The sequence below is a fragment of the Manihot esculenta genome, chromosome 3 (genome assembly GCF_001659605.2).
Source record: "Manihot esculenta cultivar AM560-2 chromosome 3, M.esculenta_v8, whole genome shotgun sequence".
In the NCBI taxonomy this organism is placed as follows: domain Eukaryota; kingdom Viridiplantae; phylum Streptophyta; class Magnoliopsida; order Malpighiales; family Euphorbiaceae; genus Manihot; species Manihot esculenta.
The window spans coordinates 23,799,354-23,871,442 of NC_035163.2; the positions used below are offsets into that span (position 1 = coordinate 23,799,354).

The 72,089-nt window shown below is 37.1% G+C and overlaps 3 protein-coding genes across 3 annotated transcripts; 1 reads left to right on the forward strand and 2 right to left on the reverse strand.

Moving 5' to 3' along the window:
- Positions 1 to 9,917: 9,917 nt before the first annotated feature.
- LOC110610569 lies at positions 9,918 to 11,705 on the reverse strand. The gene is made up of 4 exons (XM_021750546.2): positions 11,528 to 11,705; positions 11,259 to 11,411; positions 10,496 to 10,701; positions 9,918 to 10,414 (listed from the first exon to the last, which is right to left on the reverse strand). The coding sequence occupies exons 2-4, from the start codon at positions 11,346 to 11,348 to the stop codon at positions 10,156 to 10,158; spliced, it is 555 nt and encodes a 184-aa protein (XP_021606238.1). The 5' UTR covers positions 11,349 to 11,411; positions 11,528 to 11,705; the 3' UTR covers positions 9,918 to 10,155.
- Positions 11,706 to 19,601: 7,896 nt separating this feature from the next.
- Positions 19,602 to 26,239, reverse strand: LOC110611393 (COP1-interacting protein 7). The gene is made up of 9 exons (XM_021751691.2): positions 25,755 to 26,239; positions 25,459 to 25,635; positions 24,664 to 24,782; positions 24,480 to 24,520; positions 24,328 to 24,380; positions 24,096 to 24,248; positions 23,252 to 23,496; positions 21,216 to 22,969; positions 19,602 to 20,880 (listed from the first exon to the last, which is right to left on the reverse strand). The coding sequence occupies exons 1-9, from the start codon at positions 25,811 to 25,813 to the stop codon at positions 19,945 to 19,947; spliced, it is 3,537 nt and encodes a 1,178-aa protein (XP_021607383.1). The 5' UTR covers positions 25,814 to 26,239; the 3' UTR covers positions 19,602 to 19,944.
- A 3,895-nt stretch (positions 26,240 to 30,134) lies between these two features.
- On the forward strand, positions 30,135 to 30,870 carry LOC110610414 (protein EPIDERMAL PATTERNING FACTOR 2). The gene is made up of 2 exons (XM_021750326.2): positions 30,135 to 30,457; positions 30,538 to 30,870. Exons 1-2 carry the CDS (start codon positions 30,367 to 30,369, stop codon positions 30,846 to 30,848), a joined length of 402 nt encoding a protein of 133 aa, XP_021606018.1. The 5' UTR covers positions 30,135 to 30,366; the 3' UTR covers positions 30,849 to 30,870.
- Positions 30,871 to 72,089: the final 41,219 nt, after the last annotated feature.

A 72,089-nucleotide genomic window follows, 5' to 3' on the forward strand; every position in this document is an offset into this window, starting at 1 on the left:
AGATTTATTCAGGATTTTTTTCAAAATAGCTGCTTCTATGATCAAGTTGACTAAGAAGAATCAAAAGCTTTTTGGTCAAATCAGCGTGAAGCAAGTTTTCAAGAGTTAAAGAGAAGGTTGACGTCAATACTAATGTAAGCTTTGCCTACAAGTAATGAAGATTTCACAATATTCTGTGATACATCCTGAGTGAAACTAGGTTGTGTGTTGATGCAGAAAGATAGAGTAATAGCTTATGCTTCTACGGAGCTGAAGAAGCACGAGTTAAATTATCCTACACATGATCTAGAGATGGAAGCTATGATCTTTGCACTCAAGATGTAGAGGCATTACTTGTGTGGAGTGAAATGTGATATCTTTACAAATCATAAAAGTTTATAGTATATCTTGAGTTAGAGAGCATATCTTGAGTTAGAGAGAGTTGAACTTGAAGCAAAGGAGATGGGTAGAGCTGCTTAGTGATTATGATTTACAAAATCCAATATCATCCAAGTAAAGCAAATATAGTAGTAGATGCTCTTAGCCAAATCACTTGGTAGTTTATCCCATATCTTAGTGGAGAGAAGACTAGTGGTGAAAGAGTTTTATAGGCTAATCAACGAAGGCTTACAGCTAGAATTATCTAGTACAGGTGCTTTGTGGCATAGATGAAAGTGACATATGTGTTTTTGAAACAAATGGTATAAAAACAGCATAAGGACCCATAGTTATTGAAAATACCATGAGCAGTTCAGCAAAGTAAGAATGGTGATTTTAGGTTTGACAACAGAGAGATTCTTCATTATAAAAATAAAATATGTGTGCCAAATGACATAAGATTTAAATGAGATATTATGAGAAAAAGTCATATGCTAGGTACAGTGTCCACCTTGGAGCCACCAAGATGTATCAGGTTTTGAAGAAAATATATTGGTGGCCTTCTATAAAGAGAAAAGTGACTCAGTTTGTGTTTATTTGTGAGGTGTGCCATATGGTAAAGTTAGAGCACCATAAACTAATTAGAATGCTTAACTCACTACTAATTTCAGAATGGAAATAAGAGCATATCGCAATAAATTTTATAGTTGGGTCACCAGTGACATCGAACAGATACGACTCTATATGGGTGATAGTTGACAGATTGAACAAATCTGCTCATTTTATCCTTGTCAGGAGTGGTTGCTCTAGTTTGTCCAAATCTATATGAAAGAAATCATCATGTTGTATGAGGCTCCAGTTTCTATAGTGTCAGATTGAGAACCCAGTTTACCTTCAGGTTTGACGAAATCTATAGAATGCTATGAGTATAAGGTTATATTTTAGTACTGTTTTCCACCCATAGACTAATGGACAATCAAAAAAAGACCTTTCAAACCGTAGAGGGCATGTTAAGAATGTACATACTAGACTTGAGTGGTTTTTGGAGAGAATATATATCATTAATGGAGTTTGCTTATAATAACCGTTATCATACTAGTATTGAGATGACTCCATATAAAATTTTATATGAAAGAAAGTATAAGTGACCAGTTTATTGAATTAAAATCTTTTCAAATTTATTTTCAATCTTATTCACATTTAAATTAAAGGTGTTATATTTATGACTTTCTTTTTTAAATTTACTTAAAAGAGCTTTATTTATATAAAATATAAAACGTGAATTTCATAAGGGAATGAAACAAGGAGCATATATTTAAAGAGTGCAGAATAAATTTTTATATATTAAAAAGTAATTAACTAAATATAAATTATTTTTTGTAATAATATTCTAATTTAGATTTAATATTTTAAATAAACATAATTAGAATTTTAAAACATCCATTATAATTAAAAATATATTTTATGTAGATTATTAATTAAAATATACACTCAAATAATGCTAACATTATTTATATAATAATAATAATAATAATAAAGAAAGTCATATTTTTTTATTTAATATAATTAACCTCTTTGAAATTAAAGATTATATAAAAATTTAATTCATTCTTTTCTTTTTGTATCAAATTTTTTGTTTTAAATAAAAAAATTCATTTAATTTTTAACTAACAAAATTTTCATATTTAAAAAAAAAAGTCATATATAATATTGTTAAAATTTGTTTGATCTTTTTTTAAATGAATAATGTCAAAAGAGAAAGTAAGAAAAATACTGATTAATTAAAAAAAATCTCAAATTAATTAATCTAAGTAGCCAAAAGTGACATTTCACTACAAGTACTAAAGCATGACAATTAGATGGTGGGGAATTTTAATTAAAATTTTAAATGCAAAGCATGTTAAATGTTGGGTGACCATTCGGTCGGTTTGGTCCAAAATCAAATCGAACTGAATAAATTGAAAACCGAAATTTTAGTGTTTATAAAAACCGAATCGAATCGATTTTGGTCAGAAATCGAATCGAACCGAATCGGTCTGATTCAATTTGGTTTGATCGGTTGTGATTTTTAATATTTTTTTTTATTTTTACTCTTTATTTTTAATATTTTAAAATTTAATTAAAATATTTTAATCTTAATATGATTTAATTTCTCTATATTATTGAAAAAATATATTATTATCACTAATCGGTTCGGTTCGATTTTTTTGGTTTTTTTCTGATTAAACTGAACCGAACCGAAATAACCGAAATTTCTGAAATTAAAAACTGAACTGAACTGAAATATATAAAAAATCGAATTAAATTTTTAAATCAATTCAATTCAGTCAGCTTTTTTTGTTTGAACTGAATACTGATAGCCCTTATTAAATGATTGCTTAGTTGCAAATTGCAGTTTTTTTTTTTAATTAATTTTAAAGAGGAAATCCAATTTAAAAGCTTAAACAGGGTGTTGGGAATCAAGCCATGTGGTGTGTTTCTCTTTTTGTTAAATCCAAACCCATTTTTTCAAAAATTTGGTACGTAAACCATGAAATGACTTGTACACATTGTCAAATCAATCAATGATAAAAATTTACCTGGAGTTCTAATTAAATTATTTTTTTTTTCTAAAGCAAAAAAGCTTCCTTTCAGTAGTTTATTATGCATGGAATGCGCATTTAAATAATAATAATAATAATTAATGATGATTGTAATCTTAACGTCTCGATCATGGGTAAATTGGTATTAGAAAAATCAAGTTTTAGTTTTATTGAAATTTAATGCGTGAGTCTATTCTATATATAAATCCATAATTTACCTTGACGAAGTTGGACTGAGCATGAATATGCACGTGGGAAATCTGACGTCGAATATTCATTAGTTTTGTAGAATAATAAATTCCATGATATCTGAGATTATATTCAAATGGCGTCAGATAAAATTAAATAGTCATCTAACTATAAAAAATAATGCAATACATCCGTACGTATGAATAACGTGATTATGACAGGAGAATATGAGCGAAGAAATAAAAGAGAAGAAATAAAAAGAAAATAAGGAGAGAGACAAATTAAGTTTTACCAAAACATACTTAGAGTCTAATTCATTACTTAGATATCAGACATTAATCATAATAATAATAATAATAATAATAATTTCACTCATTTTTTGTATAATTAATAATTGAGAATTTAATATTTATATAAACTCGTGTTTTTAATGGATATGGTAATTTCGTCTGGACTGATCAATGCTCTTGCAATATTTATGAAAATCATAAATAGAGCTTTTAAATAATTTCTGGACCACTATGTTATTGTCTTTATTAACGATATCTTAGTGTATTATAGAAATGTAGAGAAGCATACTCATCATTTGAAAATAGTGTTGTAGACATTGAGAGAATACATGTTGTATGTCAAGTTCTCTAAATGTGAGTTCTAATTGATGAGTATCTCTTTCTTCGGCCATATAGTGTCAGAAAATGGAATTAAGGTAGATTATAAAAAAATAGAAGCGGTAACTAACTGGTTTAGAACCACTATAGTAATAGAGATAAAAAAAACTTTTTGAATTTGGCAGGCTGCTATAGGAGATTTGTTCATGATTTCTTCAAAATAGTTGTTCCTATAATTAGGTTGACTAAGAATTAAAAATTTGTTTGGTCAGATCAATGTAAAGAGAGTTTTTAAGAGTTAAAGATAAAATTAACGTCAGCACCAGTGTTAGCTCTGTCTACAAATAATGAGGATTTCATAGTATTATATAATGCATCTTGAGTGAAACTAGGTTGTGTGTTGATGCAGAATGATAGAGTAATAGCTTTTGCTTCTAGACAATTGAAGAAATACGAGTTAAATTATCCTATACATGATTTAGAGATGACAGCAGTGATCTTTTCACTCAAGATGTGGAGGCACTACCTTTATGGGGTGAAATGTGAGATATTTACAAATCATAAAAGTTTGTAATACATCTTAAGTCAGTGAGAGTTGAACTTGAGGCAGAGGAGATATGTATAACGGCTTAGTAATTAATTGATTATTATTGCAAAATTCAGTATATTCCAGGTAAAGTAAATGTAATAGCAAATGCTCTTAGCCAAAAATCATTTGGTAGTTTATCTCTTATCTTAGTGAAAAGAAAACTAGTGGTAAAAGAGTTTTACACGTTAGTCAATGAAGACTCATAACTGGAGTTGTCCGGTACAGGTGCTTTATTAGCAAAGATGAAAGTGACACATGTGTTTTTGGAATAAGTGGCACGGAAACAACACAAAGACCCAGAGTCGGTGAAAATAGCAGGAATAGGTCAGCAAGATAATTATGGCAATTTCAAGTTTAACAACAAAGAGATTATTTGTTACAGAAACAGATTATGTGTACTACATGACATAGAACTAAAAGGAGACATTATGAGAGAAGTTCATAATGTCAGGTACAGTGTCCAACTTCAAGCTACCAAAATATATTAGGATCTGAAAAAAGTGTATTGATAGTCTTTTATGAATAGAGAAGTGACTCAGTTTGTGTCTGCTTGTGAGATGTGTTAGATGATGAAGTTAGAGCATTAGAAACCAGCTGAAATACTCAACCCATTACCGATTCCATAATGGAAATGGGAGTACATGGTAATAAATTTTGTAGTGGGATTACTAGTGACATCCAACTAATAATATGCTCATTTTATTCCTTTTAGGAGTGATTACTCTATGGACAAACTGATACAAATCTACGTGAAAGAAATCATCAAGTTGCATGGGGCTCCAATTTCTATTGTGTAAGATCGAGAACTCCAGTTTACCTCAAGATTTTGACGGAGTCTACAGAATACTATAGGCACAATGTTAGATCTAACACTGCTTTTTATCCACATATTGATGGATAGTCAGAAAGGATTATCCAAACTGTAGAGAATATGTTAATGATGTGCATACTAGATTTTGATGGTTTTTGAAGACAATATCTACTATTAGTGAAATTTGTTTACAATAATAGTTACTATACTAGTATTGGAATGACTTTATGTAAAGTTTTATATGAGAAAAAGTGTAGATTAATGGTTTGTTAAAAAAACCTAGAATTGATAATAAACCTTGATTTATTATTAAAATCTTTTCAAATTTATTTTCAATCCTATTCACATTTTGACCCTTATAAACCCGAATATAAATTCCTTTATCTTCTTTTTCAAAGTTGTATTTCCTTCAATTTCCTTTTATTTTAAGTCCCGTTTCAGTTTATTTTTAAATGAAAAAATAAAAAATTTAGTTAACTATCAGACTAAATAAAAGTTGTTCTATCTATGACTTTCTTTTTTAAATTTACTTAAAAGAGCTTTATTTATATAAAATGTAAAACGTGAATTTCATATGAAAATGAAACAGGAGCATAGATTTAAAGAGTACAGAAAATATATTATAAGTAATTAAATATAAATTATTTTTTTAATAATATTCTAATTTATATCTAATATTTTAAAGAAACATAATTAGAATTTTAAAATGTCCATTATAATTAAAAATATATTTTATGTAGATTATTAATTAAAATATATACTTTTTGGTACATAATTTTGAATGTATGTTATATTTTGATTCATTCTTTGCACGGATTTTTTTTAGATTTATGGTGATTATAAAAATAGAGGAATAAAAATGTGTTTCGTGGTGTTGGTGGTTGTTTAAACTAATAAATAAGTTGTTTTAAATTGCAGTTGGTATAAAATTTTTAAACTTATTATTCACCGGTAATAGGACTGCAGACTATATCCGAATGTTGATAAACATTGTGGCAACCTCCTTTATTTGACTGAATTAAACTAAACATAAACAGTACAACTAAAAGAAAGGTATAAAGTGGTCTTACGCAATTAGCGTTTAGTATGATTGAAGGATTATTTTATTCATATGGGCGTTTGTTCTTCAATAAATACAGAACTGTATGCTATTTTATTTGATTTTTGGATAGCATGGAATATGAAAATCTTTCGAATAAAATTTAAAATTGATTTTAATCTAATAAAAATTGACATAAATAGAAATTTGCACTATGCTAATATTTTGAATCACTGTAGTAAATTATGTCTTAAATTGACGGATAAAGTTTAAATATATTTATAAATAAATAAATTATATTACAGAGAGTTTAGCGATATGTCAATCTTAAATAATTTGAAATAATTTTTAAATTTATTTAAATCGATTGTGAAATTAATATAGATTAATTTATAAAATATTTTTTATACTCATCAAATCACGATTATAGAAAAAGATTATTCTTGAATGTATAAAAAAAAATAACTGTTTAATTTCAAATTAGAGTTTTTTAAAAAAAAAATAATTTTGAAGAGGAAATCCAATTTAAAAGCTTAAACAGGGTGTTGGGAATCAAGCCATGTGGTGTGTTTCTCTTTTTGTAAATCCAGACCCATTTATTCAAGAAAATTAGTGCATAAATCATAAAAAGTACCAATAATCATGAAATGACTTACACACTTTGTCAAATCAATCAATGGTAAGAATTCTCCTAGAGTTCTAATTAAATTAAATCTTTTATTGCAATCCCTCTCTCTCCTCTTTAAAAAAATAAGTATTTTCTTGAAAAATAATTTAATTTTTTTATCCTGAAAATATTTTTTATTCAGCAATTTTTTTTAAAAAAATAAATAATTTTATATAAAATAAATAGAGTATTATATATTGCTTAGTTGGAATTTATTTTTATTTTATTTTAAAATAAAATAAATTTTGAAGTTGTGTACAAGGAAACATCACTGAGACTACTACTTATCCATCAAAGGCCATTACCAACAATATTGAATGTCAAACAGCAAGAAAATCCTTTATAGCTCCCACATGGTGATAGTTTGTGTATTGATGGGATTGGGATAAGGATGATCTCCCTTTATATCAGCAACAAAATCCTAATGATTCTCAAACTTTCACTTATTGTTTTTCAGTCGGCTCATAATACAAACCCTCAAATACTAATGTCATTCATGTTGGATTTTTATTTCTGCTGCGCAATGAGAATCCCCACTTTAAATAACATCATATTTTTTTTAATAAATTACATTTTAATCTCTGAATATTAATATAATTAATTGATCCGTCTTTATATTTTTAAAATCAAATATTCAAATCTCTATATAATTATTCCATTTAAATTGAAAATATTTTTATCTATAATTTTATTAGTTAACGAGTCAAAGATATAACAAACATTTTAAATATCTAAAATACATTAGTAAACACTTAAATTCTTTCTAATATAAATAATAATTTTATATTATTTAAATTATATTTTGATCTCTAAATTTTAACGTAATTAACGAATCATTATATTTTTAAAATTAAATTTTTAAATCCCTTTGTATTTAATCAGTTTAAAATTACATTTTTCTATCTATTATAAATATTAGTTCAAATCTAGTGATCGTCAAATTTATTCTAAAAGTACAATTTATTCTGAAAGTATAATTTCTTTTAAAATAATCTTTATAAAAGTTTATAATATGTTGAAACATTACTTGATACCACTTAAAAATAATTGAAATTATAAGTATTTTTTTAAAATTTTAAAATTATAAGTATTGAAATATTTTAATGAATAAAAATTAAAAAATAAAAAGTATTAAAAATTAGTTAAATGAGGTATTATAGACAAGTTAATGGATATTTAAGTGCTCTTTTAAATAAAAATGAAATGATTAAAATGTTTAAATTATAATAGACGAGGACATATTAATTATAGAGAAATTTAAGTGTACGATTTTAAAAATATAAACACCGATCTATTAATTATATTAAAACTAAAAAATTTAAATATAATTTATCCATTTAAAAAAAATAATAAAAATATTTATATATTTTAATTTATAAAAATGAATGGAGAGATCTCTAATTTGGATAGACCAATTATAAAAAGTATTTAATATTTAATTTAAAAAATATAGAAATTATTCAATTAATTATACTAAAATTTAGGGAAAGAAGGTATATTTTGTTTTTTAATCATTCAGCGTATAGGTTTCCAACTCATTATTGTCTGTGGCTCATGGCTATTTTTATTTATGTGGTGGTTAGTGATAATCTATCTTCTGAAATAAAAAATAAAAAATTTTATTATGAAAATTTTATTATTTAGTATTTTAGTATTGAAAAATTTATTAACTAATTTTTTAATTTATATAAATATAATAAAATGTCTCTGTCACTTTACAAAATTTAGTAACTAATTTTTTTTAGTTTTATTATTAATTTTATCCGTTAACTAATTTAGATATGATAAAAAAATTATTAATTGATTACTTAAATGTGTAGAAATATCTATTAATTTAGTTATTTTATATTAATGATATTTTAAAATTTTATGTAATAATTAATTATTTAAATTAAAAGAGAGATTAATTAATAAATTTTTTAAAATTTTAAAAATATTTTAATATATTTTTTAATATGAAAAAATTAATTAATTAATTTTTTTATACTACAAAAATTAAATAGTAATTTTACCTAAAAAAAAAACAGGCCATCTCATATTTCTTTAAGAATTTCTCATATAAAAACTTGGTAAAATTTAGTATTTATCTCTATTATTAAAAATTTATTAATTAATTTATTAATTTTTTTAAAAAATATTAAAATATTATTAAGATTTTAAAAAATATATTAAATTAATATTTTTTATTTTTAACTATTAAATATTATATTATTTAATTTTTATAATATAAAAATACTGATTAGTTGATCTCTCAGTTTATAAAAATATTTATAAATTAATCCCGTTAAGAGAATTTTAAGTTTTTTTATAATGGTACTAATTAATAAATTTTTTAAAAATTTTAGAGATATTTTAATATATTTTTAAAAATTTAAAAATTAATTAATAAATTTTTTTATATTATTGAAATTAAATATTAATTTTTTGAAAAACTTAAATTCCATTTATTTTTTAAAAAATAACTTATATTTAAAAAATATTTTTAATATAAAAAAGTTTTTTCAACAAAATAACTTATTTTTCATTATTTTTTAAAGAATAGCAAATAATTTTCTTTTTTCTTTTTCTTTAAAAAAGAATAAGTTTAAACTGATTTTAACTTTAATCAACAAAATTTCTGTTAAATAATTTTGCTAAACCCTCTAAACACTAAAAAATATAAAAGTTATTTTCCGACAAAATACTCATCCTCAAACAAACTGGAAACTTAGTATTGAAATAAATTTAAGTGTATAACCAGATTTTCAATTACAAACAACTGTTTTGTTTGTTTCAAAATCTAAATCAATTAGCCCTAGAGAAGTCCGATCCATAAATACTGATGGGTTATACATGGATCTCCATGGATTTGCAGTATCTCTCTCTCCTTCAAAGAAACAGATGAACGACCATATACAGATCACAGGTCCAGTGACTGCCTTGTTTAATCTGTTCAACTATTGTATTGTCTTGATTTGACAAAAACAAACCAAAGAGAACCCTATTTTACGGATCACAGGCCCAGTGCCTGTGGCTGCCTTGCAGGAAAAATGGGCAACCCATTTTACAGATAGAAAAGAAAATCATTGCCAGATATTGATACGCAAACAATTGTCTTCTACTAATTTTATGTATAAAAAACCCATAAAATTTCACATCATGATGAAGAAAACTGGAACATCAATGAAGATATAAAGATAATCTGAGTCTTCACAAACTAAATTGAAGCTCTAAACGCAAACTATATATGCAACTGTTGGCAGGGAAATTGATGCAGAGAGTCCAGGAAGTCACTCCTATACACGTTACATTACACCACCTTAAACATCCTTATTTATTTGTAGGTTCCCATACCCACGCCAGTTTCTCCGCCGTATGGCTGGAAGCTGCCTCTGGCTTTGGCGTAGCAAATATAGTATAACTCAGAAACTATAGCAGTGAAGAATGTGAAAGCTGCTCCTGCACCAAAAACTCCCTTCCTCAATGTCTGGCAATCAGGAGGATTGTCGCTGAAAACAGTCCTGTACTTTGTGTGATATGCATTCCTCACTGAACCCGCCAACAAGCATACCTCGGCGATGAAGAAAAATACCCTGATGAAGAAAATTGTAGAGGTTCAAAAAAAAGATTTGTAATACATTGTAAGAATTAGAATATTGGGTATGGTTTAATACCAGCAGGTGATGAAGAGCATAACTGCCCAAGCCCTTGAACCTCCAGGATTCAAAGGCTTGCCACAGCAGAAGCATTTACTTGCCACCATTATAAGGGCTTGGCTAGCCATGAGAAACAAAAATGCACCAACGCCATAGCCAGTTGCAATGTCGGAGTCATAGACACAGTAATTATAATTTATTTCAGAATCCTGCTTGATTACAGCCTGCAAAAAAATATATCATTTTACATCAGAAATGAGCTCCTCAGCTGCTGCTGCTGCTGCTAATTGATTTATAACAGGATACCCAAATCAATTGTCTATTCCTGAGTATAATTAGAGAAAAAGTATAGATTTCAAAAAAAATTAGCAGTTATAGCTGTTTGTAGTGACTAGAAACACTGATAATTTTGTTTTAGAGATAACTAAAGAGTCATGATTATGAAAAAAATCAATCTGGAAGAACAACTTCTTCATTATATCAGTAGATCTGGTAACCTGACTGTCAATTAAGCAATCTGCTAGAACAAATTTCTCCATTATACAGGCCTGTGACATATAACTAAGCTATACCAACACATTTTTCCTGCAATTAGTGTTGCCAAGAAAATCCCAGGAGAAGAAATGAAAATAAATCATGTATTTAGATTTAGATTTAGTTTTAGTTTTTCTCATTTCTCAAAATTTCCCCCCTTTCTCTCTGTTTTCTTGGAAGCCAAAATAGACCCCATTACAAGAATCGCGTAAAATTCAAGAAAGCAACCGTAGATGTAAATACTCACAGTGCTTCTTCTCTGCTCAGCTGCAACAGCCAAAGCGAAGGCAATGAGATCGAAAATGAAGACCGTAATCAACAACAGTTTCGAAGCCATGTCGAGTTATATATGTATGAAGGTCGAGTCTACGTCCACAGATCTCTCACCCCCACTTCCCCTCTGAAGAAGAGTATGCCAGAGCAAGAGCAAGAGCAAGAGCAACGAGTTCAGGCGAAGCAAAGAAAGAAACTATGAAATATAAGGAAATAGTGTGAAAAACAAGAAAGAATTCTTACCAAAAAGCAAAAAAGACAGAACACCGCACAACACCGGTTGAGTTGATTGGAAATGGGTATTTCACCTGCAACTCAAAGATCTGCACCCCACTTTTCAGAAACCTCTGGCGTACATAATAATATGTGTTCTTAAGTTAGGCCTGGTACAGTTGTCTATTGCTTCTTTTGTTTATTCACAAGGGACAGGTAAGTTAGTTGGAGGGGTGTTTTGGATAATTTAACAGCAGCAAAGCATCGGTACCATTGCTGTTACGAGAAAGGCACAATACTAGAGACGCACTTACACCCAATCACAATAGTAGAAAAAAAAAATTAAAATATAACTTAATAATAAGAAAATATAATAATTTAAATATTTTAATTTTCTTGAATGAAATTACAAAATTATTAAATTGAACAAAATTGCTCAAACTCCAAATTTAAGCAGAAAAATAATACGATACCTTCCTTGAGGACCTTGACTACAAAGTAGAAGAGAAAATAGTTAAAAAGTAAAAGGACATTTTGGGTATTTCAAAAAGGTGGACACCAGGAAGGAAATAGCTGGAGCCTGGAGCTCTTGATTTTGCCACTAATATTTGTCGGTGGAGAATAGAGGCAAGTGGTGAAGCTTTTACATTAACTAACCTTTAATTTATTTTATTTAATTATCATATAACAAATAAAATAATTATTACTAAATCTATATTATAAGAAATATTTATTTATTTATTTAAATATTTTTTATTATAATTTAGATTATTTAAGAATAAAAAAGGGGTTTCTTTTTTTAGTGATTCAGTACGAAAAATACATTAAAATAAAATAATCGATGGAAATTTTAATTTGGATTAAAAAGATGAGGATAATTTGGGAATTTTAGAGGGACGCGTAAAATTGCGGATAGGAAGAAGAAGTAAGGAAAGAAATAAGAATCCTTAGCTTTCAATGGTAGTTGTCATTTTATTATCATTGGGCTGTCACAGTGCACATCTTACTTTGGCGAGCTGTTAACCATTAAAAAACTGCCACCTAAGCATGGCATACGATGCCATGTGGGTCCGCATCTTACCAGCCATGTTCCCATCATATCATTGTCATATACAACAAAAACTATTTTTTCAACAATTAAATATGAATATGTTTTAATTGTTTAATCGAAAAAAAAATTCATTTGACTGTGATTTAAAAATGGAAAATTTATTTATTGATAATGATTTATCTTTATATTTCAAAAGTTATACTATTTAATTCTTTAATTTTACTTTTATTTCATACTTGACTGATAAGCGGTTGTCGAAGCCGTCAAAAATAAACCTATTAAACAATCAACAATTAACTTGTAGATAGTGGTAATAGGGTCGAACCACAGGGATTTGACACTACGGATTTTCCTACTAATGACTTGGACAAGTGAATAATAAGAAATTAAAAGAGGGGGTTTTGTTTTGATGATTAAAACTAAATAGCAAGAGAAAGCGATAATTTAAATAGATGAGAATTTCAATAGGAGAAGAATTCTAGTTGAAGAATGGATCTATTTCAGTTTGTTTAGAATTGATCATTGATCTTTTCGATACTCCTATTTATTTCAATAAATTAGTTTAGGATGTGGAAGACGCTTCTCACAATCCAAATTCCTCCTTAGTTCTAGTTTGATTAGGAAACGTTCGCTAATCAAACACTAATCAACAAGTTGCCAAGGAACGTCCTTAGGGCATTGTAGCATCGAACAACTGTTAACTGCATTAAGACTTAGAGAAACCTAATTCTAACCTTGCCAACCGCGTGGTCAAGTTTAGATTATGCAACTTGATTAAATGTGTGTTTAAATAATCTAAGCAATTACGGACCTAAATTATTCAAACAATTGTTACTCAAGCAATTAAAAGCAATAGGCCTAAATTGATTCTAAAAGCAAAGCAACAATTATAAAAAGATCAAATTGCATAAATATTGAAAATAAATAGAAGTTTAATAATGGAGATTTAAATCTCCCAATTCATCACAAATCTGAAATTCACCAACTTCAACTAGAAAAGGTTGGATTTAGCCACTCATGGTGGACAAAATCACAAAAGGAAGAAGAAAGAAAAGAAGGATAATTTCTGCTGTGTTGCTGGAGAATTTCCGAGGATGGCAGATGCTGAAAAGAGATGTTGCCATGCTGGTTTGGATGTTGCCCTTATATAGCTGGAGAATCCCAATTCCAATTTGATTAGGGTTTTGGAATCTCAATTTGATTTGGTCTTCTTTGTAGTCTTTGATTCCTCTTTGGATTTTGTATTTGATTGAGAATGGAACTCTCTAAGTGAAGGGCGTGGCTCTTGGGACTGATCTTGTGGTGTTTGAAGTGGACTTGAACTTCTTTTCTTTGAATTTCTAATTTCTGCCCTTTTCCCGCTCTGCTGTCAACTCCTGCTGTCAAGGTGATTTGGGCAGTTTCTGCGAGTGATTTGGGCAAATCACTTGCCCAATCTGCCCCAATCGCTTTCTGGGATTCAGTCCAGTTTCTGTCTCTGTCTCTGCGAGTGATTTGGCCAGTTTCTGCGAGTGATTTGGGCAAATCACTTTGACCCAATCACTTTTCCAGCTTTTTCTTCACTTTTTCTCTAACTTTCCAATTTCTTCATTTTCTGTAAAAACATGACAAAAGCACAAATTAAGCTAGAAAAATGTGTAAATAAACAGTAATAAATATAATAAAAATGTGGCTAAATTATGCTTGATCAAATACCCCCACACCTAACTTTTTGCTTGTCCTCAAGCAATAAATAACTTAGTAAATCAAGCCCCTTTTTCTTTTGAGCCTAAGTACCACTTAATCAGCCCCCCTAGACTCCTAAATTGAAACACTACAGTGTAGGATGCATGTACTAAGGTTGTCCCCTTCTTTCCTTGTTTCCTATCGCTCACCATGGCCATGGGAAAGTTTTTTATTTGATCATGCTTATTAATTTATATTAGGTTTAATGCAATCCCTTAAGAGTGACTTGCCCTATTTTAAGCATTTTTAATTACCAGCACTTTTTATCCTTGCCTGAAAAAATCACCAACCTTTTTACGCGATGGTGCATATGGGTGATACACCCCCGGTTACTCAGTTGGTCACTTGTCCAAGTGGCTACTAGCTCTGTTCATAATCTTAGACCATCGAAACTTTATTTTTATGCTTGAAAAGTCACCAACCTTTTTACGCGACGGTGCACATGGGTAATACACCTCCGGTTACTCAGTTGGTCACTTGTCCAAGTGACTATTAGCTCAGTTCATAGCCTTAGATCATAGGAACAGGTTGTGCTTTTTGATTTGCTGAGTTTCTTTTTTTTTTTTTTCTTTTTCCTTTTTATATCAATTTGGGCAAATCAACTCAAAGAGAATTACACTAACTTTTATTGCATGTATTTTATTTTCCTTTCCTATTGGCCACAGCAGTTTCAAGAACTCAATTCAAGAAGAAAAACTTCCTAAGTAAAGGCTACACACTGTGCATGGTTCAATTTAGGTTTAAAGGGTTGGATAATCAATGGGGTCATGAGATAGGAAGCTCTTTTAACCTTGTTATCTATGCTGAGTAGAGCAAAAGCTAAGTCAAAATTCTGTGTGTGTGTGTGCAAAAAGTGAAAAAATGTGTGAAAAATTTTGGTGTGTGTTTATGGGGCAAAAAGATGCAAAATGAAACAAAAAAGAAAGCAAAAATATAATGTAATCAATGCAAAAATATAACCTAGCAGTAAATACCCCCACACCTATCCCAAACATTGTCCTCAATGTTTAAACATAAATATGAAAAAATTAATAAGGAGAAGGAAAGGGACTGCCTGGGATGTGGGTGATTTGAGCAGGTGATTTGGGCAAATCACCCGGCCAAATCATTGGCTGTCATGGTCTGTGGGCAGAAAGTGTTGAACCAGCAGCTGCAACATGCTTTCCATGTGCTGCATCCTGTCTTGAGCCTCCACCGAATGGTCTTGAGGTGCCTTTTATGTCCTCCAAGGTCCACCCAATTGCTTTCTTGTGCTTCCTCAACACATCAAGGAGCTTTTCCTCTTCTTCTTGGCTGAGCTGGTTAGAAATGATGATTGGGAGTGTATTTCCAGCCCCCAAGTAGGCATATTTGAGATGATCTGGCAGGGGCTTCAGCTCTGGTACACTTTCTGTCTTTGTCTCAGCCTTCTGTCTGCTGGTTGATTGGGGCAGATTTCCTGTTGATTTGGGCAAATCATCCGGTGATCTGGGCAAATCTCCTTCTGTCATTTCTGTCTGCTCACTGATTTGGGCAGATTGCCTGGGTGATTTGGGCAAATCACCTTCTGTCATTTCTGTCTGCTGGTTGATTTGGGCAGATTGCCTGGGTGATTTGGGCAAATCACTCGCAGAATCTGCCCACATCACTATCTGGTATGTCTCTGAGCAGTTTCTGTCCATCTCTTCATATCTGCACAAATCAGCATGGAGTGTTTCCTCTAGATCAAAATCAAAGACTTCTTGGCTCAAGTCATCAATGACATCAAGGCCATAAACAGGAGAAACATCTTTAGGGAATTTCATAGCTTCATAAACATTGAATTTGATAATCTCCCCTTCAAACTCCATGGTTAATGTGCCATCATGCACATCAATTTTGGTTCTTGCTGTGCTCAAGAATGGCCTTCCAAGTAGGATGTCAGAGGTAGTATTGCTCTTGTCTTCCTCCATGTCAATGATGTAAAAATCAGCTGGGAAGACTAGTTGGTCCACTTGCACCAACACATCTTCAAGCACTCCCTTGGGATAGACAATCGATCGGTCGGCCAATTGAATTACAATGCTGGTGCTTTTTAGTGAACCTGCATTCAATAAATTAAAAATAGAGAGAGGCATGACATTGATTGAAGCTCCAAGGTCACACATGGCTTTCTTTATCCCCACGTTGCCTATCTTGCATGAAACAGCGAACATCCCTCTATCCTTGCATTTGACTGGAATTTTTCTTTGAATAACAGCTGAGACACACTCCCCCACACTCACCTTTTCACGTTCAGCAAGTTTCCTTCGGTTGGTGCATAGCTCTTTGAGGAATTTAGCATACCTTGGAATTTGCTTTACAGCATCAAGTAGGGGAATGTTGATTTCCACCTTGCGAAAGGTCTCAAGTATTTCTTTCTCCTCTTTTTCTTTTTGAGACCTTGTAAATCTTTTGGGGAGGGGAGGAGGTACCTTGAATTTATCTGCTGGTTGCTGTTTCTGCCCTTGACTGGGTTTTGCCTGATCTGGTGATTTGGGCAAATCGTTTGGTGATTTGGGCAAATCACTTTCTGTCAAGTTTGTCTTCTCTGGCGATTGGGGCAGATTACCGCAGATGATTTGGGCAGATCGTCTGGGTGATTTGGGCAAATCACTGCCCTGATCACTTTCTGGCAGATTTTCTTCCATGGCCTGTTTCTTCAATTTTTCAACCTTGCTATCTTGCAACTCTTTTCCACTCCTCAATGTGATGGCACTAACATTTTGTCTTGGATTTATTTCAGTTTGGGAGGGTAGCTTCCCTTGAGATTCAAGCTTACTCAAGGATGAAGCCATTTGTCCCACTTGTTGCTTCTTTGCTGGCTGTTCAGGAGCTGTTTGAGTGGTGTATGTTGCTGGTTCAGCGAGTGCAACAACTTCTGGTTCAGTGGTGTCAATTTCTGAGGTTGCTGGTGTTTGGACAGCAACAAGGGATGTAATGGTGGCAGATTCAGCACTTGCTGATTTTTGGACAGCAGGTTCAGCAATTGCTGATGTAATTGTGGAATTTTTAGCAGGTGGACAGCAACTGCTGTCTCTATTTGCAGTAGGTTGGACAGCAGCAAAGTCTGAATTTTTTACAGTAGTTGTTGTCTCTTGGATGGCAGAAGCTTCAACAAGTGTTGTTTGGGCAGTAGCTGGTTCAGATTCAAGTGTAGTGGTGATTTGTGCAGCAGACTCAACAGCTCGGTCTGTTTCTTGAGAACCTTCATCATCGTCCCATAGATCTTGAAGCTCTTCCTCTCTTCTTAATATGTATGCATCCACTGAGTTGACTGCTTGATCCACTTGCTGTTGGAGAATTTTTCCAGAAATTTCCAATTTCCTCACCATCTCTTCAAGTTCCATATTGGAGTTTTGAGGTGTTGCTTGGGCTTGATAGTTTTTGTAGTAGTTAGCCCTTGCATAGCCATAATTCGGATTGTCCCCCCAACATGGATTGTATTGCAGATCTCTTTGGTAGTTATGGTAGTGGTTTGTCCTTGTATAGCCATAGCTCAGATTGTCTCCCCATCCTGTATTGTATGTGTCAAGGTAGGGATTATGTCTTGGCTGTCCATAGAATCCTTCAAATGCATGTGCTTGTTGAAGTTGTTGGGCTTGACCTATACCATAATTTCTCACCATAGAGGTTAGTTCAGAAATTTGAGAAGAGAGAAAAGACATACTTACCGTAGCCATGCTTGTAAGGTCTTGGCAGTGCGTTCAATTTCTGGATCGTAAAGAAGAGCTTCTTTACGATCAGCCCTGGTCACAAAAGGAAAATACGTTAGTTAGATCAAATCCCCGGCAACGGCGCCAATTTTTGATAAGCGGTTGTCGAAGCCGTCAAAAATAAACCTATTAAACAATCAACAATTAACTTGTAGATAGTGGCAATAGGGTCGAACCACAGGGATTTGACACTACGGATTTTCCTACTAATGACTTGGACAAGTGAATAATAAGAAATTAAAAGAGGGGGGTTTTGTTTTGATGATTAAAACTAAATAGCAAGAGAAAGCGATAATTTAAATAGATGAGAATTTCAATAGGAGAAGAATTCTAGTTGAAGAATGGATCTATTTCAGTTTGTTTAGAATTGATCATTGATCTTTTCGATACTCCTATTTATTTCAATAAATTAGTTTAGGATGTGGAAGACGCTTCTCACAATCCAAATTCCTCCTTAGTTCTAGTTTGATTAGGAAACGTTCGCTAATCAAACACTAATCAACAAGTTGCCAAGGAACGTCCTTGGGGCATTGTAGCATCGAACAACTGTTAACTGCATTAAGACTTAGAGAAACCTAATTCTAACCTTGCCAACCGCATGGTCAAGTTTAGATTATGCAACTTGATTAAATGTGTGTTTAAATAATCTAAGCAATTACGGACCTAAATTATTCAAACAATTGTTACTCAAGCAATTAAAAGCAATAGGCCTAAATTGATTCTAAAAGCAAAGCAACAATTATAGAAAGATCAAATTGCATAAATATTGAAAATAAATAGAAGTTTAATAATGGAGATTTAAATCTCCCAATTCATCACAAATCTGAAATTCACCAACTTCAACTAGAAAAGGTTGGATTTAGCCACTCATGGTGGACAAAATCACAAAAGGAAGAAGAAAGAAAAGAAGGATAATTTCTGTTGTGTTGCTGGAGAATTTCCGAGGATGGCAGATGCTGAAAAGAGATGTTGCCATGCTGGTTTGGATGTTGCCCTTATATAGCTGGAGAATCCCAATTCCAATTTGATTAGGGTTTTGGAATCTCAATTTGATTTGGTCTTCTTTGTAGTCTTTGATTCCTCTTTGGATTTTGTATTTGATTGAGAATGGAACTCTCTAAGTGAAGGGCGTGGCTCTTGGGACTGATCTTGTGGTGTTTGAAGTGGACTTGGACTTCTTTTCTTTGAATTTCTAATTTCTGCCCTTTTCCCGCTCTGCTGTCAACTCCTGCTGTCAAGGTGATTTGGGCAGTTTCTGCGAGTGATTTGGGCAAATCACTTGCCCAATCTGCCCCAATCGCTTTCTGGGATTCAGTCCAGTTTCTGTCTCTGTCTCTGCGAGTGATTTGGCCAGTTTCTGCGAGTGATTTGGGCAAATCACTTTAACCCAATCACTTTTCCAGCTTTTTCTTCACTTTTTCTCTAACTTTCCAATTTCTTCCTTTTCTGTAAAAACATGACAAAAGCACAAATTAAGCTAGAAAAATGTGTAAATAAACAGTAATAAATATAATAAAAATGTGGCTAAATTATGCTTGATTGTTAATCTTTAAAATTAAATTCAACTTCCCCATATGAATTCACATGGAGAAATTTCTGTCAAAGAAAAGGGCAGTTCTAAAAACTTTACTCTTCATTCTTGAATAGATAACAATGAAAGAATTGAATGCAACAATAACTAATTACAGGATTTTGGAATACATACAACCAGAATTTTGAATTTTGAGTATAGATTGCAAAGTTTTCAAACAGATAACAAAAATCATACCAATAAAAAACTTAAATTTCTTTACTCTCACACTATGCAGTATCAAATCCTGACAAATTACAAACCCTGCTGCTTCTCATATTGGCATCAACACCAAAGGCCTTATTATGTGTACCAGCTTTCAATTCTTTTTTTTTTTCATTTTTCTCCTGTTATTTGTTTACTTGACAGTCACTCAGCATGCATGAGATCAATTGGTAGAAGAGGTTCGGCTTTTCCTTCCGAAAAGAAGCAGCTTTCTGAAGCCTTTAGCAGCTTTTGGAGAGGTTTCATCACTGTTCCACTTCTTTCTGGAGTGGACTGGTTCCGGGCTTATTTCGGCAGGCGGTGGGGTTGATATTTGTATCTCGGATTTTGTGGGTGAAGGGAGATTTTCAGTTCTCATACCATTCTCTCTGACATTTTCATCAGAATGGTTTAAATCCTTGTTTGGTGATTCTGGCAGCGGATGTTTTGTCATTTCAGAAGTGTACTGATCATGTTCATCAGAAGTTTTGATGTTTTCAGAAAGAATTGGAGCTGCTGCTATAGATAATCCCTCATCATTATCTTTTAAGTGATCCAGTTCTGCAGACGAGTTGATGTGGGGCAAGTCGCCATTGAAGCCCTTATCATTTGAAGCAACTGTTTGTGTAAGCACATTCCCTTCATTTTTCTCTATTGAAGCAATGCTGTGCAACTCCATGTCTTTGAATTGGTCTATGCTATCGGTGGCTGCTACCTTTTTCAGCTCCTCTTCTGCAGTTACCTTGCTTTCTTTCTTTTGTGGAACATCAGGTTTCACTGTGTTTGGGCTCGATTTCTTGTCAGACCCAGCCGCCTTCTGTGGTAAACCATTAGCCTTCACGGATGCTTTTTTCAGCTGGGCAGGTTTTGCTTGAGCTGATTCCAGCTTTGGCGTAGTTCGAGAAGCGGCAAGGCGATCAATGGTGGAACTCCTAAACACTGTCTTCTTAGTCTCTTGGCTTGGAGGCTGTGTTTTGGACTCCTCATTCTTTAAGGAAGATGTTCTTTTCACTGGCATTCTCTTGGATGTCGCAGGACCATTGGCAGCAGCACTCCTTTCTGCGATTCTCCTCTGGCGTTGAAGCAATAATTCTTCCTTTCTCTTTCTGTTCTCTTCATCCTAAGTTAAAAGAAAGATCGGAGAAGATGAGTTAAACCAAAGAGAAAATTTAAAAATATCAAGCAAGAGCACGGACAAGGGGAAATTAAATAATGACTAATTATTTCATCCGCTTTGTGCCGGTTGCTGCATGAACAAAAAGAAAATCATTTCAGTGTCTTCAGTGTCAAACTGTCAATAGAACAGTTACAGCTCCATTATTCCCAGTTTCATTAATCAATGAAGCAAAGAGAAGCTTTAAAATGGTTAGACAAGGAAACCCTTGTAAAGTATTTTCTTTCCCAATCCATAACTCATTTCTAAATGGAAAATAGCTAAAAGCACTTAATGAATACCTTGTCAGATTTGCCTCTCTGAACTTTGGTTACGCCTCCAGGAGCTGGTTTCGTGGTCCTCGACATTAAGGAGGATTTGCTCTTCCCAGATGCATTTGAAACTTTTGACCTCGCTCCTTCCCCAGGAATCTTTCTTCCAGCATTTCCACCAGGTTTGCCATTAGTGCCCTTACCATTAGACGGAAGCTTATCTTCGGCACCATTTGTTTCAGTACCAGATTGTTTTATATTGGCTTCAGCAGATAGGTCATTCTCATAATCCATTTCTGGATTCCAAGATGAAATAGCATTCTCAGCAGCTGAATCTCTCCCAAGCACCATGTAAAGATCTTCTGGTTCATGGGTACCATTTGCGTCACCCTTATTATGACTGATTTCAGATGTGGCATTCTCACTTTTAGTAGCTTCAATTATATCAGCTGCCATGCTTATATCCGTTCTTAATATAGATACAGACTGATCATCTATAAATGGTTTAGCTTGGATCATCAGCGAGTCATCAACTAGAACATCTTTCTTATTTTTCTCACAGCGAAAATGATCATCAGCTATTGATGAAGCATAATCACCATCAAATGTTCTAAGATTCATATTTTCATCCTTGTTTGTTGGCTTATCCAGCTGGTTGCTGATAAACCAATCTCCTGCTTTCTGACTTCTGATCATCAGAGATTCAGTGGAATGATCAGAAACAGTAGTTTGGGGATGGTTCCACGGTTCATCAGTTCTTTGAGAAAATAACATCTCCTCATGTGTGCCATCCCTTTGCTTTGTCATTGGCTTGAGATTTTCACCAGCTTCAAAGTTTCCAATGCGAAATTGATCATCGCTAAATGTTTCCCTCTTGGCTGCAACAAAGGAATCACTTGAAATGGCTCTTTGCTTTGATGTTTTCTCAGATTCCAGGTTAAATGCCAAAGATATTCCCTCCTCGGAGCTTTTGGCTATAGAGTACTGTTGAACCTGTAAAGGATGTGGATCAGTTTCAAAGGAGTCTAAATCCTTATCCTTCAAGAGAAGGTTCTGAAAAGCACCCCACTGTTGATTTCCTTTTAGTCCCTCAGGATTATCGGGGGCTACTTTCTGCTTATCTTCATCATTTGAATTATCTGTAGTTCTCCGATTTGATTTCTTATTATGACGAGAGGTTGATTTATGTCGTCTTTCCAATGAACCAACAGCTTCCTCCACCTGCTGCTTGAGAGCTTCTCCATCAATGAATTCATCCTCATCAGATGTCTCATCCGACATGCTGTCCTTTTCCCCATCTCTCTTAGAGGTAATGTAATTAATGTTGCGGATGACAACCTTTCTTGAGGACTTCTTCCCATGCTTCTTTCTCTGTACCTGCTCAACTGAAGACTGCTTTTCGCCATTCTGCAAATCCTCATCCGATTCTGTCTCCGAGCTAGAATAACTAGGTTCACTGGAATCATCTTGGTTGGAATCCATTCCTTTTGAATGTGAAGACTTTTTATTCCTAGAAGATGATTTATGCTTTTTACGACCATCTGGTTCCCAGTCATGCCCGAGGCTAGAATCATCCACTTTTGGAGGCCATTGCATATTCCCTGGAAAATATGGAGGGGCAACTTGCATACCAGGAAAAAGGTAGCCTTGATATGGCGGCATTTGTTGAAATACAGGTCCTGGAAAATTGTGCATGTATTGAGGAAGATGGTTTGGCCATGCCATCGGCACATGAGCTTTGCCATCTGTTGATTGCACAGAGGCTGATGTTGGCAAACTACTTTCTGCCAAAAAAAAAGTTCATCAACATAAAAAATTGGCCACTTATAAAGGTTCAAACAATATCAAGCTTTCTACCGATGTCTAGTTACTGAAGATTGGACAAGCAATGCAATGAAACTGGTAATACATAAAAGAACCCCAGTTAGTACAGGGCACGATAGAAAATAATGCAGCTCTATAGAGGCAAAATCTGACACGAGTTGCATTACCTTTGCTGTGCACCATTGAAGTATCTGAGACACAATAAATAAAATGGCAAGGGGAATACAAAATTTCTACCATACCTTGGTTTAGATCCACACTTCCAAGACTTGAGTCAGACACTGATGCGTCTATGGAGCCGTTCTGTTTCCCACCAGAGAGACCACTGATTTGGCTAGGATAATTCTCTTCACTGGCTAACACTATTCCAGAAGACCCGAGAAAAGGTAACTCCACTCTAGATGCTTGCATTGCTGCAATTTCGTCCATCCAAAGCCGATCTTGATTCTTTTTCTTGCATAATTCCACAAAATTAAAGCATGCTTCCCTGAGTGCAATCAAATATAGATTTTAAGCTGTTGTTACCAATTACTATTGCTATTTCTACTATTAATGATCATCATGATATATATATATTTTTTTAAAAAGATAAATGGTGAAAAAGGAAGGGATTTTAAATACATTTGTAAAATAACATGATGAGAGAAATAGTACTGCATGATGAAGAATAATTGTCATGAAGAATCTTGAAAACAAAGACAAACATGCTCAAACAAAAGCATATGAACATGAGATAGACCTCTTTTTATCTTGGGAAAGGGGGAATCCAGACTTCCCTCCTCTTAACATGAAAATATAAATACAAGATAAAATGTCTCTTGGCCACAAAAAATACCCATAAAACTGAAGTACTGAGCATTTATTGTTTATCTCACAACAAAATAACAGCATCACAAGAACAAATCAGACATTTATTATGTCATTCAACAGTACCAGTTGGTCTCATGAATTTGCCTTGACATGAGGCAGTTATTCCACATTATATAGCTCGATGACCAAAATGAAATGAACAATTAACTTTGGCCCTCAGTCATCTCCAAAAGATAGTTGCAGTTTATCAGAGTGACTACTTATATCCTTTCATACCTTAAACGTGAAGCTCCAAAAGCATCAGAAAAGGAGATAAGATCATTTATACAGTCCAGATCAAATCCAGTAACCAAAGCCCGGGCATACGCCATTGCTTGCTCTTTGCGAAGCACAGCTTTTCTAGTTTCCAAAGCACGTTGAAGTCGAACCCTGTTCATCGCCCCAAGTTGAACAGTCAATCATGATATTTCAAATGCATATATGTTAGTATCAAGATCAGATAATTTACTTGGAATTGTCTTCCTGTTTAGCATCACCAGCTCCATCATAATCTCCTTTAGACTAAAACAGGGCATCAAAATAAGTTTAATTTTGTTTTGAGAGGATTGGAGGAAACGTCACCAGAGAGTATATTACAAGATATTTTGATTAATCACGTACCTTAGATGAGACAGATGACTTTTGGAAACTTCCGACAAAGCCTGAAAGATTTTCAGGTCAATAAAAGGTGACGAGTTAACAGCACAGAAATTTTTAGACTGAAAATACAAGATACATATAAAAGATAGAATGTTCTAATTTTCTGGCACTTATTAAGAGATGCAGATTTTAGCCCAGAGCAAACCTTCGACATCTGTGTTTGGCAGTTCATTCGATTGAACTGAACTCTCAATCTGCTCTAACTCTTTCTCTATTGTCACAAATCTCTCAAGAACTTCTGGCGTGCTAACAAATCTTACGAAACTGTGATTACAAGAAGAATGCTCATTTCTGAGATGACAATATCAAAATGATAAAACCACATAGATTAATTAGCTAGAAGATGTCTATTACAATCCTAAACTAAATGCCCATTTATTTTTCCTGTTTCATTTTCTACATTACTGCAGGAGCCATTTCAGACAACTGACAACTTTGCAGATGAATTAAGAATAGATCAAATTACTAATTCTAATTCTTTGTTTTTATTTCAAGACAAGTATTTCAGTGAAATTTAATACCATAGGACTGAATTAATGAAAGCACTAATTTAGTGTATACAATTAATGCAAAATCTTTCCCAATTTGGCGAATTCCATATCGCTGATGTCAACTAGTAATGGCAGGCTAAATATATATTTAGCCCAAAGATCAGTTGAAAATCAAGATCTCCAATTAGACAACCGACAACAAAATCAATTTTTATTTGAAAAATAAGGAGAAGAAATTCATGGCCCTTGTGCAAGTAAATTAATCAGTAACTCGTTAGCCTTTCATTTTTTTATTTTCTATCAAATCTGGTGATGTGCAATCGCACTTGATGCAATTCGAGAATTTCCCATTTGGTTCACCGAACCAATTTGCAGCAATGGAACTGAGAAATTGACACATAAAGAATCAATGGCACAGAAGAAAAGAGGAATCCGTCGAAAAGGGTTACCTCTGGAGGGTGGCCTTAGTGAACCAGTGGGCATTTGCAAGGACAGGACGAAGCGAGATGGAGTAGCCACCTTTGGATATCTGATCTTTAGCAGTTTTTAAATGAATAACGAATGGCTCTAGGAGCCCAGATGCCAATTTCTCACTCGCACCACCAGCAAAAATCACCAGATCACATCTTTAACCGATTCAATAAAAAGAAAGAAAGAAAGAAAGAACACATCAATCATCAGAAAAAAAAAGAAGAAAAACCCCACTAGAATTCACAGAGCGCATGAAAATAAGAAATGCACATACCTGGTTCTCGTGGGAGTGAGCTGGAACAGAACATGATCAAGAACAATTCTTGAGTCCATGATTAAGAGTGAAAAGAGAAACACAAACACAGAGAGAGAGAGAGAGAGATAGAGAGAGGTTCTTGTTTCAGAGAGAATTATCAAAGAAACATGCTTCCTTATTTTTACAGTGGTTACCCAGTTGCCCTTTTGTTATTACATTTACACAAGCATTTCATTGGATTCTTTGAGAGAGAAAGAGAGAGATTTGGAGGGTGACGGTGGAAGGAGGAGGAGAAGGAAAAAATAAAAAGGATGGAGTTTACGATATTATCAAATTCATGAAAATTGTGGGGTCAGAAAAGAACACAGGCCCCACGTGAATGCAGACAGGCACTTGTCTATCTATCTATTACAACAGAAACAGAAGATATTGTGAAGCTAAGGAAGAAAGAATGAATCTAAGGTGGGTTGATGTAATGGTTGTTTTGTAGGTTTGCAGATGAAACAGAGAGAGAGAGAGAGATAGAGAGGGAGAGAGAGAGAGAGAGGTTAGTTGAGAAGTCAGTTTCTGTTTATAGTAATAAAGAAATAGTAAAATAGTGAAGATATATGTCCTTAACTTTTGCTTGGCTTAGCTGTCACTGTGAGAAATAAGTGAAGAAGTAGAGTGAAGCTGTGGCAAAGAATGATAACTCTCTGACTCTGTGTTTCTGTTCCTCTACTTGAGCATGTTATAGATTCTATAATCAAATTAGATCTTCTCTAAATTCAATTCAAATCCATTATCTAATGGGAGATCAATTGAATTAGTAAACCCAAAATTGATTTATCGTTCATTTTCTACTCTTTAAAAATTATTAAAATATGGAGAAATAGAATTTAAGTGTGATAGTGAACTTTTCAGAGAGAAATACATGTGTTTTTTATTTTTATCACTCATATTCATAGGTAGAGACGTATCAAATCCTTTTTTCTTACGTTAAAGAGACATTTAATTTCTCTGGTACGTATGTGGACAGTAATACGAAGTGATTGAACCTGCTGTTTCTCTTTACGTCACATCATTTGGACTTAATTTTTCACGGATGACCCAGTCTATTCTGCATGTTTGATTGAATCCTAAAATATTGAGTAAGTCAGCCTAAGGGGCTTTTTAACCTTTGGGCCAGCTCTGTTTTCTTGGATTTATCCTTATTCAAGATGAATGAGACCCGACGATTATTAAAATCTATCGCATAAAAATTAAGTTTTCACAGATGACCCGACCTGTTCCGCGTATTTGATCGAGTCCTGAAATATTGGGTAAGTCGGCCTAAGGGACTTTTTAACTTTTAGGCCAGCTCTGTTTTTTTGAATTTATCCTTATTCAACGTGAATGAGATTCGACGGTTATTAAAATGTATCGCATCAAAGTTAAGTTTTGGTTACGTTGATACTAATTTATGAAAAGGTATGATATAAAAATTTGTGAAAATTGTTGAATTTGTCAACATGGCATTGCCAACTTCTATTTGGGTAAAGACCAATTTAGCAATGAATAATGATTTGTGTGATGAGCTTAAGCTCAATTATGGTTGACACATAGCTATGATTAAAGGGGGGAAATTAAATGGAAAATGAAAGTTATACCAAAATTAAGAGGGCCCTATGATTAGCTTTGAACTGAAGACTTGCCACTTAAATTCCATAATCTACTTTGTGGCTTCACTTCAACCACAGCTTCTTAGATTAACACCACCCAATAATTGAACTCCCATTAATTATATATGGGTATTCTTAATTTTAAAAAGATTAATTATTAATATTAATATTATAATTATAAAACATGGTGAATGATGATGATGATGATGACCACACACCCATATGATCTTTGACATGAGTGGGTCCACACTTTAATGACCATTTTGATTTTATTTTTTTATAATTTCATCCATTGATAAGGAATTTCAACCACTATCACTATCATACTACCAAAATTTCCATTCCATCTATGGGGAAGGGACAATCTTCATTATTCATAATTATCCTTAGTCCAACCAGAATTTTCAGGTTCTGTTTGTTTATACGGAATAAGTTTCCTTTGGAAAAGATATTAAATAAACGAGGATGATTTGATAATTTATTTACTTACAGAATTCTCACTTAATCACTCAAAAACATTGCTATAACTCAATAAATTTTAATTTAATTTGATTTATTTTTTAAATAAATTAAATTTAAACCTTAAATTAATTTTCCTCCAATAAATAATAGATTTGAGTCATTATAAATAGAATTTCTATCATATATTATACTAAAGAAGAATAAAAATAAATTACTAATAAAATATTATTACTAAAAAATAAGTGAAATATATTTAAAAAAAATTGCTAATATACATATTAACTAAGAAATCAATATGAGTGTATTAGAAATTTTAAAAAAAATGAGAATAAAAGAAATAAAAAATAAAATAAAGAAAATAAGGATGAAAATAGAAAACGTAGCCAAAAGAAATAGGAGAAATGAAAATATATGGGGTTTTTATAAGCAATTTAAATATGAATAAGAAATTTAGATTTCATTTATTTTTAAAAACTTTTTATTTTTTTAGTTTAATAAAAAATATTTTATTGCTTAAAAAAATTAAATCATGAAGGAAAATGATTTTTTTTAAAATCATTTTTTATATTTTAAAAATATTATTAACATGTATATATATAAGTTTATTAATATATTTTATTTTTTAAATTAAATAAAATAATAAAAAATAAGTTATTTTATTTTAAAATATTTTCTATAAAAAATATTTCCTAAATACAAATTATTTTCAACAAAGCCTTATTTTAAATTTCATTTCCAATTGATAAAAATGGCATGAATTTTCCCTTCACAAAATAAAAATAAATTTCCATATCAGTTTGTAAATTTTTTTAAAAAATTGAAATATTTTTTGCATAATTTTGAAGATCAAATGGAATTTTTAACTTGTTTTATTCTCAAAATGGATAAAAAATGCAAATTAATCGGTTTCTAAATTTTTATTGCTTAGTTTTGGAGCTTTTGAAAGCTTCATATCTTTATAATAGATTTCAAAATCCATCTGTAAATTTTAGAACTTGAAATTAACATTTTCAATTTAGAAATAAACTCTAAAATCCATTCTAATTAGAAATAAAATTATTTTTTTGTATGTCATTGCTAATTTCTATATTAAAAAGAAATACAATCCATTTATTAAATTTTAGAGCTTGAAAATAAGCTTCATAATATTGATTTCTAATTTATAAATAAAAATGGAATTGAATTTATTTGTGAATTAGAAATCGAGTAAAATTTTGAAAATTTTTATCAAACTTCATACTTTTAAAATCAACTCCAAAATCTATATATATATTAGAAAGGAATTAAAAATGATGTGATCGAAAATGAGTTGAAGCACGACCGATCAATATGAGAGAGAGTGAAGTGGTTAGCACATATAGATAATCACTCCAATACTTAATTAATAATTAACACAAAAAGCGAGTGTAAGAGAGTAACTTGAACTTAAAATGAGTCTCATATTCTGCGTATATTTTACTTTTATAAGGTAAAAAAATATAGTTAGTTTGTGAATCTGCTAAAAATTTGACTAATATTGGCTAATAGATAAAAGCTCTTGCAATGTGCAATAGCTATTTGCTAGACTTTATATCATGAAGGACTCAACTTGCTCTAATGAGAGCGAGTCTTCCGTCGTTCAGAATATTGACCATTATAATGCCTAAGTCTTCTTTTTTTCAATTTAAATTTTTGTGACCGAATATCATAGCTCAGTAGGAGGTCTTATCACGTAATTTAATCATATAAAAATAACTCATAACACACTTTCGATGAATGTTATATTATATTAAAAAATAAAAATAAATTCAATTTTAAATCTAATCTGTTTTAAAGTTACCATCAATCTTTTTGCCTGAAATCATATTATGGAAATGCTTGACCAACTTTTGGAAAAATATAAAGATATAAAAACTAAAGGTTATTATTTGTTTGGAGACAAAGGTAAAAAAAAAAAAAAGAAGCAGGAGAAAGAAAAAGAAGAAAATATTGATGCTGATTTATTTGTTTGCACATCCTGCTTCAAAGTCATATTTGATTGTTTTCACCACCCAAACAAAAACTAAGGACTGCTTTTTTTATGGCATTGTGCATCAAAATGGAGCATTCCTCTTAACCTTTAAAGGAATAATTTTTCATGTCGACAAATTCTTACATGCATTCGAGTGTATAGATTAATTTATACATTCAACCAATTAAAAATTAAAATTTTATATTAATACGTGGGTTCTCCATGTTTCGGATGAGATTTTTTTTTCTAATTTTAGATAATGCCATAAAAAAGGAGGAGCAAATCTCCAACACATGCAGCAGGCAATTCAGTGAAGAAGAGGAATCCATGTGATGTTGAATTAGGCTTTGTTGTGTTGAGCCGTTTTCATGTGATTTCTTCTCATATACTGCCTGTGATATACTTGAATACCTTTCTCTAAAATCTCATCTCTTTCCCCTTATAAATTAATGCATCCCTTCCATTCTCTCTTTCCATTATTCTTATCTTCTTCATTTATTTACCATCTAATTTCCCTCTTCAACCTACAAATTCTGCTATGAAAATTATTTCCTTCTTCATTACCGCTGCTCTTCTTCTCATCCCTCTTCCTGCTGCCTTTGCTAGAACTGCTCGACGGCTTCCCCCACGTAATAACTATTTATGTTATTAACGTTAATTACATGCATGTTTATTACAATTTGCGAGTTAATAATATCACGATTTACAGGTCATGACGATGATGGTGAGGAGGAGTATCCGGCATGGCCAACAACAGGAGAGAGCGGAGGCGCCGTGGGGACACCGACCTCAAGTGCGGCAGAGGAGGAGAAGAAAATGGCGGAGAAGCAAGGAAGAGAAGTAGTTGCAGTTGAAATAGTAGGGTCAAGGTTGCCAGATTGCTCCCATGCTTGTGGGTCATGTAGGCCTTGTAGATTAGTAATAGTTAGCTCAGCATGTGCGTCTCTTGCTCAGGCTGCTGAGACATGCCCTGTATCATATAGGTGTATGTGTAATCACAAGTGTTACCCTGTTCCTTAAAATAAAGCATTTTTTCTCTTCATTATTTTCTCTCACCTAATTAAATTATTTTTTAAAAATAATTATTTTAAATTAAATAATGTCTAAATATAAAAAACGATTCGATGCACCAAAGTATATTGTGCATTTGTTAGTTTCATGATAAAATCGTGATTAAAGGAGACTCGATTCAACTTCATCATTGTATCTGTAATTGCTGCGATGACTGCCCTAAGTGTCAAAGGAGCTTCATAGTTGCCCAACAACATTGATAGCGTTGAGATTGTCGCTCTCTTTATTCAGACTAGCAAAGATTGAGCTGGTTTTAAGCCTTTCAAAATAGCTAAAATCTCAGCAGCCAACACAAAATAGCATACAAAATATCTTACAGAGAAATTAAATAAAATTTATTTATTAATCTTTTAATTTTAAAAAATATATTAAAATATTTTTTAAATATAAAAAAATATTAATTAATTTTTTTATTTATTTTAACTATTAAATATTTCATTATTTATAAAAAATTTATTAATTGATATCTACGAATAGGTTAGTTTATATTGAAAGTATTTTAGATTTTTCTAACCCTTAACAACTAAAATTTATAAAATAATTAGTTAGTAAATTTTTTAAAAGATAAATTTTATTTAGTCTCTAAATTTTAATGTAATTAAAAAATCAGTACTTATATTTTTTAAATTGAATAATTAAATTTTTATATAATTAATTTGTTCAAATTGAAAGCCTTCCCATTTATAATTTCGTTACTCAACCGGTCAAAAAAAGAAAAATTATTTTAAATACTTGAAATACTCTCGTCAACAATTAAATCTTTTCTAATATAGGTGAAAAATTTTATAGTATAAAGTCCATATATTTTTAAAACTAAAATTTCAAATCTCTTTATATATTTAGTCTGTTTAAAATTACAGTTTTTCTATCCATTATAAACGTTAATTCAAAACTAATAGATGGTTAAATTATTTTTGAAAAATACAATTTCTTCTTAAAATATTATTTATAAAAGTTTACAACTTACTTAAAAGTTATTTGGTATCACTTAAAAATAATTAAAATTTTATGTATTTTCTGAAAGTTTTAAAATTATAAATATTGAAATATTTTGATGAATAAAAATTGAAAAAAAAAGTGTTAAAAATTAGTTAAATGATAAATTATAGACAAAAGTTAACAGGGATGTAAGTATTCTTTCAAATAAAAAATAAGAATTAAAATGTTTAAATTATAATAAATGAGAACAGACTGATTATAAAAGAATTTAAGTGTATAATTTTAAAAATATAAAAATTAATCTATTAATTATGCTAAAATTCAAGAAATCAAGTATAATTTATCCAAAAAAAGATAATAAATATATTTTTACAGTTTTAACAGCAAAAATAGATAAACAATCTTCAATTTGGATGGACTGATTTTAAAGGAATTTAAGTGTTCAATTTTAAAAATATAAAGATCAATCCATTAATTATGTTAAAATTAAATAGAGAAAAATTATTTTTATTCCTTTTAAAAATTTTAAAAATATTTTAATATATTTTTTAAAATTAAAATTAACCAATAAATTTTTTTATAACACTATAACTAAATAGTACTCATTTTATTTTATAACTTTTATTTATTTTAAAATTATTGTTGACTTTTTTTTTTATTTAGACTATAATAATTTATAAAGTAAATATTATAATTTTATTTTATTTTTAAAATATTTTTTAATATTTAATAAAATTTAATATATTTAAAATTAATATAATTAGAAAATTAATAAAAAATTATATTTTAAAATAAATATAAAAAAATAAATAAAAATTATAAAAAGAAAGAATAATGGACTCACGGACTAGTCTGGTGGTAATTTAAAAGGTATATTTTTATGTAACTTAAACCACACGATCTGATTACTATCCGACTCGATCCATTTATCACGTGTACTTAATTGCCAATTGGCTTTAATGTCATTTTGACTTTTTCTTTTCTTAATTTTAGAGCAACTTTTATTTATTTTTTTTTTTCTAATTAGTGGGATATCGCATTTGTTAAAATTTGTTCAATATAATTTATTCATCTGCATTATTTTTAATTAGTAATTTCAGTTTTATAATTTTTATTTTTTTTTTTGTTATTTTAAAATTATTATCTACTTTTTTTTAAATTATAATAATATATAATTTAATTTTATATTATTTTTAAAAAATTACAAAATATCTCTTAATATTTAATAAAATTTAATATCTTTAAATTGTATATAATTGAAATGTTAATAAAAAATATTTTTTTAATATATATGAAAAAATAAAATAGATAAAAATTATACAATCAGAGAGTATTTATTTATAATATTGATAATTTTATTATAAAATAATATTAAATAATTGTATTTAATGAATCTCAGAATTATGCTTGTTTTATGATTTTTTTTTAAAAATATAACTTCATACTTGAGTTTGGAATTAAAAAATTTTCATAAAATTCAATAGGATTCAATTCTTTTTTAATCAACTATTTTATTTGAAATAAAAAAAATTTAATTTTTAATTTATAAAATTTTTTATTTTTTTTTAAAATATATTATATATGATTTTGTAAGAATTTATTTAATTTTTTTTCTTTAAAATAAGTCATGTCATATTGAAGGAATGTTTATTCAAAGTAAATTGAATGTTCATTTAATTATTTTAAAATTTCTTTAAGATATAATAAAACTAATTTACTTTTAAAAATAATTTAAATTTTATTAGTTCAATCAATTGAATCATATAATATATTTTCTATAAAATTATAAATTTTGGTTATTTTGAAATTTTATTTTTAGCCCAATCAATCAATCTAAATTTAATAATAATAACTCTTAAGATTACTCCTCCACATTTTGCTTAAGGAAAAATTTCACTATTTTTGTTCAAAAATTATAAGAGAATGTGATTTTTAAAATATTATTTCTTTTCAAAAGTAGTTTTAAAATTTTATTACTTTAAAATATTTATTTTAAATTATAGAAGCGAAGAAACTTGTTGATTTTTAATGAGAATAATGACCAGAATATTATTGATGCGTTCTTTATTCAGTTTCGAGCAAAAGAATATGTTCACGCATGGAGGTTTTCGGTGCAGGCTGGGTCTGGACTGACAGGTCGGTCTTTGAAGTATGTTAGGTGGAAGCCGCCAGAAACAGACTGGGTGGTAGTGAATTTTGATGGTAGTGCATTGTTGTCAGCAGGAAGGGCAAGTTGTGCAGGTTGTTTTCGAAACAATGAAGGTAGATGGCTTTTGAGCTTTTAACGGTTTTTGGGCAATTGTGAAGCAATGAAAACTGAGTTATGGGGAATATATTATGCTTTAGTATTAGTATAGAATTCAGGGTGGAAGAAGATTGAAATTCAAATGGATTCTCAACTCGCGTTAGATTTACTTGCAGTTAGAGGTGCAGGAGTTTTTACAGTTGCTAATTTGGTGAGAAATTGTCGTGATCTTATCAATAGAAGCTGGGAAGTCAAGATGGTAAAAATTTATAGAGAAGCAAATGCGAATCGTTTGACTAGTTTATCCACTGGTGATGATTTTAATTTGAAAATTCATCAATGGCCTTCTGTTACTATTAAATTTTTACTGGATGCTAATAGGCTGGGACTTTTATGGCCTACATTAATAAAATAAGGGTTTTATCTCTTTTTTTTAAATATTTATTTTAAATTTTAATAATAAATGTGATTATTAAATTACAATCAATAGTAACAAATACAATTATTTTACTAATTAATCATATATGTTGAAAATATATTATTTTTAATTAAGAAGTAGTTTACTGGAAAGAAATATAATGGAATATATTTAAAAATTAACGTTTACAAGTAATTCAAACTATATATATTTGAATAAATCCGAGAGATTTCAGGTTCTACTTCTCTAATGCCCAATTCTATTTAAAAAAAAAAAAAAATCTGACTTTTATTCCATATATGAGTGAAGAAAATAAAATTTAAGAGAAAAATAACTTTATTTTACATGCAATTTTTGTTTGTTTGGATAAAAAAGAATAGGGAGAGAAAATATATAATTGAAAAGAAAATAAATTTTATAATTATTTTCACATTTTCTTTTTAAATTGGTGGATTTGAATAATCTTGTCTATTTATTTATTGGTGAATTAATTGTAGTGCAATGCAAGGAAGTTTTACTCATGGGACTTCTTGATGAATTTTCAAACAGTCAAAGAAACCCTCCAAAGAGGTACACATAAAGTAAACAACTTGCAATTCAATGGACAATATGTGAAAAAAAAAAATGAGAGTTATTTTTTTATTATATTATTTATAAAGAAAAAGAGAGGAATATTCACATGCCATCATTTACTTTGAAAATCAAATTAATTAAGTATATATAAAAACATTTCCATTCCTAAAAATTGTGTAATTGTTTATACTTTATTTGTCCTATAAAAATATAAATCTATTTGCCTTTTCATAAAAATAATAAATTTTTTATTGTATTTTTCTAACATGCCATCTAATCATATTTCTCCCTCACTAAATTATTTTTAAAATTAATATATTTTACTTTTTAATATATATTAAATAGTGATATATTAAAAGTTAATAAATAAAATTAACATTTCAAAAAGAAAATCACCCATGATTTGAGACGGATAAAAAAAAAATATTTCTATTAAATGAAAAGAGTATTATATTTATTTAAAAAATCTTAAAAATAATAAAAAAAAACATTTCTATATATATGTATTGAAAAAAAGGTTTTTTTTTTTTTTCATTTTTCTTCTTTATTAATTTTTACTTTTAACTATTATAATTGATGTCGTACAGTACTTGTCCAAAATAGATAGTGTAACGACTTGAAAACCGAACCGCTACCAGTGCTAGGATCCAGATTGACTTAAGGTCTCCGGGACCCGTAGTAAGTCTACTATACATCCTGTACATCTGATAAAATCCCATACATGATCATACATTTTCATAAAAACTTTAAACTTTTCATATACCAAACTTGACCTGCGCATGCACCATAACGGTAAACATAAAACCCCATACTAAAGCCCTCATCAAATGCTCTAGTGGGGCAACATATCAAATGTCAAGCCTGGTTCAACATAATTCATCATTAAAACATTTCATATAGATCATGTACAAAAAGGGGATTACCATTACTATTAGGGCCAAGCACAATACTAGACCATGAAACATTTCTCTACATTACATTACATCATACCATTTTACATTTCATGTCCACTACTAATCTATTACACTTAACACAACCTTCAACCTTGACGACTTCTCGGTCTATCCTGAACCTGCAAACCTGGGGGGTTAGGGGAAATGGGTGATCTACTAAAGCATGATGAGCAGAACAACAAAACAATTTACTAAACAAATGCTTTCATGAAATGCATCACAACACAAATAATTCACATCACGGATGGATTTATCACCAATAACCCCCTTTCCTCTTAATTATAACAAAATGCCAGGACACGTGGAATGAGCAGCCCTGGACTTTCTTACATGGTGCCAGGACGCGTGGCATGGGCAGCCTTGGACTTGCTTATCATACCATACCGAGGGCTAATGGGTCATCCAATATCCATCCACATCAACATCATAATATGCAATGCATCATATTCGTGAATTCTAATGCAGAACAACCTAATACATATCATGGCATTCGTGATGCATGGATCATGCTAAATAGATTTCATTGCTTCGAAAATAAGTGTAGTTATGTTCTACTCACCTTTGGCTGATACTGGACTGACTCTGAAGCAGCTATCTCACTGCTGACCTCCTCGGTTCCTCGGGTCCGATCCTACACAGGTGGACTCAAATGAGGGACCAAACATACTTTAACATGACTTTAAATATCTCCCCAAAAACCCCCCTAAAACATCATAAACATGCATGGAAAAACAGGCAAAGGAAGGCTGAATAGGGGACTTTCGGCGGCAGGTTCGGCGGCCGAAGGTCCCTTCAGAGTCGAAAGTCAGGCACTTTCGGGGGCAAGGTTCGGCGGCCGAAAGCCCTTCCAGAGCCGAAAGTCATAACCTTCGGGGGCAAGTTCGACAGCCGAAACTCCCCTCCAGAGCCGAAAGTCCAAACTTTTGGGGGCGAGCTTAGGCGGCCAAAACTGCCTCCACAGGCAGGTTCGGTGGCCGAACCTGGGCTCTCCCAAAGGGCAGAACCCGATTCTGCCTTGTATATCCAGCCACCCACAACATCCCAATATGCATCCAACTATATTAAAACATGCATAAACATATTTCCAAGTCTATAGGGGCATAAAACTAACCTATACCCCAACAAACATCACATTTAGCATACATGTAACGACCCGGAAATGGACCGTCACCGGCGCTAGGATTCAGGTCGGCATAAGGCCGCCAGAACCCGTAGCAAGCCTGCTATACTCTCTGTGTACCTGTAATAACTCATACATGATCATATATTTTCTGTGAAAATAAAAACTTTTCTTTCTCGAAACTCTGGCTTAACCTGTGCATGCACAATCTCTATACTTTGTACTCTGTACCCCTGACTAGAGCTTGCTCTAGATGGGTTAAATCATACCTGTTAAGCCTGGTTTTTCACCTGTTTGTAAAACAGTTATATAACTTGATCAAGTATACAAACGACTTATAAAACAGAATAACTAAGTCAAGCACACTTTAACTATTTACACAACTAATACATCTCTTTAATATTACATATCCACTCTAACTATTACAAGCTCTCTTTTTTTTTTATGCATCTCTGACTTGCCCTTGTACAACCTGTATACTGAAACCTGCAAAACTGGGAATAAGGGAGAGGGATGAGCTCTATAGCCCAGTGAGTAGAACAATAAAACCTGTCATTAAAACATGATCGTATGGAATGCATCATATCACAGACAATTCACATCTAGGGTAAACCTGTCACCACATAGTCCCAGTATCTAATCCGTGCCAGGCCGTCGACTGGGGTCCTGGTCTTCCTGTAATGCATACATACATCCATACATACATACACACATATTTTAAATTTCCAGGCCATTGATGAGGTCCTGGATTTTCCTGTATAAATAATAAATCTGCCAGGCCATCGCATGGGGTCCTGGACTTCCTGTACAAAAAACAAACCTGTCAGGCCGTAGAATGGGGTCCTGAACTCTCTATACCTGCCAGGCCGTAGAATGGGGTCCTGGACTTCCTGTCTGGGACTATTGGATCATTCAGCATTCACCCACATCAACAATTAACTATGCAATGCAACATATTCGTGATTTCTAATGTAATCATCCTATGCATATTCATGATGAATGAAATATGCTAAAAGCATTACATTTCTTAATTAAAAGAATTAAGTTTAGTTCCACTCACCTCTGACTGACTCTGACTGACTCTGCAGGCTCCTGAAGCGGTACTCACTGCTGAACTCTCTGGTTCCTCTGGTCTATGCCTACACAGATAGACTTAAATGAGGGACCAAACATACTCTAACATATCTCTAAACATCTCCCCAAAAACCCCTTAAAATACCTTAGAACAACCATGGAAAACATGCAAAGGAAAACTGGACAGGGCACTTTCGGGGGCACCTTCGGCGGCCGAATGTGCATGACAGATCCGAAAGTCCAAATGTTCGGGGGCAACCTTAGGCAGCCAAAACTGCCTTCAGAAGAGGTTCGGCGGCCGAACTCCCACATTCGGCGGCCGAACCTGAGTTCATCCAGAACTCAGCTTCGTGCACAACCATGCCATCCAAACACTAACCCTCCAAACATGCATCCCACCTCTCCAAACATGCTCGAACACTTAATCATGCATATAGGAGTCTTAAACCACATTAAAACTCCAACCAACAACACACATCAAGCATACATATAGCATAAACGATTCATGCACCCTACTATGCACAACTTATGCATACACATGCATGCTAGAGGAGCAGAGGTGAGTAGAACGAAACTTAATGTTTTATATTAACGTAACAGATTGCTTGTTTGAGCATAGTTCATGCATCATGGATGCTATGATTTATATCAGGGTAATTGCATTAGAATCACGAAGCTGTTGCATTGCATAGTTATTGTATGAGTTGGGTAAATACTGAATAATCCAATAGTTCCCAGACAGGTATAGAGAATCCAGGACCCCATTCCATGGCCTGGAAGATTAAAAAGTATGCATGGTCATAATTATAAAGGAAAGTCAGGACCTCATCACTGGCCTGACAGATTAAAATGAATATACGTTGCATGTATGCATGACAGGAAGACCAGGACCCCAGTCGATGGCCTGGCACGATACAGATACTGGGACTATGTGGTGACAGGTTTATTCATTGATAGTGAGGATTGGACCAAGGCGACATCAATAGCCCGTCGAGGGAGTTTTGAGGTCATGTCTAATCCAAGATGTGAAATGTTTGAGTTGTGACACATTTCATATAAAATATGTGTGAATGAACTGTTTTCAGTGTTTCTACTCACTGGGCTTTAGTAGCTCATCCCTTTCCCTTAATCCCAGATTTGCAGGTTTCAGAGTAGCTGGGAAGAGTAGGAGCATCAGAGTATATGCTAGAAGGTTGCATGTGACATAGTATAGTATGGACATGATGTAAAATAAAGAGATATTGTAAAGTGATGTAATAGATAGTAAGTCAGTTTGTATATGAGATAGAATGTGCTTTTGCCTATAGTATGGGTATGTTGATCCCTTGAGTATATACATGTATCCTGTTTTATAGTTTCTTGATGAGAAATGAGTCAGACCAGACTTAATAGATGTTGTGTTTCGAAAACCCAGTGAAATATCAGATATAGAGGAAAGACCAGGTTTGATTCCTGTGATCCACAGAGAGGCCATTGGGGAAGACCGGGTTCGATTCCTGCGACCCTATGGTAGCCAAGTTGACTTATGATATGCTGACCTATTATAGCGGTCTTATGACACAGCGGATAGGGCATGGAGGTTACTTGGTAGAGCATCACTGGTTAGCCCCTGAGGGGTAGTTCAGACTAGTATATCTGAACATTGGTTCATATGATTGGACCTACAGAGTGTTTTAAAAGTTAAGTCTGGTAGTTTTGAAAGAAAAGTTTTACAGATGTCGGATCATGTATGGGATTTTAACAGGTACTCAGAGTTCATAGCAGGCTTACTACGGGTCTAGGCGGCCTTAAGCCGATCTGGATCCTAGTGCCGGGCGGTTCGGGCCGTTACAGAGAGGTACCGGTTTCCGGGTCGTTACAGATTGGTATCAGAGCATAGGGCCTCCTAAGTACGGTGTGTTGAGCAAGGGTTCACACATTGGAAAGAGGTTGGTCTAGAAGGTGTAGTCAGGCAAAGCATACTAAGTAAAATCATGTCCACTAGGCTAAAATGTTAAGTTGTTTTGCATGCTGATGTGAAATGCCCATGTATATAAACATGTGTAGTGATGTTATGTATGTATGCCTGTATATATTATAAGTTCATGTGTTTCATATGAACTCTATGTTTGCTAATGTTTGTTCTTATGTGCTGTTTCTCAGGAGAGCTAGCTGAGTGTTAAGATGAGGAGTGTTAGTCAACTTGGGGAATCAGATCCATCTGAGGGATCTTTTGCTGATAATAGAGTAGGAATAAAGCGAGAATCAGAAAACAAGAGAGAGATAGAAGTAGATGTGCAAAGAAAGGAGGTAGGTGTACAAGTAAATATGGATGAGTCTGTAACAGGTGATCAGACCAAGGATTCTAGGATAGGAGAGAATGAACCCTCCACTTGGAGTACAGCTACCGCGAAAGGAGTGATGTGGGGGAGAACTATCAAGAAAAAGGTTAGAGGATTGAAACGGTCAAAGAAAAATAAGAGTCTAGGTGATGATGTTGGTCCAAGTTCTGGTATAGGCAAGCCACAGTGTTTGAGGTGTGGTAGATTGCATAAGGGAATCTGTCTGGCAGGAACAATAGGATGTTATAGATGTGGTCAGAAGGGGCATGTGATTCGTGAGTGTCGTATGATGCCTTGGATGGTTCGGTCCCAGTAGACTTTTTCAGGTGGAAAGGCTCAGCAGGGAATAGCCCCAGTGCTGCCAGGTATGCTCTTTTTGAGAGTTTTGATATCTGTCTTGTTTTGTGGATCCTAGTAGGATTGAACGTAACAGAATGTAATAGAGTTACATGGTCAGAATAAAAAGTTAAAGAGATAGAATTTCAAAAAAAAAGGTCAAAAGAGAGAATTGTTATGAGATCATAATGTTTCAAGTGTCTCTAAACCCAGGTATAGTGAGAATGGTTTTCTTACAAAAGAGTAAAAAGAGTAAAGTAAACAAGAGAAAGCAGAAAACAGAACAAGAGACAGAAAACTAAGAGCAAGTGTTAGGTTAGAGTAAAAAGAAAAGGTTAGAGTTGTCTGGGAATGGATGGTCGTTGAGGCAGAGAAAAAGGGTTAGCTTTTTCCATAGATTCCCGAGGGAAGTTCCATTTGCTTTAGCTTGGATCTTCACCCTGACATCGTATAGCCTAACACATTAAGCACAGTGACGTCAGGTACGTTCACTTAGAGGTGCTCAGATGTGTACGTTAGTTGTTTTGGACCCCAGTGTTTCGCTTTCCTTGTTGTTGTGAGCTGTTGATAGGATTGGGTTTGATGACTTCTGGGCTTAGAGTGTTTTCCTTGGGTCAGTGGACCTGAGAGTGTGATCCATCGGATGAGTCAGTGAGTTCAGTTCAGAGTTAGTGGTGAGTAGATGCGATCCAGCTGACCTTATGGTTCTAGATTTGACTGTGTGATGTCATTCTAGGGCGGATTGATGCATTACTCCTGGTACTACCTGTGTCCGCAGAGACAAGGTAGGAGAGTTTATAGTTGCAGATGGATCAGAGTAGTCCTTTTAGGGGGACAGAGTATAGCTGCCTAGAAGTTGATGTCAGCCCTACAGGCTCATAGTGTCTCAGGAAAGGTTATCCGCGGGTTGTTCTAGCTCTTGTGAGCAAGTTTGTCAGGACAGGGAATCAGCCTCAGTACCCTTTTCTAGTGCGTTCTAGATGTTTTCCAGATAGGCTGTCAGGTTTACCATCTGTCAGGGAGGTAGAGTTGGAATGAGAATGGTATCTGGACGCAGAACCATTGTTTCCTTTCTTTCCTCTACAGAATGGCACCTGCAGAGAGAGAGCTAAGAGTTATCAGAATAGTGAAAAAGAGGCTTGGTAGTTAAGGTTTTATCTGACTTAGTACTTCACCCTGGTTTATGCCCTATTGGTGTGGGAAACGACAGATGAATCCTTAAGGTTTTAATCTGATAGAACAATAAACCAGTGAGTTTAAGCTGGTAAGCCAGTACCAAGTTATCTTAGTTAGGATTGATGATCTTTTAGCTGTTCTGATACGAGTTGATTATGGTTTTAGTGTAATCCGAGTTTGGAGTATCCCTTTTGCGAGTTAGGAAAAGATACAGAGAAAAGAGGAATAAGGATCAGAGTAGCGCAGCGAAAGCTGTGGAGTTTAGATCTTGTTTGTTTGTTTGTTTGTGGTTTTAACATTCGAGGACGAATGTTTTATAAGGGGGGAAGATTGTAATACCCGGCTAAATCAGGCATCGGAATTTCTACCGTCCGGTGGAATTCGGAGATGTCAGAGTTTTCTAGAAGGGTATAGAAAGGTTTTCTAAATGTTTTTACGTGTTTTAAAGAGTTGGGTTAGAAAAGAGTTCAGTTTTGTGGAAAATTGGCCTAAGGAGGTTCTACCAGGATTCGGCCCCCGAATGTTAAGTTCGGCCGCCGAAAGTGCCCAATGTTCGGCCCCCGAAGGTTATGTTCGGCCCCCGAAAGTTGCATGGTTTTGCATGCAGTTTCGGCTGCCGAAGCTGAGGAGGTCGGTTCGTTGTGTACACTCCTCAATCCGTGGTTTGGCCAGGTGTTCACCTCCAGATCATGACCAGAGGTTAGGCCACGTCTCCCTTGACTCAGCTGCAAGCTTTTATGAGCTTATGCAGGAGCTTGGTTGTGTTTAGTTGGTTTTGAACGTTTTTGAGAGAAAAGAGAAAAGTTGTGAAGGTTGGAAGCTTTGGAGGAGGAGTTGCTGTGTTGGCTGTTCCTCTTCTGTTTTCAAAAGGTAAGGGAAGTCGTTAAGCTTGTTTTAATGAGTTTTAACAGCTTTGAAAATGGTTAAGGGTAGAGTTGCATGGTTAGGTTTGAAAGCTTAGTTTTGATGCTTTAATGGTGTAAGCATGATTATGTGTTATAGTTGCTGTTTTGTTGGGGTTGATAGGTAGTTTTGGACCCCTTGGAACATATACTTGAGTATATGTGAGTGAAGGAGGAGTTATGCATGTATGGAGTGGTGTTGGTGCTTGGCAGGAGATGGTTGTGCACGAAGCTGAGTTCTGGATGAACTCAGGTTCGGCCGCCGAAGGGAGGATTCGGCCGCCGAACCCCTTGTGAAGGTAGTTTCGGCTGCCTAAGGTTGCCCCCGAAAGAATGGACTTTCGGATCTGTCCTGCACGTTCGGCCGCCGAAGATGCCGCCGAAGGTGTCCTGCCTAGCTTTTCCTTTGCATGTTTTAAGTGATTGTTCTATGAGCTTTTAAGAGGGGTTTTTGGGAAGATGTTTAAGAGTTAATAAGAGTTTGTTTGACACCTCAATCGAGTCCTTTTGTGTAGGATCGGACCCGACAGTTCAGGGAGGTCGTCAGGTTTAGCAGTTGCAGAGTCAGTCAGTATCTGCTAGAGGAGCAGAGGTGAGTAGAACGAAACTTAATGTTTTATATTAACGTAACAGATTGCTTGTTTGAGCATAGTTCATGCATCATGGATGCTATGATTTATATCAGGGTAATTGCATTAGAATCACGAAGCTGTTGCATTGCATAGTTATTGTATGAGTTGGGTAAATACTGAATAATCCAATAGTTCCCAGACAGGTATAGAGAATCCAGGACCCCATTCCATGGCCTGGAAGATTAAAAAGTATGCATGGTCATAATTATAAAGGAAAGTCAGGACCTCATCACTGGCCTGACAGATTAAAATGAATATACGTTGCATGTATGCATGACAGGAAGACCAGGACCCCAGTCGATGGCCTGGCACGATACAGATACTGGGACTATGTGGTGACAGGTTTATTCATTGATAGTGAGGATTGGACCAAGGCGACATCAATAGCCCGTCGAGGGAGTTTTGAGGTCATGTCTAATCCAAGATGTGAAATGTTTGAGTTGTGACACATTTCATATAAAATATGTGTGAATGAACTGTTTTCAGTGTTTCTACTCACTGGGCTTTAGTAGCTCATCCCTTTCCCTTAATCCCAGATTTGCAGGTTTCAGAGTAGCTGGGAAGAGTAGGAGCATCAGAGTATATGCTAGAAGGTTGCATGTGACATAGTATAGTATGGACATGATGTAAAATAAAGAGATATTGTAAAGTGATGTAATAGATAGTAAGTCAGTTTGTATATGAGATAGAATGTGCTTTTGCCTATAGTATGGGTATGTTGATCCCTTGAGTATATACATGTATCCTGTTTTATAGTTTCTTGATGAGAAATGAGTCAGACCAGACTTAATAGATGTTGTGTTTCGAAAACCCAGTGAAATATCAGATATAGAGGAAAGACCAGGTTTGATTCCTGTGATCCACAGAGAGGCCATTGGGGAAGACCGGGTTCGATTCCTGCGACCCTATGGTAGCCAAGTTGACTTATGATATGCTGACCTATTATAGCGGTCTTATGACACAGCGGATAGGGCATGGAGGTTACTTGGTAGAGCATCACTGGTTAGCCCCTGAGGGGTAGTTCAGACTAGTATATCTGAACATTGGTTCATATGATTGGACCTACAGAGTGTTTTAAAAGTTAAGTCTGGTAGTTTTGAAAGAAAAGTTTTACAGATGTCGGATCATGTATGGGATTTTAACAGGTACTCAGAGTTCATAGCAGGCTTACTACGGGTCTAGGCGGCCTTAAGCCGATCTGGATCCTAGTGCCGGGCGGTTCGGGCCGTTACAGAGAGGTACCGGTTTCCGGGTCGTTACAGATAAATTGTAATACCCGGCTAAATCAGGCATCGGAATTTCTACCGTCCGGTGGAATTCGGAGATGTCAGAGTTTTCTAGAAGGGTATAGAAAGGTTTTCTAAATGTTTTTACGTGTTTTAAAGAGTTGGGTTAGAAAAGAGTTCAGTTTTGTGGAAAATTGGCCTAAGGAGGTTCTACCAGGATTCGGCCCCCGAATGTTAAGTTCGGCCGCCGAAAGTGCCCAATGTTCGGCCCCCGAAGGTTATGTTCGGCCCCCGAAAGTTGCATGGTTTTGCATGCAGTTTCGGCTGCCGAAGCTGAGGAGGTCGGTTCGTTGTGTACACTCCTCAATCCGTGGTTTGGCCAGGTGTTCACCTCCAGATCATGACCAGAGGTTAGGCCACGTCTCCCTTGACTCAGCTGCAAGCTTTTATGAGCTTATGCAGGAGCTTGGTTGTGTTTAGTTGGTTTTGAACGTTTTTGAGAGAAAAGAGAAAAGTTGTGAAGGTTGGAAGCTTTGGAGGAGGAGTTGCTGTGTTGGCTGTTCCTCTTCTGTTTTCAAAAGGTAAGGGAAGTCGTTAAGCTTGTTTTAATGAGTTTTAACAGCTTTGAAAATGGTTAAGGGTAGAGTTGCATGGTTAGGTTTGAAAGCTTAGTTTTGATGCTTTAATGGTGTAAGCATGATTATGTGTTATAGTTGCTGTTTTGTTGGGGTTGATAGGTAGTTTTGGACCCCTTGGAACATATACTTGAGTATATGTGAGTGAAGGAGGAGTTATGCATGTATGGAGTGGTGTTGGTGCTTGGCAGGAGATGGTTGTGCACGAAGCTGAGTTCTGGATGAACTCAGGTTCGGCCGCCGAAGGGAGGATTCGGCCGCCGAACCCCTTGTGAAGGTAGTTTCGGCTGCCTAAGGTTGCCCCCGAAAGAATGGACTTTCGGATCTGTCCTGCACGTTCGGCCGCCGAAGATGCCGCCGAAGGTGTCCTGCCTAGCTTTTCCTTTGCATGTTTTAAGTGATTGTTCTATGAGCTTTTAAGAGGGGTTTTTGGGAAGATGTTTAAGAGTTAATAAGAGTTTGTTTGACACCTCAATCGAGTCCTTTTGTGTAGGATCGGACCCGACAGTTCAGGGAGGTCGTCAGGTTTAGCAGTTGCAGAGTCAGTCAGTATCTGCTAGAGGAGCAGAGGTGAGTAGAACGAAACTTAATGTTTTATATTAACGTAACAGATTGCTTGTTTGAGCATAGTTCATGCATCATGGATGCTATGATTTATATCAGGGTAATTGCATTAGAATCACGAAGCTGTTGCATTGCATAGTTATTGTATGAGTTGGGTAAATACTGAATAATCCAATAGTTCCCAGACAGGTATAGAGAATCCAGGACCCCATTCCATGGCCTGGAAGATTAAAAAGTATGCATGGTCATAATTATAAAGGAAAGTCAGGACCTCATCACTGGCCTGACAGATTAAAATGAATATACGTTGCATGTATGCATGACAGGAAGACCAGGACCCCAGTCGATGGCCTGGCACGATACAGATACTGGGACTATGTGGTGACAGGTTTATTCATTGATAGTGAGGATTGGACCAAGGCGACATCAATAGCCCGTCGAGGGAGTTTTGAGGTCATGTCTAATCCAAGATGTGAAATGTTTGAGTTGTGACACATTTCATATAAAATATGTGTGAATGAACTGTTTTCAGTGTTTCTACTCACTGGGCTTTAGTAGCTCATCCCTTTCCCTTAATCCCAGATTTGCAGGTTTCAGAGTAGCTGGGAAGAGTAGGAGCATCAGAGTATATGCTAGAAGGTTGCATGTGACATAGTATAGTATGGACATGATGTAAAATAAAGAGATATTGTAAAGTGATGTAATAGATAGTAAGTCAGTTTGTATATGAGATAGAATGTGCTTTTGCCTATAGTATGGGTATGTTGATCCCTTGAGTATATACATGTATCCTGTTTTATAGTTTCTTGATGAGAAATGAGTCAGACCAGACTTAATAGATGTTGTGTTTCGAAAACCCAGTGAAATATCAGATATAGAGGAAAGACCAGGTTTGATTCCTGTGATCCACAGAGAGGCCATTGGGGAAGACCGGGTTCGATTCCTGCGACCCTATGGTAGCCAAGTTGACTTATGATATGCTGACCTATTATAGCGGTCTTATGACACAGCGGATAGGGCATGGAGGTTACTTGGTAGAGCATCACTGGTTAGCCCCTGAGGGGTAGTTCAGACTAGTATATCTGAACATTGGTTCATATGATTGGACCTACAGAGTGTTTTAAAAGTTAAGTCTGGTAGTTTTGAAAGAAAAGTTTTACAGATGTCGGATCATGTATGGGATTTTAACAGGTACTCAGAGAGCTAAGGAACAAGGAGATTCCGATGGTGAAAGTTCTATGGAACCACCATAATCTAGAAGAATGCACATGGGAGACGCGGGAGTCTATGCTCCAGCAGTATCCATATTTGTTTTGAGGTTAGTTTCCTCCTTGTGTTTTATTTATTGTTTTAGAAACATCCGAGGACGAATGTTCTTAAGGGGGGGAGAATGTAATACCCGGCATGTTCAGACATCGAAATTCCTACCGTCCGATGGAATCTAGGATGTCAAAGCATCCCTGAAGGGTAGAGTGAAGGTTTTCTAAAATATTTTTACATGTTTTACGCTTTTGTTTTAGAAAAGAAATGAGTTTTGAAGAGAAAAGGCTAAGGAAGTCTTTGCCACTTTCGGCCCCCGAAAGTTGAAGTTCGGCCGCCGAAAGTACCCAATGTTCGGCCCCCTAAACTCTAATGTTCGGCCTCCGAAGGTGGTGAGGTGTTGCATGTAGCTTTAGCCACCAAATGTGAAGCGGTGGTTCTTTGTTAAAGGTGCTTTTGGCCGAGAAAGGAGGTGCTTAAGCTTTCCTTTGGGTCAGAGATCGGAAATGGACCGTCACCGGCGCTAGGATTCAGGTCGGCATAAGGCCGCCAGAACCCGTAGCAAGCCTGCTATACTCTCTGTGTACCTGTAATAACTCATACATGATCATATATTTTCTGTGAAAATAAAAACTTTTCTTTCTCGAAACTCTGGCTTAACCTGTGCATGCACAATCTCTATACTTTGTACTCTGTACCCCTGACTAGAGCTTGCTCTAGATGGGTTAAATCATACCTGTTAAGCCTGGTTTTTCACCTGTTTGTAAAACAGTTATATAACTTGATCAAGTATACAAAAGACTTATAAAACAGAATAACTAAGTCAAGCACACTTTAACTATTTACACAACTAATACATCTCTTTAATATTACATATCCACTCTAACTATTACAAGCTCTCTTTTTTTTTTATGCATCTCTGACTTGCCCTTGTACAACCTGTATACTGAAACCTGCAAAACTGGGAATAAGGGAGAGGGATGAGCTCTATAGCCCAGTGAGTAGAACAATAAAACCTGTCATTAAAACATGATCGTATGGAATGCATCATATCACAGACAATTCACATCTAGGGTAAACCTGTCACCACATAGTCCCAGTATCTAATCCGTGCCAGGCCGTCGACTGGGGTCCTGGTCTTCCTGTAATGCATACATACATCCATACATACATACACACATATTTTAAATTTCCAGGCCATTGATGAGGTCCTGGATTTTCCTGTATAAATAATAAATCTGCCAGGCCATCGCATGGGGTCCTGGACTCTCTATACCTGCCAGGCCGTAGAATGGGGTCCTGGACTTCCTGTCTGGGACTATTGGATCATTCAGCATTCACCCACATCAACAATTAACTATGCAATGCAACATATTCGTGATTTCTAATGTAATCATCCTATGCATATTCATGATGAATGAAATATGCTAAAAGCATTACATTTCTTAATTAAAAGAATTAAGTTTAGTTCCATTCACCTCTGACTGACTCTGACTGACTCTGCAGGCTCCTGAAGCGGTACTCACTGCTGAACTCTCTGGTTCCTCTGGTCTATGCCTACACAGATAGACTTAAATGAGGGACCAAACATACTCTAACATATCTCTAAACATCTCCCCAAAAACCCCTTAAAATACCTTAGAACAACCATGGAAAACATGCAAAGGAAAACTGGACAGGGCACTTTCGGGGGCACCTTCGGCGGCCGAATGTGCATGACAGATCCGAAAGTCCAAATGTTCGGGGGCAACCTTAGGCAGCCAAAACTGCCTTCAGAAGAGGTTCGGCGGCCGAACTCCCACATTCGGCGGCCGAACCTGAGTTCATCCAGAACTCAGCTTCGTGCACAACCATGCCATCCAAACACTAACCCTCCAAACATGCATCCCACCTCTCCAAACATGCTCGAACACTTAATCATGCATATAGGAGTCTTAAACCACATTAAAACTCCAACCAACAACACACATCAAGCATACATATAGCATAAACGATTCATGCACCCTACTATGCACAACTTATGCATACACATGCATAACTCCCCTTCTCCTTCATCAAGCTTATGTAAAACATGATAAAAACTAAGGATTCACACTTACCTCTTGAAGAACAAAGGCTGGTGTGACTCCAAACTTGAAGAGATGGAGATTCAAGCTTCACAAGTTCTTAAACTCCACAACTTCTCAAAACTATCTTAAACTCACTTTAAACTTGTTTTTCTTTGAAAGATTTGATGAGAAACTAGGTAAGTCACTAAGGGGAAGCATGAACATGTCTCTGACCCAAAGGAAAGCTTAAGCACCTCCTTTCTCGGCCAAAAGCACCTTTAACAAAGAACCACCGCTTCACATTTGGTGGCTAAAGCTACATGCAACACCTCACCACCTTCGGAGGCCGAACATTAGAGTTTAGGGGGCCGAACATTGGGTACTTTCGGCGGCCGAACTTCAACTTTCGGGGGCCGAAAGTGGCAAAGACTTCCTTAGCCTTTTCTCTTCAAAACTCATTTCTTTTCTAAAACAAAAGCGTAAAACATGTAAAAATATTTTAGAAAACCTTCACTCTACCCTTCAGGGATGCTTTGACATCCTAGATTCCATCGGACGGTAGGAATTTCGATGTCTGAACATGCCGGGTATTACATTCTCCCCCCCTTAAGAACATTCGTCCTCGGATGTTTCTAAAACAATAAATAAAACACAAGGAGGAAACTAACCTCAAAACAAATATGGATACTGCTGGAGCATAGACTCCCGCGTCTCCCATGTGCATTCTTCTAGATTATGGTGGTTCCATAGAACTTTCACCATCGGAATCTCCTTGTTCCTTAGCTGTCTGATCTGCGTGTCCAAAATCCGCACTGGCTGCTCTATATAGGTGAGATCCGTATGAATCTCCACCTCAGGCTCACTCAGAACCTGATTCGGATCTGACACATACTGTCGTAGCATAGAAACATGAAATACCGGGTGAATCCTTTCCATAGAAGCAGGTAAATCCAGCTTATACGACACATTTCCGATCCTCTGTAACACCTCAAAGGGGCCAATGTACCGTGGAGCCAATTTACCTTTCTTCCCAAAACGAACCACACCTTTCATTGGAGACACTTTCAGCGATACCCAATTACCTTCTTGAAACTCTAACTGCTTTCTGCGAACGTCTGCATATTTTTTCTGTCTACTCTGAGCTGTTCTGATTCTCTCTCTGATCATGGGCACCATTTTACTGGTAAAGTCTACTACCTCTGGCCCTGCAAGAGCCTTCTCTCCTACCTCTTCCCAGCAAACTGGTGATCTGCATTTCCTCCCATATAACGCCTCATAAGGAGCCATTCCAATGCTAGCATGATGACTGTTATTGTAGGCAAACTCGACCAAAGATAGATGCTGCCTCCAAGAACCGCCAAAGTCTAACACACATAGGCGAAGCATATCCTCTATGGTCTGGATGGTCCTTTCTGACTGTCCATCAGTCTGTGGGTGGAAAGCAGTACTAAAATCCAATCTCGTGCCCATTGCACTTTGCAGACTCCGCCAAAAGCGGGAGGTAAACTGAGGTCCTCTGTCTGAAACTATAGACACTGGAACTCCATGTAATCTCACTATCTCATCCAGATAGACCTGTGTCAACTTATCCACAGAATAGTTACTCCGTACTGGAAGAAAATGAGCAGATTTCGTGAGTCTGTCCACAATCACCCATATCGAGTCTATCCTGTTGGACGCTACTGGTAAACCCATTACAAAATCCATGGCTATGTTCTCCCATTTCCACTCTGGAATCGGTAATGGGTTAAGCATTCCGGCTGGTTTCTGATGCTCTAATTTCACCCTCTGACAAACCTCACAGGCTGTCACGAATTGCGCCACTTCTTTCTTCATGGCTGGCCACCAATAGACCCTTTTCAGATCCTGATACATCTTGGTGGCTCCTGGGTGAACACTATACCTCGCATTATGAGCTTCCCTCATAATGTCTTCCTTTACACTGTCCCTATCTGGTACACAAAGTCGACTCCCATAGCGAAGGATCCCTTTGCTGTCAAATCTAAACTCTGCATTGTTGCCTGACTGAACAGTTCTGGCAATTTTCATCAATTCAGGGTCCTCGTGCTGTCTCTGAGCTATCTGCTCCAGAAACACGGGTGTCACTCTCATCTGTGCTATCAACGCACCTGTACCAGACAACTCTAACTGTAATCCCTCGTCAAAGAGCTTATAAAGCTCCATCACAACTGGTCTCCGCTCTGCTACTATATGGGACAAACTGCCTAGTGACTTCCGGCTTAGGGCGTCTGCGACAACATTCGCCTTACCCGGGTGATACTGGATCTTACAATCATAATCACTGAGCAATTCGACCCATCTTCTTTGCCGCAAATTCAGCTCTCTCTGACTTAAGATGTACTGTAAACTCTTGTGATCAGTAAAGATCTCGCATTTAACCCCGTAGAGGTAATGCCGCCACATCTTAAGTGCAAAGATAACTGCTGCCATCTCTAGATCATGGGTGGGGTAATTCAACTCGTGCTTCTTCAACTGTCTAGAAGCATAAGCAATCACCCTGTCTCTCTGCATCAACACACAACCCAATCCCACTCGAGACGCATCACAGAACACTGTGAAATCTGTATTACTAACAGGCAGAGCTAACACTGGTGCTGTGGTCAATCTCCTCTTGAGCTTCTCAAAGCTCTCTTCACACTGGTCTGACCAGACAAACTTCTGGTTCTTCTGAGTCAATTTGGTCATAGGAGCAGCTATTTTCGAGAAGTCCTGAACGAACCTCCTGTAATAACCTGCCAGTCCCAGAAAGCTTTTAATCTCAGTCACTGTCATGGGTCTGGGCCAGTTAGCTACAGCCTCTATCTTCTTGGGGTCTACCTCAATACCCTCTGCTGATACCACATGTCCCAAGAAGGAAATGCTCCTTAACCAAAATTCACACTTTGAGAACTTGGCATATAAACCATGCTCTCTCAGTGTCTGCAAAATGATCCTCAGATGCTGGGCATGCTCCTCTGCATCTCTGGAATACACTAAGATATCATCGATAAACACAATGACAAAGTGATCCAGAAACTCACTGAATACCCTGTTCATGAGATCCATAAATGCTGCAGGGGCGTTAGTTAACCCGAACGGCATCACTAAGAACTCATAATGCCCATATCTGGTCCGGAAAGCTGTCTTAGGCACATCTGCCTCTCTGACTCTCAACTGATGATACCCGGATCTCAGATCTATTTTCGAGAAACAACCTGCTCCAGCTAGCTGGTCAAATAGATCATCAATCCGAGGTAAAGGATACCTATTCTTGATAGTGACCTTGTTCAACTGTCTGTAGTCGATACAAAGTCTGAGGGATCCATCCTTCTTCTTGACAAAAAGCACTGGAGCACCCCAAGGTGAGGTACTAGGGCGGATGAAACCCTTATCTACCAAGTCCCGCAACTGCTCCTTCAATTCTTTTAACTCAGCTGGCGCCATCCTGTAGGGAGGAATAGAGATAGGTCTGGTACCTGGCAATAATTCAATGTCAAACCCTATCTCCCTATCAGGTGGTAGTCCTGGCAAATCGTCTGGGAACACATCGAGAAACTCTCGGACTACTGGTACTGTGGCTGGTTCCCTAACCTGACTATCTCGCTCTCTCACATGAGCTAGAAACCCCTGAAAACCCCTCCTAAGCAAACGACGAGCCTGAAGGGCTGAAATCAAACCTCTGGGTGTACCTCTCCTGTCTCCTCTGAAGACACACTCTGACCCATCCTGGTCTCTGAGACTCACTAACTTCTCTCGACAGTCCAACGTAGCACTATATGCAGATAGATGCATTCCATACGATCATGTTTTAATGACAGGTTTTATTGTTCTACTCACTGGGCTATAGAGCTCATCCCTCTCCCTTATTCCCAGTTTTGCAGGTTTCAGTATACAGGTTGTACAAGGGCAAGTCAGAGATGCATAAAAAAAAAGAGAGCCTGTAATAGTTAGAGTGGATATGTAATATTAAAGAGATGTATTAGTTGTGTAAATAGTTAAAGTGTGCTTGACTTAGTTATTCTGTTTTATAAGTCTTTTGTATACTTGATCAAGTTATATAACTGTTTTACAAACAGGTGAAAAACCAGGCTTAACAGGTATGATTTAACCCATCTAGAGCAAGCTCTAGTCAGGGGTACAGAGTACAAAGTATAGAGATTGTGCATGCACAGGTTAAGCCATAGTTCAGAGAAAGAAAAGTTTTTATTTTCACAGAAAATATATGATCATGTATGAGTTTTTACAGGTATACAGAGAGTATAGCAGGCTTGCTACGGGTTCTGGCGGCCTTATGCCGACCTGAATCCTAGCGCCGGTGACGGTCCACTTCCGGGTCGTTACAGATTGGTATCAGAGCCCTAGGTTCACATGATCGGACCTATAGAGAGAGTGTCGGGCTCATAGAGGATAGAATTGGTCAAGCACAATAGGAAAACATGTCCACTCGGATAGGATGTTAGTCCTGTCTTTTGATGTTATGATCTGCCATGAATATGCATGTGTATTAGTGACATATTGTGTGTTTTGTTCTCAGGAAGTTAAGATGCGAGGAGCTCGTCGATCAGTTCGATTGACTAGAGATCCACCAGAAAGTGAGAGAGTAGATGCTCAACCTCCTGTTTTGCCAAGGGCAAGATCTCAGAGATCAAGCAGGGAAGGTATGTCAATGGACCCTAGAAGGTCTTTAGACGAGAGCAGAAGAGGCGTTGTTAGGGGAGGAAGATCGGAGGAAGTGAGAGAAGCTATGGAGGTAGAACAGGCCATGGATGAAAGCATGGGTATTGGTAGGTCTGATGAGGGTATGGGAGAGTTTCAGGGAGGCACTCAGGCCTCGGGGTTTGGTTATCCATTCTCTTTTCAGGACCCAGATTATTCAATGGGAGATGTGTCGGAGTACTCCAGTTACATCCCATATTCTCCTTACATGCCATACATACATTATGATCCACCATATCCCATGTATCCACCCTCACCTGTGCATCAAAGTACAGCGTATCCAGAACAAGATGAACCAAGACCTCCACCACAACCAGAACCAGTAATTCAGATACCTCAACCTCATTTACCCGAGAGAAGAAGGGTGAAAATGACAGAGTACCTGAAATTGGATGCTCCTAAGTTTAACCCAGGAGATGATCCATTTGAATACCTCAGATCAGTCAGGATGATAACCAGTGAGTTGGGAGCAGATGATTGTAGAGCCATTGAAATGGCAGGGTTCACACTTAAATGCAAGAAAGCTCAGGAATGGTTTAAAAATTATGTGGAACCCAGGATGGACAGTATGTCATGGGGAGAGTTCGCCAATGAATTTGCAGGGTGGGCTTTTCCTGACAGTTCTAGGGAGATGAAAGTAGTGGAATTTGAGCAGTTGAGACAGACAGATGAAATGAGTGTTGATGAATTTACAGACAAGTTCCTGGATTTGCTTCAGTATGTGGGTCAAGCCTATAATACTGATATTTTACGCTTTTGTTTTAGAAAAGAAATGAGTTTTGAAGAGAAAAGGCTAAGGAAGTCTTTGCCACTTTCGGCCCCCGAAAGTTGAAGTTCGGCCGCCGAAAGTACCCAATGTTCGGCCCCCTAAACTCTAATGTTCGGCCTCCGAAGGTGGTGAGGTGTTGCATGTAGCTTTAGCCACCAAATGTGAAGCGGTGGTTCTTTGTTAAAGGTGCTTTTGGCCGAGAAAGGAGGTGCTTAAGCTTTCCTTTGGGTCAGAGACATGTTCATGCTTCCCCTTAGTGACTTACCTAGTTTCTCATCAAATCTTTCAAAGAAAAACAAGTTTAAAGTGAGTTTAAGATAGTTTTGAGAAGTTGTGGAGTTTAAGAACTTGTGAAGCTTGAATCTCCATCTCTTCAAGTTTGGAGTCACACCAGCCTTTGTTCTTCAAGAGGTAAGTGTGAATCCTTAGTTTTTATCATGTTTTACATAAGCTTGATGAAGGAGAAGGGGAGTTATGCATGTGTATGCATAAGTTGTGCATAGTAGGGTGCATGAATCGTTTATGCTATATGTATGCTTGATGTGTGTTGTTGGTTGGAGTTTTAATGTGGTTTAAGACTCCTATATGCATGATTAAGTGTTCGAGCATGTTTGGAGAGGTGGGATGCATGTTTGGAGGGTTAGTGTTTGGATGGCATGGTTGTGCACGAAGCTGAGTTCTGGATGAACTCAGGTTCGGCCGCCGAATGTGGGAGTTCGGCCGCCGAACCTCTTCTGAAGGCAGTTTTGGCTGCCTAAGGTTGCCCCCGAACATTTGGACTTTCGGATCTGTCATGCACATTCGGCCGCCGAAGGTGCCCCCGAAAGTGCCCTGTCCAGTTTTCCTTTGCATGTTTTCCATGGTTGTTCTAAGGTATTTTAAGGGGTTTTTGGGGAGATGTTTAGAGATATGTTAGAGTATGTTTGGTCCCTCATTTAAGTCTATCTGTGTAGGCATAGACCAGAGGAACCAGAGAGTTCAGCAGTGAGTACCGCTTCAGGAGCCTGCAGAGTCAGTCAGAGTCAGTCAGAGGTGAGTGGAACTAAACTTAATTCTTTTAATTAAGAAATGTAATGCTTTTAGCATATTTCATTCATCATGAATATGCATAGGATGATTACATTAGAAATCACGAATATGTTGCATTGCATAGTTAATTGTTGATGTGGGTGAATGCTGAATGATCCAATAGTCCCAGACAGGAAGTCCAGGACCCCATTCTACGGCCTGGCAGGTATAGAGAGTTCAGGACCCCATTCTACGGCCTGACAGGTTTGTTTTTTGTACAGGAAGTCCAGGACCCCATGCGATGGCCTGGCAGATTTATTATTTATACAGGAAAATCCAGGACCTCATCAATGGCCTGGAAATTTAAAATATGTGTGTATGTATGTATGGATGTATGTATGCATTACAGGAAGACCAGGACCCCAGTCGACGGCCTGGCACGGATTAGATACTGGGACTATGTGGTGACAGGTTTACCCTAGATGTGAATTGTCTGTGATATGATGCATTCCATACGATCATGTTTTAATGACAGGTTTTATTGTTCTACTCACTGGGCTATAGAGCTCATCCCTCTCCCTTATTCCCAGTTTTGCAGGTTTCAGTATACAGGTTGTACAAGGGCAAGTCAGAGATGCATAAAAAAAAAAGAGAGCTTGTAATAGTTAGAGTGGATATGTAATATTAAAGAGATGTATTAGTTGTGTAAATAGTTAAAGTGTGCTTGACTTAGTTATTCTGTTTTATAAGTCTTTTGTATACTTGATCAAGTTATATAACTGTTTTACAAACAGGTGAAAAACCAGGCTTAACAGGTATGATTTAACCCATCTAGAGCAAGCTCTAGTCAGGGGTACAGAGTACAAAGTATAGAGATTGTGCATGCACAGGTTAAGCCAGAGTTTCGAGAAAGAAAAGTTTTTATTTTCACAGAAAATATATGATCATGTATGAGTTATTACAGGTACACAGAGAGTATAGCAGGCTTGCTACGGGTTCTGGCGGCCTTATGCCGACCTGAATCCTAGCGCCGGTGACGGTCCATTTCCGGGTCGTTACAGATTGGTATCAGAGCCCTAGGTTCACATGATCGGACCTATAAAGAGAGTGTCGGGCTCATAGAGGATAGAATTGGTCAAGCACAATAGGAAAACATGTCCACTCGGATAGGATGTTAGTCCTGTCTTTTGATGTTATGATATGCCATGAATATGCATGTGTATTAGTGACATATTGTGTGTTTTGTTCTCAGGAAGTTAAGATGCGAGGAGCTCGTCGATCAGTTCGATTGACTAGAGATCCACCAGAAAGTGAGAGAGTAGATGCTCAACCTCCTGTTTTGCCAAGGGCAAGATCTCAGAGATCAAGCAGGGAAGGTATGTCAATGGACCCTAGAAGGTCTTTAGACGAGAGCAGAAGAGGCGTTGTTAGGGGAGGAAGATCGGAGGAAGTGAGAGAAGCTATGGAGGTAGAACAGGCCATGGATGAAAGCATGGGTATTGGTAGGTCTGATGAGGGTATGGGAGAGTTTCAGGGAGGCACTCAGGCCTCGGGGTTTGGTTATCCATTCTCTTTTCAGGACCCAGATTATTCAATGGGAGATGTGTCGGAGTACTCCAGTTACATCCCATATTCTCCTTACATGCCATACATACCTCATTATGATCCACCATATCCCATGTATCCACCCTCACCTGTGCATCAAAGTACAGCGTATCCAGAACAAGATGAACCAAGACCTCCACCACAACCAGAACCAGTAATTCAGATACCTCAACCTCATTTACCCGAGAGAAGAAGGGTGAAAATGACAGAGTACCTGAAATTGGATGCTCCTAAGTTTAACCCAGGAGATGATCCATTTGAATACCTCAGATCAGTCAGGATGATAACCAGTGAGTTGGGAGCAGATGATTGTAGAGCCATTGAAATGGCAGGGTTCACACTTAAATGCAAGAAAGCTCAGGAATGGTTTAAAAACTATGTGGAACCCAGGATGGACAGTATGTCATGGGGAGAGTTCGCCAATGAATTTGCAGGGTGGGCTTTTCCTGACAGCTCTAGGGAGATGAAAGTAGTGGAATTTGAGCAGTTGAGACAGACAGATGAAATGAGTGTTGATGAATTTACAGACAAGTTCCTGGATTTGCTTCAGTATGTGGGTCAAGCCTATAATACTGATCAGAAGAAGGCAAGGAGATATACTATGAGACTTCATCCCAGGTATTCTTCCTTGATTCTTCCAGCAGAAAAGGAGAGTTTCCACTCTATAGTGGATGCAGCCAGGAAAATGGAGGCAAGTTCCAATATTCAGAAACAATCAAGAGCACAGGCTTCGAGTTCTAAGGCCCCTAGTACAGGTACGTCAGGCAGTAAGAGATGGGACAAGGCAAAAGGAGCAAAGAAAAAGTTCTGGGGTAAAGTTAAGTCTGGTCTGGGATTTGGTAGTGGCTCAAGCTCTGGCACAGCTAATCCAGTATGTCAGAGATGTGGAAGACCACATAGGGGAGCTTGTCAGTTGGGATCTACAGCTTGTTATAGATGTGGACAGGAAGGGCATATTGCTCGGTATTGTCCTCAGCTGACTTTTATGGCACCATCTCAGCAGATGAGTTCAGGCAGTGTAGTACAGCCAGCAGCTCCAGTCATGCCTCAGAGTAGTGGCAGAGGTAGAGGGAGAGGGGCAGCCTCTACTTCAGCAGCAGGTTCCCGAGGTGGAAATCCGGTAGCCCCAGCACGGATTTTCACAGTGACACAGGAGGAGGCTAACACGTCAAACACAGTGGTGTCAGGTAATCTCATCATTGGATGTTCTGATGTGTATGCTTTGATGGACCCCGGTGCTTCTCATTCCTTTATTGCTTCGAGAGCCGTAGAGAGATTGGGTTTGATCATTTCTGAGTTAGAGTATCCTCTCTGGGTCAGTGGACCCAAGTGTGACCCATCAGTGGCAGTGTCAGTCTGTCGTTTCAGTCCAGTGTGCATAGAGGGTAGATGCCTTCCAGCTGACCTTGTGGTTCTAGTACAGCTTGTTATAGATGTGGACAGGAAGGGCATATTGCTCGGTATTGTCCTCAGCTGACTTTTATGGCACCATCTCAGCAGATGAGTTCAGGCAGTGTAGTACAGCCAGCAGCTCCAGTCATGCCTCAGAGTAGTGGCAGAGGTAGAGGGAGAGGGGCAGCCTCTACTTCAGCAGCAGGTTCCCGAGGTGGAAATCCGGTAGCCCCAGCACGGATTTTCACAGTGACACAGGAGGAGGCTAACACGTCAAACACAGTGGTGTCAGGTAATCTCATCATTGGATGTTCTGATGTGTATGCTTTGATGGACCCCGGTGCTTCTCATTCCTTTATTGCTTCGAGAGCCGTAGAGAGATTGGGTTTGATCATTTCTGAGTTAGAGTATCCTCTCTGGGTCAGTGGACCCAAGTGTGACCCATCAGTGGCAGTGTCAGTCTGTTGTTTCAGTCCAGTGTGCATAGAGGGTAGATGCCTTCCAGCTGACCTTGTGGTTCTAGACTTGACTGATTTTGATGTCATTCTAGGGATGGATTGGCTATCTGCATATAGTGCTACGTTGGACTGTCGAGAGAAGTTAGTGAGTCTCAGAGACCAGGATGGGTCAGAGTGTGTCTTCAGAGGAGACAGGAGAGGTACACCCAGAGGTTTGATTTCAGCCCTTCAGGCTCGTCGTTTGCTTAGGAGGGGTTGTCAGGGGTTTCTAGCTCATGTGAGAGAGCGAGATAGTCAGGTTAGGGAACCAGCCACAGTACCAGTAGTCCGAGAGTTTCTCGATGTGTTCCCAGACGATTTGCCAGGACTACCACCTGATAGGGAGATAGGGTTTGACATTGAATTATTGCCAGGTACCAGACCTATCTCTATTCCTCCCTACAGGATGGCGCCAGCTGAGTTAAAAGAATTGAAGGAGCAGTTGCGGGACTTGGTAGATAAGGGTTTCATCCGCCCTAGTACCTCACCTTGGGGTGCTCCAGTGCTTTTTGTCAAGAAGAAGGATGGATCCCTCAGACTTTGTATCGACTACAGACAGTTGAACAAGGTCACTATCAAGAATAGGTATCCTTTACCTCGGATTGATGATCTATTTGACCAGCTAGCTGGAGCAGGTTGTTTCTCGAAAATAGATCTGAGATCCGGGTATCATCAGTTGAGAGTCAGAGAGGCAGATGTGCCTAAGACAGCTTTCCGGACCAGATATGGGCATTATGAGTTCTTAGTGATGCCGTTCGGGTTAACTAACGCCCCTGCAGCATTTATGGATCTCATGAACAGGGTATTCAGTGAGTTTCTGGATCACTTTGTCATTGTGTTTATCGATGATATCTTAGTGTATTCCAGAGATGCAGAGGAGCATGCCCAGCATCTGAGGATCATTTTGCAGACACTGAGAGAGCATGGTTTATATGCCAAGTTCTCAAAGTGTGAATTTTGGTTAAGGAGCATTTCCTTCTTGGGACATGTGGTATCAGCAGAGGGTATTGAGGTAGACCCCAAGAAGATAGAGGCTGTAGCTAACTGGCCCAGACCCATGACAGTGACTGAGATTAAAAGCTTTCTGGGACTGGCAGGTTATTACAGGAGGTTCGTTCAGGACTTCTCGAAAATAGCTGCTCCTATGACCAAATTGACTCAGAAGAACCAGAAGTTTGTCTGGTCAGACCAGTGTGAAGAGAGCTTTGAGAAGCTCAAGAGGAGATTGACCACAGCACCAGTGTTAGCTCTGCCTGTTAGTAATACAGATTTCACAGTGTTCTGTGATGCGTCTCGAGTGGGATTGGGTTGTGTGTTGATGCAGAGAGACAGGGTGATTGCTTATGCTTCTAGACAGTTGAAGAAGCACGAGTTGAATTACCCCACCCATGATCTAGAGATGGCAGCAGTTATCTTTGCACTTAAGATGTGGCGGCATTACCTCTACGGGGTTAAATGCGAGATCTTTACTGATCACAAGAGTTTACAGTACATCTTAAGTCAGAGAGAGCTGAATTTGCGGCAAAGAAGATGGGTCGAATTGCTCAGTGATTATGATTGTAAGATCCAGTATCACCCGGGTAAGGCGAATGTTGTCGCAGACGCCCTAAGCCGGAAGTCACTAGGCAGTTTGTCCCATATAGTAGCAGAGCGGAGACCAGTTGTGATGGAGCTTTATAAGCTCTTTGACGAGGGATTACAGTTAGAGTTGTCTGGTACAGGTGCGTTGATAGCACAGATGAGAGTGACACCCGTGTTTCTGGAGCAGATAGCTCAGAGACAGCACGAGGACCCTGAATTGATGAAAATTGCCAGAACTGTTCAGTCAGGCAACAATGCAGAGTTTAGATTTGACAGCAAAGGGATCCTTCGCTATGGGAGTCGACTTTGTGTACCAGATAGGGACAGTGTAAAGGAAGACATTATGAGGGAAGCTCATAATGCGAGGTATAGTGTTCACCCAGGAGCCACCAAGATGTATCAGGATCTGAAAAGGGTCTATTGGTGGCCAGCCATGAAGAAAGAAGTGGCGCAATTCGTGACAGCCTGTGAGGTTTGTCAGAGGGTGAAATTAGAGCATCAGAAACCAGCCGGAATGCTTAACCCATTACCGATTCCAGAGTGGAAATGGGAGAACATAGCCATGGATTTTGTAATGGGTTTACCAGTAGCGTCCAACAGGATAGACTCGATATGGGTGATTGTGGACAGACTCACGAAATCTGCTCATTTTCTTCCAGTACGGAGTAACTATTCTGTGGATAAGTTGACACAGGTCTATCTGGATGAGATAGTGAGATTACATGGAGTTCCAGTGTCTATAGGTTCAGACAGAGGACCTCAGTTTACCTCCCGCTTTTGGCGGAGTCTGCAAAGTGCAATGGGCACGAGATTGGATTTTAGTACTGCTTTCCACCCACAGACTGATGGACAGTCAGAAAGGACCATCCAGACCATAGAGGATATGCTTCGCCTATGTGTGTTAGACTTTGGCGGTTCTTGGAGGCAGCATCTATCTTTGGTCGAGTTTGCCTACAATAACAGTCATCATGCTAGCATTGGAATGGCTCCTTATGAGGCGTTATATGGGAGGAAATGCAGATCACCAGTTTGCTGGGAAGAGGTAGGAGAGAAGGCTCTTGCAGGGCCAGAGTTAGTAGACTTTACCAGTAAAATGGTGCCCATGATCAGAGAGAGAATCAGAACAGCTCAGAGTAGACAGAAAAGTTATGCAGACGTTCGCAGAAAGCAGTTAGAGTTTCAAGAAGGTAATTGGGTATCGCTGAAAGTGTCTCCAATGAAAGGTGTGGTTCGTTTTGGGAAGAAAGGTAAATTGGCTCCACGGTACATTGGCCCCTTTGAGGTGTTACAGAGGATCGGAAATGTGTCGTATAAGCTGGATTTACCTGCTTCTATGGAAAGGATTCACCCGGTATTTCATGTTTCTATGCTACGACAGTATGTGTCAGATCCGAATCAGGTTCTGAGTGAGCCTGAGGTGGAGATTCATACGGATCTCACCTATATAGAGCAGCCAGTGCGGATTTTGGACACGCAGATCAGACAGCTAAGGAACAAGGAGATTCCGATGGTGAAAGTTCTATGGAACCACCATAATCTAGAAGAATGCACATGGGAGACGCGGGAGTCTATGCTCCAGCAGTATCCATATTTGTTTTGAGGTTAGTTTCCTCCTTGTGTTTTATTTATTGTTTTAGAAACATCCGAGGACGAATGTTCTTAAGGGGGGGAGAATGTAATACCCGGCATGTTCAGACATCGAAATTCCTACCGTCCGATGGAATCTAGGATGTCAAAGCATCCCTGAAGGGTAGAGTGAAGGTTTTCTAAAATATTTTTACATGTTTTACGCTTTTGTTTTAGAAAAGAAATGAGTTTTGAAGAGAAAAGGCTAAGGAAGTCTTTGCCACTTTCGGCCCCCGAAAGTTGAAGTTCGGCCGCCGAAAGTACCCAATGTTCGGCCCCCTAAACTCTAATGTTCGGCCTCCGAAGGTGGTGAGGTGTTGCATGTAGCTTTAGCCACCAAATGTGAAGCGGTGGTTCTTTGTTAAAGGTGCTTTTGGCCGAGAAAGGAGGTGCTTAAGCTTTCCTTTGGGTCAGAGATCGGAAATGGACCGTCACCGGCGCTAGGATTCAGGTCGGCATAAGGCCGCCAGAACCCGTAGCAAGCCTGCTATACTCTCTGTGTACCTGTAATAACTCATACATGATCATATATTTTCTGTGAAAATAAAAACTTTTCTTTCTCGAAACTCTGGCTTAACCTGTGCATGCACAATCTCTATACTTTGTACTCTGTACCCCTGACTAGAGCTTGCTCTAGATGGGTTAAATCATACCTGTTAAGCCTGGTTTTTCACCTGTTTGTAAAACAGTTATATAACTTGATCAAGTATACAAAAGACTTATAAAACAGAATAACTAAGTCAAGCACACTTTAACTATTTACACAACTAATACATCTCTTTAATATTACATATCCACTCTAACTATTACAAGCTCTCTTTTTTTTTTATGCATCTCTGACTTGCCCTTGTACAACCTGTATACTGAAACCTGCAAAACTGGGAATAAGGGAGAGGGATGAGCTCTATAGCCCAGTGAGTAGAACAATAAAACCTGTCATTAAAACATGATCGTATGGAATGCATCATATCACAGACAATTCACATCTAGGGTAAACCTGTCACCACATAGTCCCAGTATCTAATCCGTGCCAGGCCGTCGACTGGGGTCCTGGTCTTCCTGTAATGCATACATACATCCATACATACATACACACATATTTTAAATTTCCAGGCCATTGATGAGGTCCTGGATTTTCCTGTATAAATAATAAATCTGCCAGGCCATCGCATGGGGTCCTGGACTTCCTGTACAAAAAACAAACCTGTCAGGCCGTAGAATGGGGTCCTGAACTCTCTATACCTGCCAGGCCGTAGAATGGGGTCCTGGACTTCCTGTCTGGGACTATTGGATCATTCAGCATTCACCCACATCAACAATTAACTATGCAATGCAACATATTCGTGATTTCTAATGTAATCATCCTATGCATATTCATGATGAATGAAATATGCTAAAAGCATTACATTTCTTAATTAAAAGAATTAAGTTTAGTTCCACTCACCTCTGACTGACTCTGACTGACTCTGCAGGCTCCTGAAGCGGTACTCACTGCTGAACTCTCTGGTTCCTCTGGTCTATGCCTACACAGATAGACTTAAATGAGGGACCAAACATACTCTAACATATCTCTAAACATTTCCCCAAAAACCCCTTAAAATACCTTAGAACAACCATGGAAAACATGCAAAGGAAAACTGGACAGGGCACTTTCGGGGGCACCTTCGGCGGCCGAATGTGCATGACAGATCCGAAAGTCCAAATGTTCGGGGGCAACCTTAGGCAGCCAAAACTGCCTTCAGAAGAGGTTCGGCGGCCGAACTCCCACATTCGGCGGCCGAACCTGAGTTCATCCAGAACTCAGCTTCGTGCACAACCATGCCATCCAAACACTAACCCTCCAAACATGCATCCCACCTCTCCAAACATGCTCGAACACTTAATCATGCATATAGGAGTCTTAAACCACATTAAAACTCCAACCAACAACACACATCAAGCATACATATAGCATAAACGATTCATGCACCCTACTATGCACAACTTATGCATACACATGCATAACTCCCCTTCTCCTTCATCAAGCTTATGTAAAACATGATAAAAACTAAGGATTCACACTTACCTCTTGAAGAACAAAGGCTGGTGTGACTCCAAACTTGAAGAGATGGAGATTCAAGCTTCACAAGTTCTTAAACTCCACAACTTCTCAAAACTATCTTAAACTCACTTTAAACTTGTTTTTCTTTGAAAGATTTGATGAGAAACTAGGTAAGTCACTAAGGGGAAGCATGAACATGTTTTCCTATTGTGCTTGACCAATTCTATCCTCTATGAGCCCGACACTCTCTCTATAGGTCCGATCATGTGAACCTAGGGCTCTGATACCAATCTGTAACGACCCGGAAATGGACCGTCACCGGCGCTAGGATTCAGGTCGGCATAAGGCCGCCAGAACCCGTAGCAAGCCTGCTATACTCTCTGTGTACCTGTAATAACTCATACATGATCATATATTTTCTGTGAAAATAAAAACTTTTCTTTCTCGAAACTCTGGCTTAACCTGTGCATGCACAATCTCTATACTTTGTACTCTGTACCCCTGACTAGAGCTTGCTCTAGATGGGTTAAATCATACCTGTTAAGCCTGGTTTTTCACCTGTTTGTAAAACAGTTATATAACTTGATCAAGTATACAAAAGACTTATAAAACAGAATAACTAAGTCAAGCACACTTTAACTATTTACACAACTAATACATCTCTTTAATATTACATATCCACTCTAACTATTACAAGCTCTCTTTTTTTTTTATGCATCTCTGACTTGCCCTTGTACAACCTGTATACTGAAACCTGCAAAACTGGGAATAAGGGAGAGGGATGAGCTCTATAGCCCAGTGAGTAGAACAATAAAACCTGTCATTAAAACATGATCGTATGGAATGCATCATATCACAGACAATTCACATCTAGGGTAAACCTGTCACCACATAGTCCCAGTATCTAATCCGTGCCAGGCCGTCGACTGGGGTCCTGGTCTTCCTGTAATGCATACATACATCCATACATACATACACACATATTTTAAATTTCCAGGCCATTGATGAGGTCCTGGATTTTCCTGTATAAATAATAAATCTGCCAGGCCATCGCATGGGGTCCTGGACTTCCTGTACAAAAAACAAACCTGTCAGGCCGTAGAATGGGGTCCTGAACTCTCTATACCTGCCAGGCCGTAGAATGGGGTCCTGGACTTCCTGTCTGGGACTATTGGATCATTCAGCATTCACCCACATCAACAATTAACTATGCAATGCAACATATTCGTGATTTCTAATGTAATCATCCTATGCATATTCATGATGAATGAAATATGCTAAAAGCATTACATTTCTTAATTAAAAGAATTAAGTTTAGTTCCACTCACCTCTGACTGACTCTGACTGACTCTGCAGGCTCCTGAAGCGGTACTCACTGCTGAACTCTCTGGTTCCTCTGGTCTATGCCTACAGGTTACGTGACAGAGGTTCCGTTACAGATTGGTATCAGAGCATAGGGCCTCCTAAGTACGGTGTGTTGAGCAAGGGTTCACACATTGGAAAGAGGTTGGTTTAGAGTCATAGTCAGGCAAAGCACAATAAGGAAAGTCATGTCCACAGGAAGTTGTTTTGCATGCTGATGTGAAATGCCATGAGTATATGCATGTGCATTACTGGTATGCTATGTATGCATGTATATGTTGTTAGTTCATGTGTTTTCATATGAACATGTGTGCTAATGCTTGTTTCTTTGTGTGTTGGTCTTCAGGAGAGCTAGAATGAGTCGTTTTGTGGAGTCAGACCCATCAGAGGGATCTTATGAGGACAATAGCGAAGAAATGAATCTAGAAAGAGCATCAGGAGATCAGAGAGAGATAGAAGGAGAAAGAAAAGATATAGGCGTACAGGTGAATATGGATGAGTCTATAACAGGTGATCAGACCAAGGATTCTAGGATAGGAGAGAATGAACCCTCCACCTGGAGTACAGCCACTTGGAAAGGAGTGAAGTGGGGGAGAACTAAGAAGAAAAAGGTTAGAGGCCTTAAAGGGTTAAAGAAAAGAGAGTTAGGGATTAGTGGAGCTGGTAAAACAGGATACATGTATATACTCAAGGGATCAACATACCCATACTATAGGCAAAAGCACATTCTATCTCATATACAAACTGACTTACTATCTATTACATCACTTTACAATATCTCTTTATTTTACATCACTTTACAATATCTCTTTATTTTACATCATGTCCATACTATACTATTACACATGCAACCTTCTAGCATATACTCTGATGCTCCTACTCTTCCCAGCTACTCTGAAACCTGCAAATCTGGGATTAAGGGAAAGGGATGAGCGACTAAAGCCCAGTGAGTAGAAACACTGAAAACAGTTCATTCACACATATTTTATATGAAATGTGTCACAACTCAAACATTTCACATCTTGGATTAGACATGACCTCAAAACTCCCTCGACGGGCTATTGATGTCGCCTTGGTCCAATCCTCACTATCAATGAATAAACCTGTCACCACATAGTCCCAGTATCTGTATCGTGCCAGGCCATCGACTGGGGTCCTGGTCTTCCTGTCATGCATACATGCAACGTATATTCATTTTAATCTGTCAGGCCAGTGATGAGGTCCTGACTTTCCTTTATAATTATGACCATGCATACTTTTTAATCTTCCAGGCCATAGAATGGGGTCCTGGATTCTCTATACCTGTCTGGGAACTATTGGATTATTCAGTATTTACCCAACTCATACAATAACTATGCAATGCAACAGCTTCGTGATTCTAATGCAATCACCCTGATATAAATCATAGCATCCATGATGCATGAACTATGCTCAAACAAGCAATCTGTTACGTTAATATAAAACATTAAGTTTCGTTCTACTCACCTCTGCTCCTCTAGCAGATACTGACTGACTCTGCAACTGCTAAACCTGACGACCTCCCTGAACTGTCGGGTCCGATCCTACACAAAAGGACTCGATTGAGGTGTCAAACAAACTCTTATTAACTCTTAAACATCTTCCCAAAAACCCCTCTAAAAGCTCATAGAACAATCACTTAAAACATGCAAAGGAAAAGCTAGGCAGGACACCTTCGGCGGCATCTTCGGCGGCCGAATGTGCAGGACAGATCCGAAAGTCCATTCTTTCGGAGGCAACCTTAGGCAGCCGAAACTACCTTCATAAGGGGTTCGGCGGCCGAATCCTCCCTTCGGCGGCCGAACCTGAGTTCATCCAGAACTCAGCTTCGTGCACAACCATCTCCTGCCAAGCACCAACACCACTCCATACATGCATAACTCCTCCTTCACTCACATATACTCAAGTATATGTTCCAAGGGGTCCAAAACTACCTAACAACCCCAACAAAACAGCAACTATACCACATATACAAGTTTACACCATGAAAATATCCAAAACTCAACGTTAAAACCTAAACATGCAACTCTACCCTTAACCTCGTTCAAAACTGGTAGAAATCATTAAAACAAGTTTAAAGACTTCCCTTACCTCTTGAAAACAGAAGAGGAACAGCCAACTCAGCAACTCCTCTTCAACTATTACCAAAACCTCATTTTTCTCTCTTTTCTCTCAAAAACGTTCAAAACCTTTGCAAATGACCAAACCCTCTGCATGAGCTGATTAAAGCTTGCAGATGAGTCAAAGGGATACGTGGCCTAACCTCTGGTCATGATCTGGAGGTGAACACCTGGCCAAACCACGGACTGAGGCGTGTACACAACGAACCGACCTCCTCAGCTTCGGCTGCCGAAACTGCATGCAAAACCATGCAACTTTCGGGGGCCGAACATAACCTTCGGGGGCCGAACATTGAGCACTTTCGGCGGCCGAACTTAACATTCGGGGGCCGAATCCTGGCAGAACCTCCTTAGGCCAATTCTCCACAAAACTTAACTCTTTTCTAACCCAACTCTCTTTAAAACACGTAAAAACATTTAAACACCTTTCTATACCCTTCTAGAAAACTCTGACATCCCCGAATTCCACCGGACGGTAGAAATTCCGATGCCTGATTTAGCCGGGTATTACAATCTTCCCCCCTTAAAAAACATTCGTCCTCGAATGTTAAAAACACAAACAAACAAACAAACAAGATCTAAACTCCACAGCTTTCGCTGTGCTACTCTGATCCTTATTCCTTTTTTTTCTTTATCTGTTTCCTAACTTTCCAAAGGGATACTCAAAACTCTCTTTACACTAAACCCATAATCAACTTGTAAGACCCCGCTCGTTCAGACATCGGAATTCCTACCGTCCGGTGGAATCTCGGGTGTCGGATCCTCTTTGGAGGGTAGAGCAAGGGTAAAGGAAAGGTTTTCTAAAATGTTTTTAAGTGTTTTATGGTTTTAAATAGAAAAGAGTTGAGTTTTTGAAGAGAAAGACCAAGGAGGCATTTGCCAGGTTCGGCCGCCGAAAGTGAAGTTCGGCCGCCGAACATGTGAAGGCTTCGGGAGCGCCTTTGGCCTCCGAAAGTCTTGTGGGAGCAAGCCAAGGTTCGGCCGCCGAAAGTGAGGTTCGGCCGCCGAACATGCATGAGTTTAGGGGGCACGTTAGGCTGCCGAAGGTTGATGACCAGGCCACCTATAAAGGGCCCTCAGATCGGAAATGGGCGAGTTTTCTCCCCATTCTCGAACTCAGGTGAGTTTCAGCCCTCCCTTGGTTGCTTGTGTGTCTTCTCTTCAAAATCCTTCAAGTTTTCATAAGATCTACCCTTGGTTTGAAGTTTTGAAGCTAAAGTAGAAGTTTTGGGAGCTTGGAGCTTTTGGAGCTTGGATTCTCCACACCTCCGAGTTAGGGATCGCACCAACCCTCGATCTTCAAGAGGTAAGTGTAGATCTTGGTTTCCCTTGAGTTTTCATGAAGTTTTAAGTAAGTTTTATGGAGGTTATATGGTTGAGTATGGGTAGATATGCATGTTTAGGCTTTTATGGGTTTGATGCCCAATGTATGTTATGTGATGATGTGTTGAGGAGTTTAAGTTAGTTTCTTTGCTCTCTTTGCTTGTGGGAGTGTGTATGCATGCTTGGGAGAGAGTATGTGAGGTTTGGGGTTGTTTTGGAAGGTTTTGGAGGCTGGTGTGCAAAGGCTGAGTTCTGATGAACTCAGGTTCGGCCGCCGAAGGTGGTTTCGGCCGCCGAACGTGCCTGAGGATGCATGGTTTGGCCGCCTAACCTTGCCCCCGAAAGTTGAGTTGTGGCTTGAAAGCAGACTTTCGGCCGCCGAAGGTAATGTTCGGCCGCCGAAAGTGCCTGACTTTCGTTTCTGGAGAGAGGGTTCGGCCGCCGAAGGTGCCGCCGAACCTACCCGAGTTTCGTCTCTGGAGGAGACTTTCGGCCGCCGAAGGTGCCGCCGAAAGTGCCTGTCCAGCCTTTTCATGGCTGTTTTCCTATGCATATTTCTATGATGTTTAGAGGGGTTTTTGGGGAGTTTCTTATGAGTTGTTAGCATGTGTTTAGTACCTCATGTGAGTCCATCTGTGTAGGATTGGACCCGAGGAGAGGTGTCTAGCTTCAGTGCTAGTTGACCCTGAGTTTGTTGAGCAGAGGCTTCAGGTGAGTAGAACTAAACTTAATGTTTTACTTTAAGAAATTCTAATGTCTAAAGCATACTCATACATCATGTTATGTAATAGGATGTTTGCACTAGTTCATCATGCCCATGCACCATGTTTATATGTTATAGGATGATTGCACTAGTTTCACGAAGGTGACGCATTGCATAATGTGCTATGTATATGATGTGATGGGTGGACCAAGGCGACCTCAATAGCCCGCAAGTCTGTCAATGAGTCTTTGTCAATCGGGCGAGTACATGTAGGAAAGCCCCATGAGAGCTCCTTCGGGGCCAAGTTTTGACAGAGGGAACGTTGGGGTCATGTCTAACCCTGAGGGGAAGGACGTTACGTGAACCCTCAAAAATCACCCGCAAGAGGAAGAGATTTGCTAGCATGAACTCAAGCGGGGGTGAGATGTTTGTTGTGATATAATTGTGATATGACGCATTTCATGAATGCATGAATAAGAAGAATAATTGAATTGAATAAAATGTCTTTATAATAAAATACATAAAAAGGGTGGAACAATAAAAGGCATAATAATATACCTAAAAATGGAGGAACTAAAGCAAATGTTTTTCTCTGTTTCTACTCACTGGGCTCTTGTAGCTCACCCCATTCCCTTACCCCCAGTTTTGCAGGGCCAGAGTAAGTAAGCCAGAGTATGTCAAGCCAGAGTAAGTAGCCTGAGTTCAGTCAGAGTAAGCTATGGGATAGAAGAGGTTCAAGCATGGGTTGCCATGTTTGGTTGTAATAGCTTAGTTATGTTTATGTGTTCGTAGAAAGGAGAGATGCTTATTGTATATGTTTATGGAGATAGTATGTAATGTAAGTTGTAAAGAAATGATATGTTATGTAATGCTATGTATGTTTATTTTGCTTGTATAGCTTAGTTATGGACATGATGATAGATGGACTTGATGTATGGTCCTTATGTATATAAAGAATATGATGAATGGAAAGAGTAAAGAGTAATGGTATAAAGAGATAGAGCCAAGTTAAGAAAAGTATAGATTGTCATGTGTTGTAGCATGAGATGTGTAGAATTGTGCTTTGCCTAGAGTGTTGGTTAATCCCTTTTTTGTTATGCATGATCTTAAGAAAATGTTTTAAATGTTATGAGTTTTGAATGGCCCGTGAGGGAAGAAAGGGTTTCAATCCCTTGACCCAAAGCGGATATGTTTTAAAGCAAGCTTGATGACCCATCTAGTATGAGGTTCTATGTTTTCATGCATAGGTCAAGCTGAGGTAAGGAAAAACAAGTTTAAAGGTTTTTATGAGACCAAAGATTAAGTTTTCAAGAAAATGTTGATCATGTATGGGATTATACCTAGAGTTCAGGATGTATAGAGGCTTACTACGGGTCCCGGCGGCCTTAAGCCGATCTGGATCCTAGTGCCGAGCAGGTCGGAGCCGCTACAGAGGGGTACCGGTTTCCGGGCTGTTACAGTTGGTATCAAAGCCTGGTTTCCTCAAGAGTACGGTGTTTTGATGCGAAGGTGCTCAGACATCGGAAAGAGGTTGTGCTAGATGTTAGGAGGGCAAGCACATTAAGAGAGATTAAGAGTAAGATCATGTCCACTAGGATAGGATGAGGAGTCCTGTCTTGCTTGATGATGTGTAATGCCATGTGTGATGCATGTGCATTTATGTTGTATTATGGATGTTGATAGTCCCTTAGCTGCGAGATGGCATGATATGTACTGATATGAGATGAGCTGAGAGACCAGGTGTGGCCCTTGGCACAGTTGGTCATGGCATGTTCTGCTATGTTGAGGCTGTAGGTGACAGGTTCATCCATGATATATGTTGCATGAGGGGTCATGTGTTTATCACATGGACCATATGATATGAGGCTATGCTATGTGTTGTGAGTTCATGTGTTTGTCATGGACCACATGATGTGATGTGATGCTTATGTTTGCCTGTGTGCTTGTGTGCCTGTTGTGTTTCAGACAAGCTGAGATGCAAGGTGCTAGGAGCTCTATGGAGTCAGA

Excerpts from the sequence above, each read along its gene's own strand:
- LOC110610569 (XM_021750546.2), bottom strand. The coding sequence starts at position 11,348 with ATGGCTTCGAAACTGTTGTTGATTACGGTCTTCATTTTCGATCTCATT. Across the intron at positions 10,702-11,258 it reads CTGAGCAGAGAAGAAGCACT|GCTGTAATCAAGCAGGATTC; the intron begins GTGAGTATTTAC and ends ATTTTTTTGCAG. Across the intron at positions 10,415-10,495 it reads ATGCTCTTCATCACCTGCTG|GGTATTTTTCTTCATCGCCG; the intron begins GTATTAAACCAT and ends TTTCTTCATCAG.
- LOC110611393 (XM_021751691.2), bottom strand. The coding sequence starts at position 25,813 with ATGGACTCAAGAATTGTTCTTGATCATGTTCTGTTCCAGCTCACTCCC. Across the intron at positions 24,783-25,458 it reads ACTAAGGCCACCCTCCAGAG|TTTCGTAAGATTTGTTAGCA; the intron begins GTAACCCTTTTC and ends TTGTAATCACAG. Across the intron at positions 22,970-23,251 it reads AAGTGTGGATCTAAACCAAG|AAAGTAGTTTGCCAACATCA; the intron begins GTATGGTAGAAA and ends TTTTTTTGGCAG.
- LOC110610414 (XM_021750326.2), top strand. The coding sequence starts at position 30,367 with ATGAAAATTATTTCCTTCTTCATTACCGCTGCTCTTCTTCTCATCCCT. Across the intron at positions 30,458-30,537 it reads TGCTCGACGGCTTCCCCCAC|GTCATGACGATGATGGTGAG; the intron begins GTAATAACTATT and ends CACGATTTACAG.